The following is a 72,089-nucleotide window of genomic DNA, read 5'->3' as shown; positions in this document are numbered from 1 at the left end:
CCTAATCAACAGTGGCAGGATTTGAGTGCAGATCACCAGAATACATGGGTCTCTTGATTAATACCACCTTCCCCTTCCATGAGCATGGCCAACTCAGTGAAGCTACCTCAGCGTGATGACTGTCAACATATTAGAAGATTCGCCTTTGAGAGCTCTGTTGTGGTTTGACATACCATTGGGTACCCAGAATGCACTGCCATCACCAGACGAAAGTTCCTGAATCTTCTTTCTTGATATCTGTCATTCGCCCAGGATTCGCAGTCATACAACATGATGTTGAGAACTTTGACCTCATAAATCAACAACTTGGCCCTGAAGAGTCAACTTGATGCCATTCCTTGCTCATTTTATGAGTCAGCCAAACATGGTAGGTACTTTCCTTTGATGTGGATCGAGATTTACGTCAACAGATATTGTCTGTCTGCCACCGGGGGCCCACGGGATCAAGGGTAAGGAATGTGTCACCCTATTATTATCTTACTGCTTCCAATCAGATGGAGCACCATTTATCATTTATGACACCAGCAGCAGCAATGTTTGGTAGAGACAGACTTTCCACAAAGCCTGGTATTGAAAAGATTAACAAAAGCAAGATTCGTGCAATTCAGTGCCATTTTTATAACAATGAATTATTTCCACCTCTATTCATCGCTTCAACAATTTGAATCATGCGAACTTGATTAAAAAAAACATGGAGATACAATATGAGCTTGACAAAATGTTTTTGTTATTCTGAGAGCCATAGGGTCATAGAGATGTACAGCATGGAAACAGACTCTTCGGTAGAAGAACAATGAGCTAGTCCCTCAAGAAAAAGCAGCAATTTCAGTTCTACAATATTCACTGGTTTAATCGACTACACATGTTACAAAATTCAGGTCTGTTTTCGATCGTATTTTGAGCACACGAGTGTTTGTCACTTCTGCAGGCCTCAGAACCTATACGCTCAGGAATGTTTTCTGATGTTTAGTTAAACAAAAGCCTCACTCAAGGATGTAAAAATAAATACCCTTGCAATCTGTACTTTACATATGCCTCATTCATATCTTTGAAAGAAAGGTGAGACGATGCCAGATCCAAGAGATTTTGCTGATTATTTTAACCAAGCACCTTACTTTAAAGGGATAAGGTAGAGCATCCAATGCTCAACAGCCCTGAATTACAGAAGTATTATAATTAAATTAACACAGAAAAGGAAGAAATGCTGATTCAATTAAATACCAGGAAGGTTGTGGAAAGTATAGGGAGAATTACAGAAAGTAAAACGAAGGCAACGAGAGACGTCAAGGAAAGATTGGCAGGCAACATTGCATTGAATCCTCACATATGTGTAAAGGCTACGAAAGAAATCAAGTAGAAACAAAGGGAATGACTGAATTATCAAATGAGTACTTCCCAAAAACCTGTCCAACATCGACAAAGCACGAATCAGGAGTGTAATGGAATACTCCCCACTTGCATGGATGGGTGTAGCTCCAACAACATTCAAGAAGCTTGACACTATCCAGGACAAAGCATCCCCACTTGACTGGGACCACACCCACCACCTTCAACATTCATTCCTTCACCACCAGCTGATGCACACTGTCAGCAGTCTGTACCATATATAAGATGTATTGCAGTAACTCAACAAAGCTCTTTCGTGAGCACTTTCCAAACCTTTTCGATTGAGAAGGTAAGGGCAGCAGATATATGAGAAGTCCAATACTCCCAAGATCTCCTCCAGCACACCTGGTAGCTAGGTGGTTACACCCTCTGGAAAAGTGGGGTCTGAGAGGCAACCTTACAGAGCTCTTTAAAATTATGAAAGGGTTTCATAAGATAGATGTAAATTGATATTTCTATTTCTGAGGAGGATCAGACTTGAATATAAGATAAAGCCTTAGCTATAACCAGTTTGAAAATGCACTATCAATAATCAACTTTCAGCATTTGTCTTTAATAAAAGTGATTGTTTTAAACAGACCACAGCTACCCTAAAATGATGTTATAAACCCAGGCAGATCACATGGAATGTACAAAATCTGCTGCCTCAGTTTGATCAAGAAGCACTGGAACTCAGTGAGATTTCAATAAATTTTCATCACCTTATTTTACTTACATTAGGATGATTATTTCACATGTTGAGAGATAGAAGGTTGTCTGCCCAGTGTTCAGTTTGAACAAGGCAATGAAGCTAAACTAGGGAATGCTCAAATGAGCCATGTTCCAGCAGCTTGTTCTAAACATCAAAGAGAAAAAGCAACATGGCAAGGATATAGACAGCTCATCTTACTCTCTCTTTCATCTCTCTCTCTCTCTATTTCGATCTCTCCCTCTCTCTCTCTCTCTCTCTCTTTTTCTTCCTCTAAACAAGTACTTAGGGAAAAAACACCACAAACTGAGAAATCAAGGTTATCTGCAAGTTAATCATTTTGGAGGAAACGAGGAAATAGCTAAGCAGTTGGGACTCAGGTTTCACTTGTGTCTCTCAAACACTCAAAAAACCCCGGCAATTCCCTTTACCTTCCCATCTGTATTGGATACATTCTTCCCCTCACCTTGGAAGCTCATTAGCTGTATTTTAAGTGTGTGTTGTCACATTTGATTTTTTCTTCTTCTGTGTGATAAAACTCCGTTCTCTCACTCGAGAAAACCTTGGAATTGGCTCCCCTTCATTTTTGATTTGCGTAACTCAGTTCGATTGAAACGTGACAGCTACATGCTTAAAAAAAGGAAAGGAAGTAATGAAAATGTTTGTTGCAGGCAACTGAGAGCGGATGTAAAAAGAAGTGAGTGCCAACCCCTCCTCACCTGTCCCTATTATCATTAATAAATGAAAATGAGAATTCAGGAGAAATCTCTTTACTTTGTACAGTGAGAACAGTGCAACCACTGGGATGTGAACAGTATCATCAGTAGCTAGGTAAGTACATTGTGGAGCAGGGGAGGGAACATTATGCTGATGGAATTAAATCAAGAGGGGTGGGAAAAGGCTCATGTGAAACATAAATGTGAGCTCAGATAGTTTGGTTCAAATAATCAATTTCTGAGCTGCGTGTTTTCTGTGCTGTAATTATATTTAAAAAGAACAAAAGGCAAACTCTTGTCCTTTTAATACTTCTATTTATTGTTTTTTGTTATTATTTTCCTTGCCAAAGCTGTCTTCCTGCCAAAGCCCCAGGCAATCTCTTTCTTTAAACCTGACTGCTTGATGTGTTCTTTTCTCTATGTTTCTTTGACATTCCTTACCAACAGAATGTCTGTGACTGATTCTCTCCCTTTTAAATGATTCAATAAAACTGGCCACTATGCTTTGCCCACTGTTTGACATCGTTAGCCTCCACTGAATCGATAAGAAATAAAACTGGACGGCAACATTCTGACTTCAGTACACGTCTACAATTAGTACCTCTATTTTTTCCGATGTGGATATTCAATTTTTTTCAAATAAAAGCATTGTGTACAAAATTGCAATCCTTACCATAAACAGAAGAAGAATGCTCAGACAGCCAACAGTATCATCGGGCCATTAATTGTGACTCACAATTAATAAGAGCTAAAGATTGCCCATGGTGACAGACACATAAATCAAATGATTTTGTAGTTGTCAGGAGAGTGTTCCTGAAATCAGGTCAATCATGCTTTCAAAACAAAGCAAAAAATGAAAACCTCTTGCTCACAGACTGACTCTTCCTCCATAGAGCAATTACAAAGCTGAACATTGGAAGCTCTGCACAGCAATAAGTGGCCAAATAGTTAGATGAATTTGCTATAACCAGTTTTGAGTTTCTATTTGCACAGCTAAAGAATCCTTTATATTTGCGAAGACAACACAAACCTTGCCGTTCAATAACAAATGTCCATGTCTTTGTTTGACATTGCTGCCCTATTCTCTGATGTACCACTCAAGTTTATGGTAAGGATTGCAATTTTGTACGCAATGCTTTTATTTGAAAAAAATTGAATATCCACACCGCAGACCTCGATCATGGTGATCTAGTCCTATCACCACTGTATGAATTAGCATTCATTGAACTTACAAAAGCAGCCACTTGTACAGTTTTAAAAACACGCTGTGACCAAATAGATGGTGGAATTTCCCCTAGGCTCAGATCTGTAAACATTTTCTGTTGGATGCGATGAAAAACAAGTCTTTAATGGAATGATATTCTATCTTCTCAGCTTGCATTTTTCCAATTTATTGATAATACTTTTGTTATATTTGAATCTACAGTGCACATGAGAATTTACTTTCATGTATATTCATGACTTGGATGAGGAAAGTTAATGTTCTGTAGTCAAGTTTGCGAATGACAGAAAAATAGTTGGGAAGGCAAGTGGGTGAGATGATAGAGTTTGCAGTGGGATATGGACAGGTCTGAGTGAGTTGTCAAAGTCTGGTCAGATGGAACAGAATGTAGGAAAATGTGAAATAATCAACTTTGGCAAGAAGAATAGAGGAGATGAATATCATTTCAATGGAAAAAGACTGCAGAAAGCTACATCACAGAATGGTGTTGGGTGTCCTCATGAAAAATGTCACAAAAGCTCGAATCCAAGTTCAGCAGGTAATGGGGAAGGTAAAAAGAATATTGACCTTTCCTTCAAAGGAATGGGACATAAAATTAGCAAAGTTCTGAAGAAGTTACAGCAGACTTGATTTGTTAACACTCTTTCTCTCTCCACAGATATTGACAGACCTGTTGAGTTTTTCCAGCATTCTCTGTGTTTGTCTGTAATGAATTTAGGGACGTCTTGCTAAAACTATACAAGGCAGCAGTTGATCCCACGCCTAGAATACTGGGAGTAGTTATGGTCTCCTTATCTAAGGAAGGATCCATTGGTATTGGAGACAGCCCAGAGAAGATTCATTAGGTCGATCCTGGGTAAAGAGGTCCTGTCTTATGAGGAGATGATGAGTGCATTGGGCCTGTACTCATTGGAGTTTAGAAGAATGGGAGGTGACCTTGTGGAAACAACAAGATTCTTAGACAACATGACAGGGCGGATGCAGAAAGATCTGTAAACATTTTCTGTAAACATCTAGAACATAATCTCAGTAAGCAGTTGTGCATTTAAGACAGAGATGAGGAGGAATCTATTCTCAAGAGTAGCAGAGTTCTTTACCACAGAGAACTATCAATGCTGTGTCATTAAGTACATTCAAGGCTGAGATAGGCAGATTTTTAATCAGAAAGGGAATCACGGGTTAAGGTGGGGCATGAGGGGGGTGGGTGGGTGGAGACAGGAATGGAGTTGAAGATTTTCAGATTGTCCATGACCTCCTTGAATGGAGGAGCACATTCAATGGGCTGAATGGCCTACTTCTACCCTTACATCTTATGTCTTAATGGGCTCCATTCCAAGCCCAACGCACCTTTGAAATAGAACAATCCAATGAGCTTTCTTTTTCGCTGTGTTTTGGATACTCTACTAACAAACCTATCTTCACTGGTTAGGATAGAGATTGTGATTCCTTCAGTTAGACATGCTTAATGTTTAATCTATCAGCAACCTTGTAAATAAGGCCCAAACCATTTGTTCACAGTGTAGGTTCGATGCTGATATAGCGTGCAACAAAGCCACCATTCAGGACAATGGCTAGGTTATATGCTTATATTCATGGAAACTCGGGAAAGGTCCTGAAATTAGATTAGATTAGATTACTTAGATTACTTACAGTGTGGAAACAGGCCCTTCGGCCCAACAAGTCCACACCGACCCGCCGAAGCGCAACCAACCGATTCCCCTACATTTACCCCTTTACCTAACACTACAGGCAATTTAGCATGGCCAATTCACCTGACCCGCACATCTTTGGACTGTGGGAGGAAACCGGAGCACCCAGAGGGTGCCCACGCGACATGGGGAGAATGTGCAAACTCCACACAGTCAGTCGCCTGAGTCGGGAACTGAACCCGGGTCTCTGGCACTGTGAGGCAGCAGTGCTAACCACTGTGCCACCGTGCCACCCTGGAAATGTATCCAGTCTACCTCAGTTTAACCTGGATATGTAAGACATCTCAAAGTTTGAGCAATAGGTGAAGTTAGCGATTTCACCCTGTTACAATGCAACATCGCAACATGAGTGGTGCTCCTCTCCCCAAACAGGATGTTGTCATCGATCCTGATTGTATCCAATCATAAAAGTTCACAAGCCAGTATTCAACATCAGGTGTAATTTTGAATAATCCCGAATGTATGCAGAATTACATTGACAACCAATTGTGGATTGTCAGTCACACTTACAGCGTGAAGCACTAACAACCTGCTCAAAGCTACATATATGAATGTATGGGGTTTTCAGACAGAAAAGATATTTCCATGCACTGGACATGTTTCAGCTTAGCAAAATAGTTAATGAAGCATTTTCTGGCCCATTTCTGAGGGCAATGCGCTGAGCAATCAGTCAACCTGCTGAACTAAATATAGCCTGGTAGTTAATAGTCAATCATCATCAACAGGTGCTACATTCCATGGCAGTGCCTCTACTAATCTACTTACCAACTGATCAGCACATTCCTCTCATGTAGTATACATGTTGGCTTTCTCCTTGAATTGGTATTCTTGCAAACTGTCGTGATGAGTGTAAATGAGATGCTTTATCATACTGAGTTTCTCTCATTGGAAGTTATAACCTAATGATCAAAATTATTTAGTCATATCATTCGAATGAACTTGGCCACAGCACAATGGTGGGAACAGAATGCTTTTGCTTGAGATTTCTTAACATGCTTCTTCAACACAAACAATTATAGACTAAAAGGTAAATTTGCCATTGTTCCATGTTCTCATTAGAGAGAGACAACTGGTGGTGTTTTAGCCTGAGGCCAAGTGGAGAGGTTGAATTCACACACTGCAAAACAACTGACCAGGCAACTGAACTCACTGACCCCCTAAGCTGGGCTTACTCATGATTGTGACAAAGTTTTGTTAAAAACATGCTTTGGAACACAGCTGGCTTCAAGCAAATATATTTTTTGATCTGTGGATTGACATAGGAATTTGCTAAGGTACCATGTAAAAAAAAATGTATCACCTGCATCGACTGCTTTTGAAGCAGACCAACCCACAACAGAAGCAAAATGACAGTTGTTAGCAGTAATGGCATGTTGCTGAGAGCAACCTCATTAAAACCAGCTGCTTTGAAGCAGTCCATGAAAGGGTCTATGAGACAGAGCAGTCAGTTGAGGTCCCTTTGAAAGCACTCTTTGAAAATCTTATGACTAAACATTAGATAACCACTTCTTACAAAGCAGCTGCCCAATCCCAACGGGCTATTGTCTTTCTCAGATTCTAGTGAATAGCAGGGCCTTGATATTTTGTTACAGCTGGATTAAAATAGCAACTTCCTGTTCATATCCTTAAACCCAGAAAAGAATTCAGAAGGCAAACTGCAATGTAGCTCATTTGCAAAATGCACACTTACAGCAGGCAGCCCAACACATGTCCAGAGATGTCAATGCCTCCTTGAGGTATCTGGTAAATTGTGTTTAGGCTAAAGGACTCTGAATCAGTTTATGCTGTAGCCCAATAGCCCTGTGATGGATGTTACGTTGACTTGATATTTGACATTTTAGACATATCTGTTTGTAATCAATATTTATCTTAATTCAAAGTCATGGGACGTGGGCCAGCAGTTATTGCCTGGCCCTTTTTGCCCTTGAGAAGATGGTGGTAAGTGGCCTTCTTGAATCACTGCAACCCATGTGTTGCATGTAGACTCACAATTTATTTACGTGAGGGAGTTCCAGGATTTTGACACGGCAGCAGTAAAGGAACGACGATATACTTGCAAATCAGGATGGTGAGCAGCTTGGAGTGGTGGGTGGTGGTGTTCCCATGTACCTGCTGCCCTTGTCCTTCTATACGGAAATGGTCATGGGTTTGGAAGGTGCTGTCTAAGGATCTTTAGTGAATTTCTGCAGTGCATTTTGTAGTTGATGCATACTGTGTTGCATTGACGGGAGGGTATCGATGTTTGTGTATGTGGTGCCGAATGAGTGGTCTGCTTTGTCCTGGATAGTGTCAAGCTTCTTGAGTAATCTTGGAACTGCACTCATCCTGGCAAGTGGGGAGTATTCCATCACACTCCTGACTTGTGCCTTGTACTTGGTGGGCAGGCTTTCGGGAGTCAGCAGGTGAGTTACTCATCACAGTATTCCTAGCCTTTGACCTGCTTTTCTAGCCACTGTATTTATATGGTAAGTCCAGTTGAGTTTCAGGTCAATAGTTACCCCCAAGATATAGACAGTTGATTTGTTGATGATGATACCATTGAAAGGGTGACGGTTAGATTCTCTCCTAGTTGGAGATGGTCATTGCCTGACACTTGTTTTGGGCAAATGTTATTTGCTACTTATCAGCCCAAACCTGGATATTGTCCAGGTGCTACAGCATAAGAACATAGACTGCTTCAGTGTCTGAGGAGTCCCAGGCGGAGCTGAAAATTGTGCAATTCTCGGCAAATATCCCCACTTCTGACCTTATGATGGAGGGAAGGTGATTGATGAAGGAGTTGAAGATGGTTGAGCCGAGGACACTAACCTCAGGAACTCCTGCAGAGAAGTTCTGGAGGTGAGATGACTGATCTCCAACAACCACGACCATCTTTCTATATACCAGGTATAACTCCAACCAGTGGAGAATTTGCCATCTGATACACACTGATTCCAGTTTTGCATGGAGTTCCTTGATGCCCTACGTGATCAAATGCAGCCTTGATATCAAGGGCAGTTACATGGTTAATTCTGTTCTGCTTTTTGCGTACAGACTATGCCTGGGAAATTTTCCATATTGTTGAGTAGATGTCAATGTTTTAACTGTCCTGGAACAGCGTAGCTCGTGGTGTGGCAAGTTTTGGTGCACAAGTCTCAGTTCCATTGCTGGAATGTTGTCAGGGTCCATAGTCTTTGCAGTACTCTGCGCCTCCAAGGAATTTTCCATATCATTTGGAGTGAATCAGATTGGCTAAAGACTGGCATCTGTGATGATGGGGATCACTGGAGGAGGCCGAGCTGGATCATTCACTTGGCACTACTTGCTGAAGATTGCAAATGTTTCAGCCTTATCTGTTGCTATTGTTGCTCTATCTCTATTGATTTGAAGGGTGTCTGTCTAATGTACTTAACACAGAGCATGCACAATAGAAGTAATTTACAGCATAGACATGCAGAGTCAATTTGTCATGATAGCTCCTTTAACAGTGTCTATTTCTAAATAGGAATACTAAGAGATGTCTTATGAAAAAGGGGACAAAACTACTCAAAGACAGAGTTTACAATGTAGGCATAATGGGCAATCCAGAAGTAATGTTAATTTTCAGAGTTGAAGTCCTGGTTCACATTTCTACTCAAACCATTTCCCTATTGTCAGAGGTCAAACCTTCTATAAATCAACACAATTTGATAGCATGCTAGAATCTAACTGTGTAATTCACTTCCTCGAGTTTAGAAATATTCCTTGGCATTTATGAGAACAGTACTTTTGTATTAATATAACCAAGAGTGAAGTCATCGCAAAAAAATTATTAATTTCAATATCTAATTTCCTAGCAGTAAGTCACCTGATTTTTAAATAGTTGATACAGACAATGCTGAAACGTTTACTTGTTTAATTCGTGCACGCTCATCGTTTCTTCATAAACTCTATAAGAACTTTTCAAAGATGCCTGCTTGTGATTGTATTTTGAGAGCTTCTGCAAATTGCTACAGTCGGGGACAATTAGTGAGGACCTGCTATTATAATTGTTTCAGAGTGAGGTGTGGTCAGCCTTGTGGCTGAGCTAGCCACTGTGGAAAGGCTCCAACTGAGTAGGCTATGGTGAGATCAGTGGCAGAATCAGATTAAGAATTGTGGTCAGGAATGGCTCACTGCACCTTTTCTGCTTTAGTCAAGCAGTGAGGTGAGTTTCTCACTAAGCAATGGCGAGTTGCCAGTTAAAAGGGACTGTAGCTCTGATAGTACCAATTTCACCTCATGAATCTTCAGCTTCCTACTCGATTAAACATGCTGATTAAGCAAGACATTGAGAAAGTGAGCCAATTAATTGGGGACATAGTACCTCAACTCATTGCTGGCTGCAGGAAACCTCCCATGTTGCTCCATTAACAACATCTCAGGACATGATCCATGGGCACCAGCCACATGCATTCCTCATCCATGGACATGGAGATTTCCACCTCTCACAATCCCCTTGGTATCTCTCTAATGTAGCTGCAGGGTGCTTAGGAACACAGATTTGTATTGCATGGCACACTGACAACGACAGTCACAAGGCTGCAGCAGAGATACAATGGGCACTGGGACAGGTTCACAGATTGGACTGGGCTGCATCTCAGGGCTGGGAGACAGTAAGGTCTGCAGATGCTGGAGATTCCTGATGAAGGGCTCCAGCCCGAAACATTGGTTTTCCTGCTCCTCAGATGCTGCCTGACCTGCTGTGATTTTTCCAGCCACACACTCTCAACTACATCTCAGAGCTACTCACTTGCCGTCCTGGCACTCACTCACTGAACACCACCTTGCATGAGCATGGCTTTGCCTTGCCACATCCCCTCTGAAAGTGCATTGGTGCTCTAGGCAGAGCCAAAGAATATCCATCCTGCTGGATTGAGGTGGTCTTTAGTGCAGGCATGCACAAAGGACAGTCAGTAGGGATCTATCCTGGGGGGATCCATCTTGTTGTAAGGCACATTTTTCCTGAAGAAGGGCTCATGCCCGAAACGTCGATTCTCCTGTTCCTTGGATGCTGCCTGACCTGCTGTGCTTTTCCAGCAACACATTTTCAGGCACATCTTGATGTCAGTTTCACACCTACACCATGTGTCTCCATGGCAGACACACTGCACATTTATTCCATCAAATAGCCATGCTAGAAAGATGGTGGGGGTTGTCCTCAGTCCTATTAATGGCGGGGGGGGGTGGGGTGGGGGGGAGGTGGGGGAGGAGGCCGCTGTTGACCGGGGGGTCCTGGTCACTGTTGGTCATTCACTGAGGACACCTCATATCCAGGATCTGTACAGCTACAATCTCAGAGGCGGTGAGTGATCAGTTAAGTAGGGCAAGTGCCAGTAGTCAGGGGAAGTTGGTCAGAGGTCTGGAATGCATGCAGCCCTGGGGTCTGTCGGTCGATCCTTAAGGAGGGACCTGGAGGGGTAGCAGAGGAAGATCTGTCACAAGGGAGGGGGAATCAGGGCTTGGGGGAGATGGGCAAGCAGAGGCCTTTGAGAAGGTTGAAGCTAGGATGATGATGTGGTGGGACATTGCAGGTGTATATGAGGGGGGGTGTGGGAAAGGTAGGCAGAAAGTATCAGAGGGCATATGGTCTAAGGGGAGCTGTGGGGTGGGAGGTTTTATTGATTGCGATCACCTCTGTGGCCTCCACAGGGGTAGCATAGAGCAGCAAGCATCATTAAGGCTTAATGCCAGGATTCAGGGGGTTAGAGAGTACAGTTGGAGACAAAGCTCAATGTGAGGGGATCTCTATATGGTAGCGATAAGTGGAAGTGTGCTCTCAGGGTAGAGTGAGATAAAGGGGGAACCTGGTGTTGATAATTTCCAACCTCACGTTGCATTCTCTGGCTTCACTTGCTGTTCTCTAGATGTGAAATGTTTCTGGAAAGTGGCTGGGACAACATCCAGGGTGGTCAGAGTTAGGGTCACTTTGATGGGGGAAAGTCCATGTGTGATGGACATTAGGACATTGCCTGGGCAAACCCGTTAAGTGTGTGTTTGAAGACTGAAGCTTTGTTACTTTTGTGAAGCTTTCTCGACACACGGACGGCGAATGCGTTGATGGATCAAATGTTGGCCAAAGGTGGATTGCACCATGTCACTGGTGCAGCTAAACTAACATTGCCAGCTCAATGATACAGAGGTTAGTGCCAAGGACTTAAACAGAGGCAAATGATGAGCTAAAGTATCCTGTCACTTGTGGAACTTTCAAGGGTGCTATGGGCTGCTGCACCATCAGTGATGTCAGTGCAATGGTGCACTGTGATGAATGCAATAGGAAGTGGAATGGGGGAGCGGTTTTGTGCAATGGGAACTGAGTTGGAGAATAGGAGCCACTCCCTATTGGATGGAATGTGTTGGTTACTGAGCTGGAGTGGCCCCTTCACCAATTTGTGCACGTGGGGCTCTGACAGAGCAGCTGATGGTGGTGGATCACAGCCTGGCAGCTGTCTTGAGAGGGACTCGCTCTCCAATGGCATCTGGACAGACTGTGCTGTGCTCTGCATGACTGCAGCAGGCCACCAGGCGATGTGAGAGATGCCAAGGAACAGGGTTGGGGGTTAGAAATGGGAGTGGTCACCTCTCACTGAACTGCAGAAAGCTCACCGTATGCATGGCAGAGTTCAACTACATTGTGCACTGCACAGTGGACAGGGTCCAGGAAATGAGAGCTGGGTGCAAATGACCATCATGGATTGGAGAATAGTTGTTGGTCAAGATGTCAGCATTTGGCTTGCAGTGTGGAATAGAACTACAGCCTCAGTTTATAGTTTTAATCATAGAGTCCCTACCGTGTGGAAGCAGGCCATTCGGCCCATCATGTCCACATCCACCCTCTGAAGAGCATCCTGCCCAGACACACCCCATACCTGTAATTCCCATGGCTGATCCACCTAGCCTGCACACCTCTGGATACCATGGGGCAATTTAGCATGGCCAATCCACCTAACCTGGACTGTGGGAGGAAGAGTCTGTTTCTCTATGACTATAACTCTAAACCGGAGTAAGCCCGCACAGACATGGGGAGAATGTGCAAACTCCACACAGACAGTCGCTTGAGGCTGGAATCGAACCCAGATCCCTGGTGCTGTGAGGCAGCAGTGCTAACCACTGTGCCACCTAGACAGAATGTAACTATGGACAAGTAAACCATGTGAGCTGTTGAAACACTGACTAGAGTGAGAGAATGGGGTTGTATGTGTGAGGGAGTGTCAGCCATGCCGGCTTTGTGGCATCAGCAGCCGTGGCATTGTGGCTGGTGTGCTAATGCACTGCCAGTGAGGGGCAATGCCAGGTTGCCAGGAGCAGCTCAAAGTTTCTTAATCAACAGAAACTAGATTAACCCTGGACATAGCAGATGCTTAAAATTCCTCAAATAGTTTTGACCAAATTTGTGAAAATTGTACTAAAAAAAAATCCTGGTGTACAGTAGCCAAAAGGCTAGACCTTGAGATATTGATTTTATTTTCTAATCCTAGCTTTGCACATTATCAAAAGGGTTATTTCAATCATAGCTATGGGCTTCATCCTGAGGGAATTACAGGTATTTCTCCCAAGATTTATCATCCTTGATAATTAGTGGATTAAGATAATTTGGGATGTATTCTCTATCTCCTGGGGAAGGAAGGGGAGCAGAGCAGGGCAGGGCAGGGATCAAATCTCCCTACAGGAGCCCCCTCGCCCCCATATTCAGCTCTAACAGGTCTCCATGGGAAATCATGTAAGTATCTGTTCTGAAGTATTTGACTGGTAAAAGATTCATTAATAATAGGCATGACACGGAAATGTTTAAAGTGTGAAATGAACAGAGCTCCAATCTACACAACACCGAATTGTAATTGTAGGTGTTATAACTTAAAGAAAGAGAGATTAATATGTGAAATTGTAAAGTTTTAGAACTTAAAATGACAGGAGAAGATTAGAAGAGTGAATGTTAACCAGTGTGCCATTGCTTTCCAATACTAGCACCGCTGTCTCAGACTGCATTACTCATTCAGGTGAAACATCCAAGCATTCAGCTGACTGAAAATTCAAATAGCTGCTCATATAAAAACCCAGTTCTTTCTTTCCTTCAGCTAATTGTATATCCAGGTTTTAATTTACTTCAAAGTCACACTGCTTCCAGTTCCAGTCGCAGCCTTTAATGCATATACATTTAAATGGAGTCTGCACCTCAACTTATGTAGTCAAATCACTGAAAGATGTAAGAGAAACAGAAGACTTCAACTTCTCTAACTTTAACTGGGATTGCCTTAGTGTGGAGGGATTAGAGGGGGTGGAATTTTTAAAGTATATCCAGCTTTTAACGTCAGTACCTAGGTAGTCCTGTGAGAGACAGTGCTAGACAAAATCTCAGAGAATGTTAAAGTTTCAGTGGGTGACCACTTTGGGAATAGTGATCATAACTCAAAGTTTCAAAGTCACTGAGCAAAAGGCAATAAAGATAGTGCAGAAGTTAAGTGTCTATACTGGGGGAAGGTCAAATTCAATACCATTAGACAAGACCTGGCAAACATAGACTGAGAGCAGCTACTTGTAAGTAAGTCTACATTTAGAAAGTGGGAGTCTTTTAAACGTAGGGCAGTGAGAATTCAGGGCCGTAATGCTCCTGTAAGACTGAAGAGCAAGGGGAGCAAGTCTAAAGAACCTTAAATATCGAGGGTTTTGGGAGTTTGATAAAGAAAACAAAGGAAGCATATGGCAGAAACAGTACGGAGGAGATCCTTCGAAGGTACAGAGAGTGTGAAAGGTTGCTTAAAATAGAAATTAGGAAGGCAAAGAAAGGCCACAAAATATCTTTGGCAGGTAGTATCAAGAACAGGTGGGAGGTGACGGCCTAATGGTACTATCGTTGGATATTGTTAATTCTGACACCCAGCTAATGTTCTGGGGACTTGGGTTTGAATCCTGCTGCGGCAGATGATGGAATTTGAATTCACTAAAAATCCGGAATTAAGACTCTAATGATCACCAATTAATCCATTGTCGGAAAACCCCATCTAGTTGACTAATGTCCTTTAGGGAAGGAAACTGCCATCCTAACCTGGTCTGGCCTACATGTGACTCCAGACCCACAGCAACGTGGTTGATTCTTCACTGCCCTCTGGAATGGCAATGAATGCTCACCTAGCCAGTGAAACCCTCATCCTGTAAATTAATCTTTAATAACCCAAGGCATTTTATAAGTATATTAAGAGTAAGAAGAATACCAGGGAAAGAGTAGGGTCTATTAGAGACCAAAGGGGTGATCTGTGCTTGGAGCCACACAATGTGAGTGTGGTCTTAAATGAATTATTTTCATCTGTGTTCAAAAAAGAGAAGGATCATTGCAGCCAAGGTTTTCAGTTGGAAATGTGAGGTTTGTGAACATATTCAGATTAATAAGGAGAAAGTATTGGATGTTTGAGCAAGCATAAAGGAGCACACGTGCTCGCAATCTGATGAGATGTATCGCAGGCTGCTATGGGAAGCAAGGAAAGAGATTGTATGGCCTCTGGTGGTGACATTTAAGGCTTGGTCGTCCACAGGTGAAATGCCAGATGACGGAGGGCAGCTAATGTGGTTCTTTTGTTCAAGAAGGGCAGGAGAGCTAGGCCAGGTAAAAACAGACCAGTTAGTCTGATGTCAGCGGTAGGGAAATTACTGGAAAAACTTCTGAGAGAAGGATTAATCAACACTTACAAAGCAGGCATGGATCAAGGATAGTCAGTATGTATCAGAGGCAAAGGGTGAGATGGAGGGCTGTTATTGTGACTGAAAGTCTGTGATCAGTGGTGTACCACAAGGATAGGTGCTGGGACACTTGATGTTTATTATTAACAGTATGGAGTTGGATGTGAATGTAGAAGGTATAATCAGTAAGTGTGCAGATGACATAAATTGATGGTGTTGTTATTTATGAGGAGGCTACAGTCTGATATTAATGAGCTGGTAAATGGGCAGAGCAATGCAGATGGAATTTAATCCTGATAAAAACAAGGTGGCTCTCAGGAGTGGTCTGTGAAAAACTTCCAAACCCTATCATACCACACAAGGACTCTACTCCTAGTTGCTAATAAAGCCCTAGCCTTTTCCAGAGCAAACCATCTTTTGATTAAAGATTCAAGATATCTTCATATAGTTTGCATAATCCTTTTAACACATCAATGTTTGGCTCACATCTCGTCATGGGATTGAAATTGGAAATGCGGGGACATGCAAAATAGGGAATCGAAATCTGAAACTGTGATTGACTTTTTTCCTCCTGAGCCAATGGGCATAGACTGGCATGAGGTTGGTGGGGTCAATGTAAAGTTGGCTATCAGTCCACTGTCACCCATTTTCACTGTCAGCCAACACTAGATCCATCACAATTATCTTGAGCATTTTTCTTTTTGCATGGTCTGATGGCACCAAGTGTTTATGTTGTGGATTTGGAGGTTACGTTCAGTCGGAGTATTTTAAAAAGGTTCAAAGTATACATTTATTTTACCAGGCAGAGAAAAGGGAAACTTTCCATTTCTATATGGACAAAGGCACGGAAATCAGGCAACTAAATGAAGGAGTGGATTCTACAACAGGACAGGACACGAAAGAGAGTGAAAAGCTTACAAGGTAATTATTGTATTAGAAACAAACCTTATAGAATAGAGGTGGAGGCTAACAAAGTTAAAGTGCGATAAACATCTCAAGTGGAACCTCACCACAATGGAATATTGTTTGGTGTAAGTACAGCCGTAGCAGTTGATTATTATAAAGTTAAAATCGGCCTCTTCCAAAATGCAAACTCGCCACATGGCCTAGTGGTATTGTCATTGGATTGTTCATCCAGAGACCCAGGTAATGTTCTGGTTCGCATCCTGCCACAGTAGATGGTGGAATTTGAATACAATAAGTAGGGATCTGGAATTAAGAGTCTAATGATGACCTTGAATCAGTTATCAGGGGGAGAAAACCAGCTCCTTCACTAATGCCCTTTAGAGAAGGAAACTCTTCACCTGCTCCTCCTTCCATATGACTCCAGACCCACAGCAATGTGGTTGACTCTTAATTGCGCTCCAGGTGATTATTGATGAGGATTAAATGCTGGCCTAACCAGAGACACCCTCGTCCTGTGAATGTTCTTTTATAAAAGGCCTTTAGGCCCATCAAGTCCACACTGAATCCATTTAGAACAATCAGCCAGTCCCATTCCCCTGCCCTATCCCTTGTAACTTACTTTTCTTCAAGTGCTCATCCATTTTCCTTTTGAAATAACTGTCTCTGCTTCCATCATTCCCCTGGGCAGTGAGTCCCAGATTATCACTCTCTTTCCCAAAACGTTAAATTGGTGCCCTCTAGTCCAAGTACCATCCACTTCTCTCTGCCTACCTCATCCAAGGCTGGGTGCAGGTTCCTTCAAACCTGAAGTGGTCTAGTGTGGATTAGGATGCCCACCTTTCTGGTCTGTCTGGAAGAGCCTTGTCAAATAAACAATACGAAGTTTATTGTATTAATGAAACTATTGACAGGTCACATGAAAATGATCTACATTATTACAGAGAATATTAGGAACATATTAGCTTCAGGTCTATCTTGTACAAGCTCCCTCTTTCCTCTGACCAAGTTCTCATATTATCGCAGTGGGTGGTGCTTACTCCACACAACCATATATTATCATTATCAGACTCACTCAGGCACACATGCAACAATGTGTTGCTGTTTAGTTAGCTCAGTCAGCTGGACAGCTGGTTTGTGTGATGCAGATCTCTCCTCTTGCCTGAAGCCTGATGACCCTCAGGTTAAACTGCCACCAACTGTCTCTCTTGTTTCTTCCTTTCCAGTCGCTCTCTGATGACAGGTGTTCAATCCTGGAAGCTTTCTGAGTGCAAACTCCTGGCATTCCCACCACTAGCATGTACAGGAACATTGTAATCAGACCAGAAGTCAGTGAATGCCAGTAAATATATCCAAGCCCTCTTTTGTTTCTCCCTCCCTCAATCTATTTTCTATGTTGTTAAGGTATGGGTTCTGTCCTTGTGATTTGTGTTGATCATGTAAAATGGAGGGGGAGAGTAGAGATATGTTCTGAATGGATGAGCTAAAATAGGATGAACAACCTCCCTCGTGTGTCATTTGTCTTGCGATCTGATCACACACCAATACTTAACTTGCCCACGCAAAGTGATTTAAAGCCCCAGACTATCACTCCTGTGAGCAAGCAATGGGGGGCGGGGTCTGTTATTGTTTTAATTCCATAAAATCAGATTGTAAATCACTGAGATGGTCCACAGATAATACTAAAATAAATGAAAGATGGTGCACTCTAGCTGATGAAATTACATAGAGCAATATTGCAGAATGTGCTTTAAAATCAACAAGGCAATGCAACTATGCATGTGACAGAGCGCATCAGAAATGTTTATTGTGCAGTAAACTGCAATGTATTGCACTGCACATTTATACATCTAATAACACTGAAAAGGCAGTTGGATTTACCAATGTAAGGGAAGGTTGTTCCAATAAGACATTTTTAATGTGATCATTTAAATTAACTGCGTCTCCATATAAAAATAACAGTGTGGGTTTTATTGACCTCCAGCTGTCATAAGGACATTAAAATGCTACAGTATCTAAATCGTGGCATAATCAACATTAAAACATTTCACAATAATTTTAATCGCATTATTCTTACCTATGACATCACTACCTTGTTTCTATCCCCGTTCTTTCATATAGCCAACATGTTATTCTGTGCATTGATTAAACAGTTTAACAGTTGATCATTGTGTTCGTTAAGGCAATAGACAATTGTTACACAACTGATGTGGTGACCAAATTCTCTGTGCAACAAGCCAATAGCTAAGACCTTGACTGTTTTAGTTCTTTTGGGACAAAATGGATCATATCTATGAAATACCATTTAGCAAACGTTTGAAAGTTGCCGTGGTGACTTGATGCATGGCCATTTCCAAGATTGCTTTCAGTAGAATGATGACCCTTGCATTTTTGGGAATGAAAAAGCTTTAATTTCTTCTTGTGAAATGTCCCTTCTGTTCAAAAGAGAGACTGGGAGGTGGGGGGGAGCCGTTATTGGGCTTTGCGGCAAACATCTTAATTCTGAGAAATGTCTACGTGACCCAAGGTTGCTATCAGACGAATGTTAAATGGTCACGTAGTGACCTAATTGGGACATTGAATTTTAGTTGGTCTCTGATACAGGCTTCAGCTTTACCGCGGTGAGGGCAGTACAGAGAAGACACATTCTCAACGAAGGGTGTGTGCGCGTGTGTGTTTAATACTGTTAAAAACGTCAGAAAGTTCAAGGCAGGAAGAGCAGGGCCTGTGAATGGCAGAAATCCCTTGCTGCTGGTTTAGTTTTGTCTGAGCCAAATAAAACATTTAAAGTTCTGAATAAAAGAGTCTGTGGGAATGAATGCTATCAACACTCATTAACTTAGCCTTCAGGGTATGCTGTATAGGCATCAATTGAATTTGAAAGAATGTTGGATGGAGTATAACTGCCAGTGAAAAATGCTGGAGGGTCATTGAGTGGGCAGTGAAATATTCTACAAACTGGAGGCTGAGTTGGAAAGATTGTAGGGTTGCATGTGGTGTTACATTGTGTGGGAAGTGATGTGAGTGTTTGTAACTACATGTGGCATATCTTACTTATATTGACTAATTCAAGTGCTAAGTTTACTTTTCCATAAGAAGTATCATTTGTTCATTAACAATTTCTAAAATGATGCTGATATTACTTGGATTTTACATTAAATGTTTTCTTTCCATTGGTGCGATGGGATTTCCTTTTTTTTTACAGAAAGCTATTTGTCTCTATGGGGTCATAACCGTAGCCAGGAGATGTCTTACAGTTTTAATTTGAAATCACCAGGAGATTAATTTTGAGGCTAACCTGCCCAAATTTGAGTAAATTGCTTGAATTCTTGCTCCTGGTAGTCATCAGCATTCAATGTCAGTGGGTAACACAATGTTGTACTTTATCTCTAACTGATGTACACTTGTACCACTAGTTTATTCTGGCTGAAAAGCACGATCAGTATAGCTGCCTTTATCTGTGTAAAACATTGATAAATTGAAGGGTTTTTTCTCATTGCATGCTCTGATATTAATCTGAAGGTGATTTTCAAGCACGAGGGTGAAATTGTGTGGGTCAAATGCGAGTCAGGTCAGCGCTTTACATACTGTGACTTCAGTTTGACTGAGGCAACGAGTTGTCACATCCGTGCTTTAAGCTTCCAATTTCTACAATAAACAACATAGATATGAGACGGTCTCAAGTCTGCTGTTTAAAGCACCAGTGAAAAACGCAAGTTTGAGGAGCCAGGAAGTGTTCATTATAAATTCAATTATATATCACTGGAATTATTACTGGGTGCAGAGAGGAAATGGACAGAAATAGGAACAGGAGGAGACTGTGAGCTTGCTCTCATATTTAGTATGATTCTGACTGATCGTCCAACCTGATCTTGCTTTCTCCCCATAGCCTTTGACCCTTTTAGCCCGAAGAAATATATCCATCCCCTTCTTGAAAAAATGCAACATTTTTGGCCTCAACTGCTAGGTGTGGCAGAGAATTCCATATGCTGTCCACGCTCTGACTGAAGACATGTTTCCTCATCTCAGTGTGAAACGCCCTACCCATATCCTTTGACTGTAACCCTGGTTCCAGACTCCCAGTCACTGGGAACATTCTTCTTGTGTTCACCCTCTCTAGTCCTATTAGAATTTTATCAGTTTCTATGAAATCCCCCCATATTCTTCAAAACTCTAGTGAATATACTCCTAACCGACCCAGTCTTTTTTCATACATCAGTTTGGCCATCCCAGGAATCTTTCTGGTAAACATTCACTGCACCCTCTCCGTAGCCAGAACATCCTTCCACAGATAAGGAGACCAAGACTGCACACAATAGATGGGAGTAGACGGCTCAGATGTTTCCCCCAGCAATGGGAGGAACATAGCTTGTCACTCAGAAGGTGACATCAGAGGTTGCTAAGGAGATGAACAAAGAGTCATAGAGATGTACAACATGGAAACAGACCCTTCAGTCCAACCTGTCCATGCCGACCAGATATCCCAACCCAGTCTAGTCCCACCTGCCAACACCCGGCCCATATCCTTCCTATTCATATACCCATCCTGATGCCTTTGGAATGTTGCAATTGTACCAGCCTCCACCACTTCCGCTGGCAGCTCATTCCATACCCATGTCTAACTTTGCTAATCAGTCTCCCATGGGGAACCTTGTCAAATGCCTTACTGAAGTCCATATGGATTACATTTACCACTCTGCCCTCATCAATCCTCTTTGTTACTTCCTCAAAAAGCTCAATCAAGTTTGTAAGACATGATTTCCCACGCACAAAGCCATGTTGACTGTCCCTAATCAGTCCTTGCCTTTCCAAATACATGTACATTCTGTCCCTCAGGATTCCCTCCAACAACTTGCCCACCACCGAGGTCAGGCTCACTGGTCTATAGTTCCCTGGCTTGTCTTTACCGCCCTTCTTAAACAGTGGCACCACGTTGGCCAACCTCCAGTTTTCCAGCACCTCACCTGTGACTATTGATGATGCAAATATCTCAGCAAAAGGCCCAGCAATCACTTCTCTAGCTTCCCACAGAGCTCCAGGGTATACCTGATCAGGTCCTGGGGATTTATCCACCTTTATCTGTTTCAAGATTCCAGCATTTCCTCCTCTGTAATATGGACATTTTGCAAGGTGTCACCATCTATTTCCCTACGTTCTAAATCTTCCATATCCTTTTCCACAGTAAATGCTGATGCAAAATACTCATTTAGTATCTCCCCCACTTTCTGCGGCTCCACACAAAGGCCGCCTTGCTGATCTTTGAGGGGCCTTATTCTCTCCCTAGTTACCCTTTTGTCTTTAATGTATTTGTGAAAACTCTTTGGATTCTCCTTAATTCTATTTGCCAAAGCTATCTCATGTCCCCTTTTTGCCGTCCTGACTTCCCTCTTAACTGTACTCCTACTGCCTTTATACTCTTCTAAGGATTCACTCGATCTATCCTGTCCACACCTGACATATGCTTCCTTCTTTTTCTTAACCAAAAGCAGAAACATTGTGCACAGGACATGGATGCAACAGTTTTATGACTTCACCAGGTCAGGAGACATCTATTGGTTCGCATATATTTTGTCATTTAAGCACCATCCTATTCTATGCTCTGTCTTAACTAAGTGTTCTACATCAGTCCTTCTGTCTTTTAGCTTTCATTCTTCACTATCTATTTAGCCATGTGCTGTTTTACCACTCACTACATCTTTGTGCAATGTGATGCTTCTGTTATCCTCCTCAAATCAGAGGCGAGTCAGAAGCCTAATCAGAGTAAGACTTATACACTAAATGGTAAGCTCTCCTGGGGAGTGTTGCTGAACAAAGAGACCTTGGAGTGCAGGTTCATAGTTCCTTGAAAGTGGAGTCACAGGTAGATAGGATAGTGAAGAAGGTGGTTGGTATGCTTTGCTTTATTGGTCAGAGCATTGAATATAGGAGTTTGGCAGGGCTTTTGCCCAAAATGTCAATTCTCTTGCTCCTCCGATGCTGCCTGACCTGCTGTGCTTTTTCAGCACCACTCTCTCGACTCTGATTTCCAGTATCTGCAGTCCTCACTTTCTCCTATCGGAGTTGGGAGGTCATGTTGCGGCTATACAGGGCATTTGTTAAGTCACTTTTGGAATATTGTGTACAATTCTGGTCTTCCTCCTATTGGAAGGATGTTATGAAACTTGAAAGTGTTCAGAAAAGATTTACAAAAATGTTGGAGGGTTTGTGTTGTAGAGAGAGGCTGAATAGGCTGGGGCTGCTTTCCCTGGAACATTGGAGGCTGAGGGGTGACTTTATAAGGTTTATAAGATCATGAAGGGCATGGATTGAGTAAGTAGACAAGGTTTTTTTCCCTGGGGTGGGTGAGTCCAGAACTAGAGGGCATAGGATTAAAGTGAGAGGGGAAAAATTTAAAGGAGATTTAAGGGGCAACCTTTCCATGCAGAGGGTGGTGTGTGTTGGACTGAGCTGTCAGAGGAAGTGGTGGAGGCTACTACGAGTACAATATTTACAAGGCATCTGGATGGATATCTGAATAAGAAGGGTTTAGAGGGACCAAGGGCTGGCAAACGGGACTAGATTAGGTTGGGATATCTGGTCGGCACGGACGAGTTGGACCAAAAGGTCTGTCTCTGTGCTGTACATCTCGATGACTCTATGACTGTAAATGTATGGATCCATCAAGTGAATATTGGAACTACACATACTTATTTAACCATGTAGGAGGACACCATAAAATGTAGAGAAGGTGGACAGGAGCTGAGGTGGACAACACAAAAAACCCAGCCACTGGTTTAGAGGAGGCCATGAAGATAATTAGCTCTCTGAAGATGGAGAGAGAAGCAACAAAAATACAACTGGTAACAAAACTACAAGTGCTCCTGACCCATGCATGTTCACCTTCTTTCATCAATGATTGAACATTGTGATGGAATATGCTAAGTTAGACGGAGTAAACAGACAGCAGTGCTTTAAGAAGATTGATTATTGAAATTATTACCTTGTGAAAGCAAAATAATTTTGCTTTTTGTCATCATGCATACAAGACATAGCACTGCACACTCCTGAGGATGATTCCTCAAATGTCTGTACAAATGTGTAGGCACTCCTCACACTTTCTCACATTGACACCAATACTACCCCTTTGAACAGTCCAGTGGATGAGTTCTCAGCTGGTGATTGACAATTGAGCTCAAGCATATGGAGGGAGATGATGCTTTAGTGGTACTGTCACTGGACTTGGAATCCAAAGGCCTATGCCAATGTTGTGAAGTCTCGTGTTCAAATTCCACCATGGCAGCTGGAGAAAATTCAATTAATAAACCTGGGATACAAAACTATTTCAACAGATACTATGGCATCAATGACTCATTGACTGTTGCAAAAATGTAACATCCTTTTACGAAAGGGCATCTGGCATTCCTACTCACTCTAGCCTATGTGTGACTCCAGACCCACAGCAATGTGTTTGACTTTTAACTGTTCTCCATAATAGTTTAACAAGTCACATAGTGCAAGGGCAGTTATGGGTAGGCAGCAGTTCTAGCTTTGCCAATGTCACTCATGTAGCGGGTCCTGTTCCTGCTTTACTCCGCGCTGAGTCGGTATCTGACAGGGTGGCCACCTGCGCGTGTCTCGCACCAGCTGGTTCTAGGAACCGGGGAAATCCCACACTATGGGATTCCCTCTGGGGCGAGCGCTGAGTCAAAACTGCTGCAGGCTGCACAGCAAGTCTGACCCTTATATCACCCAGGTGACCCACTGCCACCAATACTCAGGCGATTCTCCCTTCCGTCAGTGGTTTAATGGCCACCCCGTTGTCTACCCACTCGGGCAGTTTCCCCGGAAGAGAGAAAAGGACTGGGCTGTTTATGCCTGACCAGACCCAGTCCTGAGTGGACGGCTTCGAGGTGTCCCAGGAAAAACCCTAGATTCTTGACTCCGGAATTATGGCAAGGCCTTTTGAAACACTGTGACTTTACCAGAGGTCCGTGGTGAGGGTGCAATGGAGCAAACAAGACGCAGAGCGACAGTCCAACACCATTTTATTATCAACACCCACCAGAACCCATAAGAAAGACAAACATTAGACACTATACAGTTTACTATGACTATGGGAACAAGATGCTAACGCACACAACGTAAGGCCTTACTTTACACAAGTTAGCAATGCTTATAACTATGACAGTGGAGAACCCCCTTTCCCACAAAGCCTCAACCACTGATATGGTTCTCGGAAAACGCCACGCTTCTGGGTAAGAAACTTACAGCCAGGCTTGAAATTGAGTGCGAGGGTGAACAGCAGACCTGTCCCAGCAGCCAACGAAGAGAGAGGGAGAGAGAGATCTGTCCTAGCAGTCAGGAGAGCCCCCCCGAGAGAGCCCAGGTACCTCTGCAGTTATAGTCTGGAAATGCCCTCAGGGCACTGGCAATGTCCGATGTGTTTTACACCTCCCTACTGTGCAGGTGAAATGACCTCCGTGGCTGTGTCCATTGTTTCATACTCTCTCCGTTTGCTAACACGGAGGTGCTAATGGCTCTCTTCTGTTCTCCTGAGCCTAGCCCAGACATCGTGACTCCAGGCTTTGTTGGCTTATCAGGCCTGCATAGTGGCCACTTCCCCCCTCCAATACACGTAGGTGTCTGGCCGATTCCTGCCAGAACACCTTGGGGGCTGGGCTCTCTTTTGTACAGGCACAGAGATAGCAGCCAGCTGAGCCTGCTGGGAAATCATGTCAAGCTTTCAGAAAAAGGTGGCTGCTCTGTCCATTTTAGCTGCTTTTCCCAGGTTCCACTGCTTGCTCCCTGCTTCTGTGTTGCCCGAAATTGCTACATGAAAAAAAAGAGAAAGGAAGTCTGTGAGAATCCATGCCTGGGAGTATAATGCTACCCAGTCTCACTACAGCTGGATACAAATGCTGACACATCATTGACCAAGAGAAAACTTGGTGCTCATTAGAATCATAGAATCCCTACAGTGTGGAAACAGGCCCTTTGGCCTAACAAGTCCATACTGACTTTTCTGAACAGTAATCATGCAGACCCACTCCTCTACCCTATTACTTTACATTTCCCCTGACTAATGCACCTAACCTACACATCCCTGAACACAATGGGCATTTTAGCATGGCCAATTCACCTAACCTGCTCATCTTTGGATTGTGGGAGGAAACTGGAGCACCCAGAGGAAACCCACGCAGACATGGGGAGAATTTGCAAACTCTACACAGAGACAATCATCAAGGCTAGAAGCAAAACCAAGGCCCTGGCGCTGTGAGGCAGCAGTGCTGACCATTGAGCCACCGTGCTGCCCTGGTAAGACACGTCAGTCTATACCAGCTGCATCAGGAGCTGAATGGCCAGGTATTGACTGATGTGTCTCACATTCTCTTACCACAGCCAAGAAGACGGAGGAAGTCAGTTCAATCCCCAGTGAATTGGTGGCACAAGAAATAATGATGATAGTAGAGATGAAGGTGGACGCCAGGGAGACTCAGACATGGCTCTCAATTGAATCCATAAACACAGCCATATGTAATTTTGTTCTGAACCTCCCTGGTGTCTTTTGCGGGATAATAGATCCATGACTTTGCAACAGATCATTGGCCTTCACCAGGTTGGCAGTGACACTCTGGAGAGCTCAGATGATGAAAGGGAGCGTGGAAGTGGAACCTTCACTCCGAGTGTTCTCCTCGGCCATCTCTGCTCCCGCTGCCAGTACTGCCTCATCTCCTGGTGACTCAGTTTATCCCTTCACAGGAGCAGGTGGAAACACTCTGTCAGAGGCTCCAAAAGCCAGGCAGAATTGACCGAAAGCATTCTGCTATCAGAACAGCGGTATGAACAGCTGCACTGGTCTCTGCTGGATCTGCACGGGGTATGCCAATGAGGCGGCAGAAAGTGTGAATTAAGGCAATTCTAATTCACCAAAGACGTGCCATATGTGTTTGAATGCATGTTATATTGTTCAATTTCCCTTTTTGATAACAACAGTTTAAATTATTAATTAGCACCACTTCCATATCACGCCCATTGTTGGTTCCTGAAGGGCAATTTGTTTTATCACTTGATTCACAATGCATGTTAGTCCATGATATGACCAAACGGCTATTTGTACTGTTGTGATATTAGTCTGTGGAAAGTGATGGAGTGGAGAGGTGGGTGTGGCAGTAATGGGTAAAGTTGGTGATAGTGAATTGAAGAGCTTAATTTGTCATGCTTTCCCATGTGAGTCAATGTGAGCTGGACATTTGAACAATGCGGTTTGGACATACCAAAGCAGCAGTGTACCTACCTAGTGTATGCATGTCTGTCTTCATGTGAAGATAAAGGATAAGTCTCTTCAACCTTCTCCAATGGAATTCAATCCGGATAACTGTCTCTTTTGAATACCAATATGAAGTCTCTACAATCCCATTTCTCCACTAATCTGCAGAGATCATTAATGAAATCATCTTTGATTCTCCTAGATTTGGAACTCTTCTAATAAATCCTTCTCTTTCAAGAATTTGATTAGCTTTGAGTTTGAAATAATTGTCAAATGCTTCTAGTACCTCTTTAAAAGTACTTGTTGCGTATTTTACCTCTTGATCAGCTGTAACATCATAAGCTAAACTCCATACAACAGTGCATTGAAGTGTACCTACTTGCTTAGCTTCTGATTTTGTATCTAATTTGGAAGCTATTCTGTATCTGAGAAACAGCTTTCTCCAAGATGTCCAATCACGTCTTCCTTTTTTTTTAGATTCCCTGCATTGTGGAAGCAGGTCCTTCAGCCCAACAAGTCCACACCAACTCTCCGAAGAGTAACCCATCCAAACCTATTTCTCTCACGCACCTAACACTATGGGCAATTTAGCAAAATCAATTCACCCGACCTGCACATCTTTGGACCATAGGAGGAAACCCAGACACGGGGAGAATGTGCAAACTCCACACAGACAATTGCCCGAGGCTGGAATCGAACCCGGGTCCCTGGCACTGTGAGGCAGCAGTGCTAATCACTGAGTCACCGTACCATCTAGACTTCTAATTTGCCCAACATTACCAGTTTAATTCCTGACTTTGCAATGCCTCCAGGTCTGCAAGTTCAGTTCTGATTTCCTTAATGACATTTAGTTCTGTTTCTGTAGCTGGTCCCACTGATGATGGTGGAAGTGTGCATTCTAATTTTTATGTAACTATTTAATGCTTGCTTTCTAGCCTAGATTACTGCATTTTATTAATATTTCTCGCAGCTCACATGAAGTTTTTAAACTTTACTCTGACGCTTATTCACTCATCACTGAACCTCCATCTGAGACTGCTCTGACTGAGCACCAACTGGCAATGCAACCTATATCTGCTTTCACTAATTCTCCTTCATCAAGGAGTTGTTAATTCTTCTTTTGTAGCACATCTGTAATGCTTTCACCATTTACTGGAGATTTCTTCCTCTGAGGATTATCAAGTGGGTTTCTCCTGTCGACCTCATAAATCTTTAGCTCTTCTCTGGTGCTGACTGTGCCGTATGAGCAGGCAACTCAAAGCTGTGTCTGAAGATCTCACGTAGGTGCTCACCCTGTGTTGGAGAAACTGGTAAATCACATCTGCACTGCTCCCTGCCATATTGTGTGGGTATGTCAGCATCAAACTGTATGAAGTTTGCTTCATCTCTTATAAGTGCTGGAAACTGCAGGGCTTGCTTGGTTTAGGGCAGTGCCAGAAATCCACTTTTTGGTCTAACTAGAAGAATTTCTCATAGTTAACAAGAAGCAATTTATGGTGTGTTGTAAAATAGTTCAGGTTATTGGATATAACAGAGATTGTTACTGAGATTTTGAGGAAGACTCGAATATTGGACTGCACTCCTTCATGATTCCAAACCATTCCAGCCATAAATTGATCTGACATCATCATAGTGAGTGGTACTCATCAATATTAATCCTTTCAGATTCATCCTTTCTCCAGAGCAGTTATAGATGGCAATGCCCCAACATGCCATCAGTAAATATTTTAAAAATAGCGCGGTCAGAAGGAGTTATCTCTTGTCAATCCTTCAGGTCACAACCTTGACTAGTCCAAGCTTAGAGGTGGGAGTGGGAGCCTCAGGAATCCTGGAAGCTCAGGTTTCCTTGCACACTGTGGAATTCTATGTGATTTGCATTCCTTTCTGGAGGGCAAATTTAAAAATCTCACAACGCCAGACTATAGACCAACAGGTTTATTTAGAAGCACTAGCTTTTGGAGTGCTGCTCCTTCATCAGGTGGTTGTGGAGAATAAGATTGTAAGACACAGAATTGATGGCAAAAGTTTACAGTATGATGTAAATGAAATTATAGATTGAAAAAGACCTGGATTGTTTGTTAAGTCTCTCATCTTTTAGAATGAACATGTTGGTTTCAGTTCTTTCATATGTAAATCACAGAACTTTTTAAAAGTTACATTCTCAAGTGAGCTTCAACAATTGGTGTCATGTCGGCCCAGATAATGTATTGAAGGTGTGAGCTGCCCTGCGTGAGGCTGTCCGTGCCACAATGTTCAGACTGATTCTAATCTAAAAAAAGGATTTACAGAATCTTAAATGGATTCATGAAGTTTTTGAGCAAAATAAAATGTAATTCTGCAAGCATAAATTCACCCCACAAACTTATATGCCTGTGTGTGCATGTGGGTGTGTGTGTGTGTGGGCGTGGTGTTATGAATGGCTTTGAGAGTGTGTGTATGTGTGTGAGTTGAGTGTAAAGGGGTATAAGTCTGTGAGAGGGTATATGTGTGCATGTGAATGTGGGAGTGTATGTGTGAGCGTATGAGAGAGAGCTTGTGTAAGAGAGAGGGTCTGTATGAGTGTGTGGGTCTGTAGGAATGTGTGTGTGTGTGTCTGTAGGAGTGTGTGTGTAGGAGTGTCCATGTGTCTGTGTCTGTGTACGTCTGTAACATGAACTCTAGATTCCGGTTGAGGCCATCCCCATGGGCACCGAACTTGGCTATCAGCCTCTGCTCAGCCACTTTGCATTGCTGCCTGTCCCGAAGTCCTCCTTGGAAGATGGTCACCCAAATGTCCTGGACCGCTGAAGTGTTCTCCAACTGGGAGGGAACACTCCTGCCTGTTGATTGTTGTGCGGTGCCCATTCATCTGTTGTTGTAGCCTCTGCTTGCTCTTGCCAATGTACTCTGTCTCAGGGCATCATCGCCTGCAGTGTATGAGATAGACAATGTTGGATGAGTTGCATGGATACCTGCCACGTATATGGTGGGAGGTATCCTCACACGTAATGGTGGTATTCGTGTCGACACTCTGACACGTCTTGCAGCGTCTACCCTGACAATGTTGTATGGTGCGGTGGTCAATCCCCTGGGGGATACTGCAATCCAGGTATATTTTGCGAACCACCAGCAGGGTTGGTGGAAGGGTCTGGATTCGTGAGGGTGGGGGCGGGGTGTCCGATAAACGGTATGAGGGAACCGCTGGAGATCCTACTCAATTGGTCACTCGATCAAGGCGAAAGTAAGGACTGCAGATGCTGGAGATCAGAGTGTAGGTTAGAGTGGTGCTGGAAAAGCACAGCAGGCCTGCTCCTCAGATGCTGCCTGACCTGCTGTGCTTTTCCAGCACCACTCTAATCTACACTCTGGTCACTCGATCCAGCAGAACTAACAGAGAATCCCAGTCTGGGTTTTAGAACTAGACCTTAAACATCCTGCAAGCCAAAATAAATGACACCACTTCCGACTACTTTAGTGCTAATGCTACCAGAGATGGATTGTACACATGAGGCTAATAACTTGGTGCAGCAAAGTGTTTGTCAAAGATTGCAGGACAGAAGCAAGGTAAGTGGCTCAAAATGCCAGCAGTTTCTCCCTTATGTGGACTTTAAATTTAATCACGAGCAACTTTTAAATGCCGATGTTCTGCTTATTTCAACAGAGCTTCAACTGGTCACTGTAACACTGCAGCAGCTGGCTGTACCGTTGCCAAGTTCTGAGCTCAGAGACAAGGTTTGAAAGAGGTTTCAAAGCAGCATGTGTGTGCCAATGCGGCTGTCAGCTGTCATCATAACCAGCTGCAAACTTTGTCTCCTAGCAAGAGGCACCAGCATCTTACAACATACTGCTATGAAAATTAAAGTTTCATGGTTGAACCTTCCCACTATTATAAAACAGAGCACCGTTTGACGTTGCCCCTGAAGAGAAACAAAGAAACGTGCCAAAATCCGAGCCAGACAATTTTCCAACTGCATACGTTCAGCACAGGACCTCATCCACCAGGGGTGTACGTTGGAAAGTGAGGGGAAAAAAAGTGAGGCAAAAATTGTGTGTCTTTAATCTGCGTCATTCTAAATTTGATCCTAATATCAAAGGCATGAAAATGTTTTTGTATAAAGTACATATTGTTAAAAAAGTCAGACGCAACCTTTTAAAAAGGTCTGTGGAAAATATCGGTCAACAGCTATATCAAAACAGGCACAAGAGACTCCAAGTTTATATGAGTTACCTTATAGAAACACAGAAGTGGAAAATCAGACAAGAGTAGGCCACTTGGCTCATTGCTGTAGCTCTACCGTTCAATATGATCACGGCTGGATATCCATTCAGTACCCTATTCCCACTTTCTCTTCATACCCCGTGGTCCTTTTTACCATAAGAACTATATCTAATTCTTCTTGAAAGCATTTATTGCTGGATTGTCAGAGCAGATTTTCCCAGACAATTACTAGTGGACACAGCTTTAAGGTAAAGGGAAAATTTAAAATGAGATGTGAGAGGCAATTTTTTTTAAAAAAGACAAGGTGGCAAGTGCTTGAAATTTGCTGCCAGAAGAATTGGCAGAGGGAGAAGGAAGGAGGCTGGGGGAACACAGCAAGCCAGGCAGCATCAGGAGGGACAGGCAGGAGGCTGGGGGAACACAGCAAGCCAGGCAACATCAGGAGGGACAGGCAGGAGACTGGAAGAACACAGCAAGCCAGGCAGCATTGGGAGGGACAGGCAGGAAGGTGGGAGATCACAGCAAAACAGGCAGCATTGGGAGAGATAGGTTGGAGGCTGGGAGAACACAGCAAGCCAGGCAGCATCAGGAGGGACAGGCAGGAGGCTGGGAGAACACAGCAAGGCAGGCAGCATTGGGAGGGACAGGCAGGAGGCTGGAGGAACACAGCAAGCCAGGCAGCATCAGGAGGGACAGGCAGGAGGCTGGGAGAACACAGCAAGCCAGTCAGCATTTGGAGGGACAGGCAGGAGGCTGGAATGACACAGCAAGGCAGGCAGCATCAGGAGGGACAGGCAGGAGGCTGGGGGAACACAGCAAGCCAGACAGCATTAGGAGGGACAGGCAGGAGACTGGAAGAACACAGCAAGGCTGGCAGCATTGGAAGGGACAGGCAGGAAGCTGGGATAACACAGCAAGCCAGACAGCATCGGGAAAGATAGGCAGCAGGCTGGGAGAACACAGCAAGCCAGGCAGCATCAGGAGGGACAGGCAGGAGGCTGGGGGAACACAGCAAGGCAGGCAGCACCAGGAGGGACAGGCAGGAGGCTGGGAGAACACAGCAAGGCAGGCAGCATCAGGAGGGACAGGCAGGAGACTGGGGGAACGCAACAAGCCAGGCAGCATCAGGAGGGACAGGCAGGAGGCTGGGAGAACACATCAATGCAGGCAGCATCAGGAGGGACAGGCAGAAGGCTGGGAGAACACAGCAAGGCAGGCAGCACCAGAAGGGACAGGCAGGAGGCTGGGAGAACACCACAAGGCTGGCAGCAGTGGGAGGGACAGGCAGGACGCTGGGCGAACACAGCAAGGCAGGCAGCATCAGGAGGGACAGGCAGCAGGTTCAAAGGACATACCAAGCCAGGTTGCATCGGGAAGGACAGGCAGGAGGCTGGGAGAACACAGCAAGGCAGGCAGCATCAGGAGGGACAGGCAGGAGGTCGGAACAACACAGCAAGCCAGGCAGCATCAGGAGGGACAGGCAGGAGGCTGGGGAAAAACAGCAAGGCCAGGCAGCACCAGGAGGGACAGGCAGGAAGCTGGGGGAACACAGCAAACCAGGCAGCACCAGGAGGGACAGGCAGGACGCTGGGAGAACACAGCAAGACATGCAGCATCAGGAGGGACAGGCAGGTGGCTGGGGGAACGCAACAAGCCAGGCAGCATCAGGACGGACAGGCGGGAGGCTGGAATGACACAGCAAGGCAGGCAGCATCAGGAGAGACAGGCAGGAGGCTGGAATGACACAGCAAGGCAGGCAGCACCAGGAGGGACAGGCAGGAGGCTGGGAGAACACAGCAAGGCAGGCAGCATTAGGAGGGACAGGCAGGAGGCTGGGGGAACACAGCAAGGCAGGCAGCATCAGGAGGGATAGGCAGGAGCTTCGAAGAACACCGCAAGGCAGGCAGCAACAGGAGAGACAGGCAGGTGGCTGGGGTACACAGCTAGGCAGTCAGCATCAGGAGGGACAGGCAGGAAGCTGGGAGACCACGGCAGACCAGGGATCATCAGGAGGTGAATTCAACGTTTCAGGTGTAACCCTTTTTTAGACCTGGAATTAAATGACATGGAGAGTTCCAGGTTTAATATCATAGGGTATATTGATCGTAGGATGGTGGTCAAACCTTTACAATTCCTCTCAGCATTTTCCTTCACAAGTTCTACTTCTTCCTCAGCTATGTTCATCCAGTATAATGACCTCCATATAATGCTTCAAGAGTCCTGGTCATGGCCCACATAAACTCTCGTCTCCCAGCCTGCTTTGATCCCCAACATTTTGCCTCCTGACGTAACAGGTACACAGCGGACAACATTTTCCTTGGCCTGCCCTCCTCCCTGGAACATCTGGAGAGCAAGGGCATCTACATCAGACTCCTGTTCATCGGCTACATCTCCACCTTCAACACCATTATCCCCTCCAGACTGATCACAAAACTCTGAGACTCTGAGTCTCGGCTCCACCCTCTGCAGCTGGATCCTCAGTTTCCTGACCTACAGACTGCAATCAGTGAAGATAGACAGCAGCACCTCCTTCACAATAACCCTCAACACTGGAGCCCCCCAAGGATGTGTTCTCAGTCCCTACTGTACTCCCTGTACACCCACGACTGTGTGGATAAATTCTGTACAAATCTACACGTTTGCTGACAACACCACCATAGTAGGATGGATATCAAACAATGCTGTGTCAGAAAACAGGAAGGAGATAGAGGGCTTGGTGACTTGGTACTCTCTCTCTCAACGTTGACAAAACTGAAGAAAGAAAGGAAGAGCATATGCCACCCTCTACATCAGTGGAGCTGAGGTTGAGAAGGTGGAGAGCATCAAGTTCCAAGGAGTGACAATAGCCAACAGCTTTTCCTGGATTTCACACGTAGATGTAACAGTCAAGAAGGTGCAGAAACGCCTTTCTTCCTCAGGTGGCTCAGGAAATTTGGCCTGTCCATGATGACCCTCACCAGCTTCTTCAGATACACTATTGAAAGCATACTGTCTGGGTGCATTACTGCTCTGCTCAGGACCACATGAAACTACAGAAGATGTTGTGCCAGCCCAGACCGTCACAGAAGCCAACCTTCCATCCATGGACTCCAACTTTTTTAATAGAGTCATAGTCATGTACAACATGGAAACAGACCCTTCGATCCAATACATTCCTTCTGACCAGATATCCTAAATTAATCTAGTCCCATTTGCCAGCATTTGGCCCATATCCCTCTAAACCCTAACACCTCCTCATTGTGAACCTCAATTATGTCTAATCTCTGATGTATTCTCCTCGACAACATTGTCTTTTTCCAGTGTGAGTACTGATGAAAAATAATCATTTAATGCCTCTCCTATCTCCTCAGACTCCATGCACAACTTCCCACTCCTATCCTTGATTGCCCCTAATCTTCCTCTTGTCATTGTTTTATTCCTGACATACCTATAGAAAGCTTTAGGGTTTTCCTTGATCCTACCTGCCAAAGACTTCTCATGTCCTCTCCTGGCTCTTCTTGTCTCTCTCTTTAGGTCCTACGTGGCTAACCTGTAAGTCTCAAATGCCCTAACTGAGCCTTCATGTCTCATCCTCACATAAGCCTCCTCTTTCTCTTGACAAAAGATTCAACTCTTGAACTATTTGAACTATTAATCGATTAATTATTAGCCATTATTCTGTCCATGTACCAACATGTCCTGGATTGCGACTTGAACTTAAAACTTCTGGCCTAGAGGCAGGGACACTACTCAGCTATTAGATCTCCTTTTCCTGGGTTAGGGAGGACCAGGTTTTTGTTTTAGCTTCCACATGCCCAGTAGCCACCCAGCAAGGGCACACCTGCTGAGGCTGGGATCAGACTCTGGTACAATTCCTTTTTGATCAGGAGGATACAGCTTCAGTATGCCATGGTTCGGAGAAAGTGTGGTGCCAGCAGAGAATGATCTGGACAGACAGCAGCGATGAGAAAGATAAAATTTTGTTTTTATTCTATCTTCGTACAGAAGAGGGAGGATCTGCACAGCTGTAGAACAGGGGGAGGCAAGGATGCACTGGGGCTGGGAGAAATTGTGCATTGTTGCCTGGTTCTACACAGAACTTAAAACCCATCAGAAGGTCAAGGGCGAGTGACTATGCACCAACAGAGAATTGAGATCCAGGAGAACATTCATTGCTGCCGACAAACCAATACAGCAGGAGTGAATTGGAGTAGAATCCGGGATCCCCAGGAGGTAGTAGCAACAGCTGCACACACTGGGCTCCAGCAGGTACTCTTCACCTCGAAGAGATTGAGGGATGGGGCAAAACCATGGAATAGGGAAAAATATATAACCGATAAGACAGTTCAGTCCTGGCTGTGTGTGTCAGAAAATCTGTAGTCATTGAAAGAAACACAAGCTAAAATCAATAGAATTCAGGTTGCATGATGATCAAAACAAAACATATCAGTATAGTTTGTTGGTTGAATGATGATGTTTGAATAAAAATAGTGTTTGAACTTGTAGGTTGAGTTCAGTAAATCTACTCATACGATCTTGGGTCTTAAATATGTTAGGGGAGAGGAGAAATGGGAAGGAATGGCAAGCAATAGTTAATGGTGGAGTTGCAAATAAGTGAATCTGTGCGGGGATGTGGTGACTCAGGAAGCAGCTTGATCAATAATTTCAATTCTGTTCTGTTTAACTTCTACAAAAAAGGCGCAGTCATCTTACAGTTCAGGATGAGTCACAGTTGCTGGAACAGACTGACTGTCTCACTGAATTCACTGGATTTGTACAAGAACAGCCCATTGTATCTGTTAGTTATCAAGCACCTATTTATTCTAATCCCATTTTTCAGCGTTTGTCCCATAACCTTGTCTTCCATGGTGTTCTAGTTATCATCGAAATAGAACATAGAACAAAACAGCACAGTACAGGCCTTTCGGCCCACGATATTGTGCTGACCTTTTATCTTACTCTAAGATCAACCTAACTGACATACCCCCTTTTACTATCATCTATGTGCTTATCTAAGAGTCACTTAAATGTCCCTAATGTATCTGACTCTACTATGACTACTGGAAGTACATTCCACACACCCACCACTCTCTGTGTAAAGAACCTACCTCTGACATCTTCCCTGAACCTTCCACCAATCACCTTAAAATTATGCCCCCTCATGATAGACATTTCCACCCTGGGAAAAAATTCTCTGGCTATCCAATCTACCTATGCCTCTCATCATCTCGTAAGCCTCTATTAAGTTACGTCTCATCCTTCTTCACTTCAATGAAAAAAGCCCTAACTCCCTCAGCCTTTCTTCATAAGACATGTTCACAAGTTCAGGCAGCATCCTGGTAAGTCTCCTCTGCATCATCTTTCCACATCCTTCCTATAATGAGGCGACCAGAACTGAACACAATATTCCAAATGTGGTCTAACCAAGGCTTTATAGAGCTGCAACATAACCTCATGGTTCTTCAACACCACATCCACTACTCTACCTTCATCAGTGTGTTTTGTCACATCCTCAAATAATTCAATAAGGCTTGTGAGGCAAGACCTGCCCCTCACAAAGCCATGCTGACTATCTCTAATCAAATCATGCTTTACCAAATAATCATAAACCCTGCTTCTCAGAATCCTCTCCAATAATTTGCCCACCACAGATGTAAGACTGACTGCTCTGCAATTTCCAGGATTATGCCTATTCCCTTTCTTGAACAAAGGAATAATATTTGCCATCCTCCAATCATCTGTCACTACTTCAGTGGACAATGAGGATGGAAAGATCATTGCCAAAGGTGCAGCAATCTCTTCCTTCACGTCCCATAGGAACCATGGGTACATCCTGTCTGGCCCAGGGGACTTATCCATCCTCACATTTTTCAAAATTTCCAGCATATTCTTCCTAGCCTCAACCTGTTTGAGCATATCAGCCTCTGTCCTCACAAATAGTTATCAATGTCTTGAGGGTTTCTGCCTCCACAATCCTTTCAGGCAGCGAGTTCCAAATATCCACCAACCTCTAGGCGAATTTTCTTTTCCTCAAATCTCCTTTAAAACTCCTGTTCCTTAACTTAAAACTCTGCCCCTTGGCACTGACCTCTATACTAAGGGGCAAGTTTTCTCTCTATCCCTAACTGCTTCATATCCACTCTGTCTGTGCCCTTTGTAATTTTTTGCACCACAATCAAGTTTCCATCTCAGCCTTCTCTGTTCTCAGGAAAACACCCCCAGCCAATCTAGACTTTCTTCATAGCTGAAATAATCCAGTCTAGGTACTATGCTGGCAAATCTCCTCTGCATTGTCTCCAATGCAATCACACCCTTCTTGTAATGTGGTGACCAGAGCAGCATACAATACTCTAGCTGTGGCCAGACTGCTGTTATATACAGTTCCATGATAATCTCCTTAACTCTTGTGTTTAATGACTTGATTAATAAAGGTAAGTATCCCCTATGCCATCTTAGCCACCTTATCTGGCTATCTTGCTGTCTTCACGGATCTATGGGTATACCTACTCAGGTCCTTCTGATCCTCTATATTCCCTGGGGTCCTACTATTCAATGTGCACTAACTTGCCTTGTTAGTTCTCCCAAAATTCATCAGCTCACACTTTTCAGGATTAAATTCCATTTCCCACCATTCAGTCTGACCACATGTCTATATCGTCCAGGAGTCCCTGCTATTTACCACACAACTAATTTTCATTTCTTCTGCGAACTTGCTGATCATATCTCATATATTCAACTCTAGATCACGAATGTACAGAATACACAGCAAAGTACCAAGCACCAAACCCTGTGGTATACCACGGGAGACAGGTTTCCAGTCACAAAAACATCCTTCACCCATCACTGTCTGTCTCGTGCCAGCTAATTTGGATCCAATTTGACAAATTGCCCTTGATCCCATGGCTCTTTAGCTTCTCAACCAGTTCACCATGTGAGGTATTATCAAAAGCCTGCATTAACTGCATTAACTGCACCACCCTCATCTACACATCTTATCACTCCTTGGGAAATTTAAATTTGTCAGACACGATCTCCCCCTTTGACTATGCATGATTCATCCTTGCCTCTCCAAGTGAAAATTGATTCTGTCCCTCATATCTTTTTCCAGTTGTTTCACTATGACAGATGTACTGGACAGTAATTTCCTGGTTTATCCCTATCTCCCTTCTTGATTAATGGTACAAAGGACCGTGCTCCAGTCCTCTGGCACCTCTCCTGTCACTGGGGATCATGATGCTGTGGGTTGGACGTAACTTCAAGCAGAGGACAGAAGCTCTGGTAATAGTAACTATTCTGATAAATTGTCTGCTTTACAAGTGAAAATGAACGCTGTTTATCTTGCCTTTTTAACAAGAAGCTTAATTTTGGTAATGCACATCTTCAGTGTCTGTTTTTTATAATCACAAATTAATTTTATTTCCAGTACAGATTGGAAACAATTACAATATTACTTCATGGATCACAGAAATGTCATTGTGCAGAAGAAGACTATTAGGCCCATCATACTTGCACCCTCCCTTCAAATCAGCATCTCGCAAAGTGTCATTCTCATCCCTTTATCCTGTGTCCTTCAAAATTGTGTCTACTCAAGTAATCATGTAATGCCTTTTGAATGCGTCAATTGAATGTCTTTGCATCACATTCCAGACCCACCTCACTCGTTGTGTGGATCTACTTTTCGTATCACATTTGCGATATTTGCATATCATTATAAATCTGAGCCCTCTCATTCTCAAAGCTTTCCTGAACAGTTTTTCCCTAGCTGCTCCATCCAGCCCCCTCATGATTTTGGAGACTTTTACCGGATTTCCTTTTAACTTTCTCCTCTCCAAGGAGATCAGACCCAGCTTCTTCAGTTTATTTTCATAACCAAGATTTCTCATCCCTGGAACCATTCTCTTGCGCTGTCTCCAATACATTCACGTCTTTTCTATAGTGTGCCATACAGACCAAACACAATACCCCAGCTGAGGTCTGACCTTTCCAACACAACCCTCTACTGTCTTGCAGTACACCAGGTAGACATGTGATGCATGAATTCATTGCATGGATTAGGATGTCATGTGCACCCATTTTTCTGGTAAATTACCTCAAGTGTTAAAATGACAGCTGTGGCTGTGCTGGTTTGATCCAGTCCACTTGCTTAAACATTAAGTTAAACATGAGTCAAAATAAAGCAGACTGGTATGAATGCCATCCAACAATGAATTAAGAGCTGGGGTTGCCAATAGCAACAAAATTACTGTCAATCTAAATTTAGTCGAATTTGCTGCAACGTTTTAGCTAATCTCTTCTTCGTGGTATTTCAAGATGGTGAATGCTTGAAAAGGTTGAGATATACCCCTATGTAATTGACTCCTGTCTCTGGGCTGATAGAAAGGTACTGTGTTTGGTGTGGGGTTGATGGTTGGTGGAGGAGGAGAGAAATTGAGGTGGAGAGAGTAAGTCGACAGAAATAAAAATAGGAGAGATTTAACAGGCATCTGATTCACTATTGTCTATTCATAATATACCCCAAAGTGCTCCCAATAAGTTAGACAAACTAAAGTCTCTGCACAAAGCGATTATCTATACACTGACTGACTAACTGTTGAAGGCGATTCTCACAAAACGGTAAGAGTGTCCCTCTTCAAGTAAGTGAAAACAATGCTCAAATTATAAGATACCACACAGACTGAAGGCCCCATTGCTATTATAGTAAAACAACCAACTATGGATGCTGAGACCTGAAGCAAAAACACAACATAAATTGCCAGAGAAACTCAGTAGGTCTGACAGCATCTGTGGACTTGAAATGTTAACTCTGTTTGTCTCTCCACAGATGCTGCCAGACCTACTGAGCTTCTCTGTCAATTTATGTTTTTGTTTCACACCATTGTTATACATGGTTATGAGCGAAAAGTTGTAATCATTCTACACCCATTCTTTCAGGCTGACACTGCAACAGAGACACAACAAGTTTGATATGTTTTCAGTGGGTCAGTACAATGTCAGGAGTGAAGCAGGACTATTACGAGATAGAAGAGATTTTTAGCTGGATATGATACGATCTGACTGTATAGCACACAAAACAACACTTTTTACTGTATTAATACATGTGACAACAATCAATCAATCAAATAATCCTTAGAAGCAGGTGTATGATGTTTCAGAAGCCTGCCTATGTAAACTGGGTAACAACAGTTGTTTGGCTGTATCTCTCATTACTAAGCTATTTAAAGGAACAGGTGAAAGGTTAGTCTATGCTTTTGCATTTTTGATTGTTTCATTTTGAGTTTTATTTGTGCTTTTCTTCAGTTAAGCTCAACAATGTCATGGAGTATAAATGATCAGTTCCACATTCTCAATCAATCATTCAGTAGGGATTAGATGGCGCTTTCTTCAACATAAGGGTATTAATAACTAGGGATGGCACGGTGGCTCAGTGCTCATCACTGCTGCCTCAAGGCACCAGGGACCCGGGTTTAATTCCATCCTGGGACGACTGTCTGTCTATGTGGAGTTTGCACATTCTCCCCGTGTCTGCGTAGGTTTCTTCCAGGTGCTCCGGTTTCCTCCCACAATCCAAACATGTGCAGGTTAGGGTGGATTAGCCATGGGAAGTGTAGTGTTACAGGGATATAGTAGGGGTCTGTGTCCTGATGGGATGCTCTTCAGAGGGTCAGTGTGGACTCAATGGACCAAATGGCCTGCTTCCATATTGTAGAGGTTCTATGATTTCATGATGTTGAATGCCTTAGTAACCCCACCATGGGACTCAGTTCAGCACAAACAACTGATAGGTCTGAGAGCAAGTGGAAATGGGTAAACAATACAGATTTGTCAACATCATGTCAAATTGACCTCAACCAGCTATTGAAGCATGAAACAAGGCATATATTTGTTTCTCCTTGACAGCGATGCAACGTTATAGATCTCTGCCTCCTGATTGCCTATACAATGTCCTCTCTGACTCTCTTAATGCTTTTTTTAACTGATCAACTCAATAGTTAAGTTAATTACCTCATCAACTAAAAGGACTATCCTTAAAAGACCATCTTGAGGGAGGGTGTGGGTTTGAGAGAGCCCAGTTGCTGTGGGGCTTACCAGTTTTGGAAGCCAGTGGGCACCATTAGACCCTCTCCAGGGCCAATCGGCTACTTGGAGGAGGGGCAGGCAGTGGGAGACTAGGAACCTTCCTTTTCTAGCACAGCCTGTTATAGAATCACACAGCACAGGCACAGACCCCTCAGTCCAACTTGTCCATGCCGAACAAATTTCCCAAGCTAAACTCATCCTGTTTGCTTACATTCGGCCCATATGCTTCCAAACCTTTCCTATTCACAGACCTATCCAAATGTCTTTTAAATGTTGTATCTGTGCCTGCATCTAGCTGCTTGAACCTTGGCTAGGCCGAGGAGTACATTGATAAAGAGGTCCTCTATCATAGAATCCCCGTAGTTTGGAAACAGGCCATTTGGCCCAAGAAGTGCACACCCAGACCCTTTCCCATACTCTATTATGCTACATTTCCCCTGGCTAATGCACCTAACTTACACATCCCTGAACACGACTGGCAATTTAGCGTGGCCAATTCACTTAACCTGCACAACCTTGGACCTTAGGAGGGACACAGAGCACCTGGAGGAAACACACGCAGACACGGGGAGAATGTGCAAATTCCACACAGACAGTCCCCGGGGTTGGAATTGAACCTGGGTCCCTGGCGCTGTGAGGCTGCAGTGCTAACCGCTGAGCTGCCATGCTGCCCATACTGAGCCACTGTGCCACCTCTGCCTCTAATCTGCCTCCCCTGCAGCAGGCCACTGAAGTTGAGGAACATGGAGCTGAAATGCAGCCAAACATTTAGGAATACCCTTTCAAAGAAGAGTCAGTAATCTAACACCGCCCTGGACACATGTGGAATATGAACTACTCAAGGCTGCAAATAAAGTCAGTGCCCATAACCTGTGCACCATTAACAAGATAATCCGCCAGCCATTGACCATCACCCATATTCTGACAATAAATTTTCAACACTTAGATTTTTGTCCACTTCTCTTTGTGAAAGTTGGAATCTCTTTTGATTCTTGTTATTTGGAGAATGGAAAAGGAAGAAGAACAAAGGAATGCAAGATTGTAAAAGAGGAGGAATGATTGTAACCCTTTAAATCATACGGTCTTACCTACACTTCTCTGGAGAACAGATTATGGTTGATTCAAGGTTAATGGAGAAACTTATCAAGAGGTGTCAAGAATGTGGTGCTGCAAAAGCACAGCAGGCCAGGCAGTATCTGAGGAGCAGGAGAATCGATACTTCAAACATAAGCTCTTCATCGGTAATGAGGTGACAGAATTTTAACTTCCTAATGTTCTGAGCATCAAATGTGTTTCCATTGATTATGTCATATCTGTGCATTCATAGAATCATGGACGAAAGAAGGAGGGACGTTCAGCCCATTAGATACTATCAAGGCCATTAGAGAAGCTAAGAGACAATACCAGACTAGGTTGGAGACCCAAACTAACCACATGGATACCCCCCATCAGTGGCAAAGCCTACAAGACATAACGGGCTACAAAATGAAGCAGACAGAATAGCGGACAAAAATACATCCCTCCTTGATGAGCTCAATGCATTTTATGTTTGATTTGAATAGAAGGACAGTGAAACGGTCTCACTTACCCCGAACAGCCTCGATGCACCTGTTCCCTCAGTCACCGCTGCAGATGTCAGATCAGCCTTCTTGAGAACGAACCCACGGAAAGTGACTGGTCTGGATGGAGTCCCAGGCCATGTGCTCAGATCCCACGTGGACCAGCTGTTGGGAGCATTTGCTGACATACTTAACCTCTCATGTCAACAAACTAAAGTCCCTACTGACTTCAGGAAGACCACCATCTTCCCAGTACCAAAGAAACACATGCAATGTGCCTCATTGATTACCGTCCTTTGCCTCCAACCTCTATAATTATGAAGTGCTTCAAGAAGTTGGAGAGTCATGACTCATATTCACTCTAGCCTTCCAGCCTGCCTTGATCCTTTGCAATTTGCTTACCAGTGCAACAGGTCTACGGCAGACACTGTCTCCCTATCCCTACACCTATCCTTGGACCATCTGGAATAAAAAGGATACCTATGTCAGGCTCCTACTTATTGACCACAGCTCCGCCTTCAACACTATAATCCCAACCAAACTAATCTCCAAACTCTGAGACCTAGGTCTCTGCTCTGCCCTCTGCAACTGGATTCTTGACTTCTTGACCCACAGGCCACAGTCAGTGGAGATAAACAACAACACTTCCTCATGTCAATCCTCAACGTCAGTGCCCGCAAGGATGCATACTCAATGCTCTACTGTACACCCTGTACATTCATGACTGTGTGGCCAAATTTCGTCTGAGCTCCATCTATGAGTTTGCTGATGACACCACCATTATAGGCCAGATATCAAATGATAACAAGACAGAAGACAGGAAAGAGGTAGAGTTAAAAGTAACAATTTCTCCCTCAACGTCTGCAAAACCAAAGAGCTGATCATTGATTTCAGGAAGCAAGGAGGAGGGCACATCTCTGTCTACATCAATGGAGCTGCTTTCTATTTATATGTTTGGGTTTCTTTGGCTTGGTGATGTCATTTCTTGAAACAGGAAATCAGGAATCATCAGCAGGGCTTCGTCTGGAGGCTCACTGAAGATGTTACCTAGTGTGGTGATGAAATGTCTGAAAATGAACCTTCTAGCTCAGTGAGCAAACCCATATCCAGAACCTCAACCTGAGCTACAAATCTTCTCAAAACTCACTAACAGAGAATAACGTTAACAAAGCAGAATTAAGGGCATTCTCTCTGAATTCACATAGCATTTACAAAAAGATTGAATTGAATGCACAGATTACATGGATATGATTTAGTTGTCATTATGGAGATACGCCTACAAGGTGACCAAGATTGGGGACTGAACACCCAAGTGTACTTGGCATTCAAGAGGGATGGGCAAAAGGGGATGGTTGGGGGTGGTGATATGGGTGATGTAACAACTTTAATTAAGGAAGAAAAATAGTGTTTTGTAAAGAAAGGAACTTTGATCAAAGCATCAATGTATAGCATCAGTTTGCATGAAGCTAAGAAACAGCAAGGGGAAGCAGTCTTTGTGTTTCGTTCTGAATGCCTTATGGTCTTCATTATTTTGGCATTCAAAGAACCATCCATATACCACGCCCAGAACCGGATTATAACCAACAGCAGCAAGGTGATTACCAAGAAGGATACCAGAACTGAAGATGCAACTGTTAAAATAGAATCAGAAATTGCTGGCAAATATTTGTTTCTGATTTCCAGTATCTGCAGTTCTTTGATTTTTTTTTGTTTAGCATAGAACTGCTGAAGTTTCTACGACAATTATGAGAGACAGACACCAAAACTCAGATTGAAGAGACTCTGTCCCCATAAGTGGGAGTTAGTGGGAGTTGTTTACTGGTCTGTACTGGTATATTGGGCATGACCTGTATTGTAAATGGCTGCAGGACCCCAGTCAGTGCCTCAGGGTCAGAATAGCTCTTAGTCATATACTCTCACATGACTATGGCAAGCCAGCATGCACATTCATACAGATTCATTTCTATCACAAACAAGTTCCAGATCCCAATCACCCTCTGGGTGAAAACTTTGTTTGAACCCCCTTCAAACCTCCTACCAGTTACCCTGGATTCATGCTACTGGTTATATCCCCTTCAATCAAGGGAGAGAGGGTCTTGTTATCCATTCTATCTAAACCCCTCATAAATCAATGCACTTCAATTAGATCTCCCCTCAGCTTTCTCTGTTCCAAAGAAGGCAACTGCAGCCTATCCAATCTTTCTTCATAACTAATATTTATGAAGAACAGGGTCTATTACCTGCTAATATCCATCCAGCTTGCAATTATGGCAGACATGCCCTCTATCCTCATCACCATTTCATTCCAAGACAATTCATTACATCTTCCTTAATTACTTAGTCAAATACCCTCACAAATCAGGGAATGTTTTCTGTATGTTAGCTTCTGAAAGCATATAAAAGCAAAATACTGCAGATGCTGGAAATCTGAATCAAACAGAGGGAACACTGGAGAGCTTCAGCAGCTCTGGAAGAGAGAGAGAAAAACAGAGAGTTAATGTTATTGTTCTTCTCCAGAACTGGTAAGACTCATACAGGATTTGAAATGTTAATTCTGATTTTCTCTCTCATGGTTGCTGCCAACTCTGCTGAGTGTCATCAGCATTCTTTGTGTTTCGTTCTGAATGCCTTATGGTCTTCATTATTTTGGCATTCAAAGAACCATCCATATACCACACCCAGAACCGGATTATAACCAACAGCAGCAAGGTGATTACCAAGAAGGATACCAGAACTGAAGATGCAACTGTTAAAATAGAAACAGAAATTGCTGGCAAATATTTGTTTCTGATTTCCAGTATCTGCAGTTCTTTGATTATTTTTTGTTTAGCATAGAACTGCTGAAGTTTCTACGACAATTATGAGAGACAGACACCAAAGCTCAGATTGAAGAGACTCTGTCCCCACAAGTCAATCTATCTCTGATATTAGACGCCAGCACAAATGTTTGCTTCACAGACAACAATAATGGGAAATATTTCTGAGGAAAACGTCATTCGAGCATAAGAAAGAGGAGCTGCAGACAGCAAAATGAAACTATTGTGAAGCATAACCTGCTCAGTAATGGAATTTGTGGGATGCATTTGAAATGCAGCGAGAGGGAGCTAACTCTGGATGCCAGGAAACCTTAATCTGCTCCTTAACCCATAGCATTCCTATGAGGCTTTGCTAACTTTAGAAACCTACTGAGTAAGGTGATTACATCTTTCCCTGCTCAATGAAGCCATAAGTATTATTTACCTTCACCTAACAGGCACCTTGGATTATCTGCTGTCTGCTTCCCTCCCCTCAGCAAAGTTACTCCTACAAGGTCTTAAGAAGCCCCCACCCTGCCCACCAAAATCCACAGCATCCAGCGACCAAAATATTTGAAAATAAACAAAGTCAAAAATCACACAACACCAGGTTATAGTGAAGGGTAGGTTGTGCCTCACAAAAATTATTGAATTCTTTGAGATGGTAATCAAACAGGTGGATGAGGGGAAAGTGGTTGATGTGGTGTGTATGGATTTTGGTAAGGCATTTGATCAGGTTCCCCTTGATAGGCTATTGCACAAAATATGGAGGCCTAGGATTGAGGGTGATTTAGCATTTGGGATCAGAACTTGGCTAGCTGAAAGGAGACAGGGAGTGGTGGTTGATGGGAAATGTTCATCCTGGAGTTCACAAGGATCTGTTTGGGGGCCACTGCTCTTTGTCATTTTTATAAATGACCTAGATGAGGGCGCAGAAGGATGGGTTAGTATATTTGTGGATGACACTAAGATCGGTGGAGTTGTGAGTAGTGCTGAAGGGTGTTGCAGATTACAGATGGATATAAATAAACTGCAGAGCTTGGCTAAGAGGTGATAGATGGAGTTTAATGTGGAAAAGTGTAAGGTAATTCACTTTGGAAGGACAAACAGGAATAACGAGTACTGGGCTAATGGTAAGAATCTTGGTAGTGTAGACGAGCAAAGAGATCTCAGCGTCAATGTACATAGATCCCTGAGAGTTGCCACACAGGTTGATAGGGTTATTACAAAGGTCCAGGCAAAAGCGAGGACTACAGATGCTGGAAACCAGAGTTTAGATCAGTGTGGTGCTGGAAAAGCACAGCAGGTCAGGCAGCATCCGAGGAGCAGGAAAATCGACGTTTTGGGCAAAGGTCCTTTATCAGGAATGGAAGCAGAAAGCCTCCAGTGTGGAGAGATAAATGGGGAGGGGTTGAGGGGGAGGGGCTGGGGAGAAGGTAGCAAAGAGTACAAGAGGTGAATGGGGGTGGGGATGGAGGTGTTAGGTCAGAGAGGAGGATGGAGTGGATAGGTGGAAAGGGAGATTGGCAGGTAGGTCTGGTCATGGGGACAGTGCTGAGCTGGAAGGTTGCAACTGGGGTAAGGTGAAGGTGGGGGGGGGGGCGGGGTGCGAATGAGGAAACTGGTGAAGTCCACAAGTGACCTGAGGTGTGTTAGCTTTTATTAGTAGAAGGATTGAGTTTCAGTGCCAAAAGGTCATGCTGCAGCTGTACAAAACTTTGGTGTGGCTGCCCTTGGAGTATTGTGTATAGTTCTGGTCACTGCATTGTAGAAAGGATGTGGAAGGTTTGGAAAGTGTTCAGAAAAGATTTACCAGGATGTTGTCTGGTATGGGGGGGAGGTCTTATGAGGAAAGGCTGAGGGACTTGAGGCTGTTTTCATCAGAGAAAGGAAGGCTGAGAGGTGACCTAATTGAGACATGTAAGATAATCAGAGGGTCGGATAGGTTGGATAGTGAGAGCCTTTTTCCTTGGCTGGTGATGGCTAGCATGAGGGGACATAGCTTTAAAATGAAGGGTAATAGGTAAAGGACAGATGTCAGAGGTAGTTTCTTTATTCAGAGAGTAGTAGGAGGGTGAAACACACTGCCTGCAACGGTAATAGACTTGCCAACTTTAAGGGTATTTAAATGGTCATTAGATAAACATATGGATGAAAAAGGAATAGTGTAGGATAGATAGGCCTCAGATTGGTTCCACAGGTTGGCGCAACACCGAGGGTCGAAGGGCCTGTACTGCGCTGTTATCTTCTATGTTCTATTATCTCATGAGAGTAATTTACACATAATCCACAGCAGAGCTTCCAACTCCAACAAGCAGAGTGTCCTAATTGGAGCACTTTTATATCTCTAGGAAAATGCATTGAGTGGAAGCTAGTTACGTAAAGAAAATTCTGTATCTAACTTCAACCCCAGTTGCTGATGTTACATTAATCCTATTGATTGTTTATGAGGGATTGACTCCATGGATTTGTGTTGTGTTCCATCACATTGTCAGTATGCCAGTATACCTGAGGAAATCATCTCTGTATCTTGCCATGTGCCTTGAGGTTGTAAAGGTGTCATACTCCATTTTACCAAAGACCACTTGAAACATAGCACGCTAAGAAAAGAATGCTCCTCTATAGTACCCTTGTGGCTTAATTTTAGCCCAGATACATACATGCAAAGGGAAGATAATATTTATACATAGCAGTTCGTCAAAATAAATGTAAGTTGGATTTTTCAATACCATGATATCCATACCTAATTTCTTACGTAATAGGGATAATATAAACATTGCTGCATCAGGTAAAATATTATTTGGATGCAAACTCACAGCAGTTAGTTATGAAAAACAGCAAAACAAATTATAAACTGCAACACCTGTTGCAAAATAACTGACTGGCAGAGTCAGAACAGTATATGCACCAGCATGGGGAGTCCATAAAGGTGAACTCTCTTAGAGGTGAGGTACAGATATAGCATGCTCCTTCTTTCTGAAAGAAAGCTTAACTATTTACAATAATGAGTGAGCCTATGAGTTTCTAAATTGTTTAGGTAATTTGCTGATACGTTTGTATCTCATAATAGCGACTTTGAATGAGGTATTATTGATTGTTCACCATCATCAATGATAGTATTTTTTTATTCCTGTTCTTTTTTGTCAAGTCTTTTTTAATGGACTGCAGCTTTGCTGCCATAAGTCTTGCAAAATCAATTGAAAACGGTGTCTTTCCTTGGTTTATGCACCTTCCACATCTTGTTATGTTTGGGTGTTCCAGTTTGTACTTAGGACCTAGGAGACAGAGGGTTGTGGTAGAGAGTTGCTTTTCAGACTGGAGGCCTGTGGCCAGTGCAGTGGTGTGCCTCAAGGATCAGTGCTGGTTCTACTGCTTTTCATCATTCATGTAAATGATTTGGATGCGAATATAGGAGTAAGTTTGCAGATGGCACCAAAATAGGTAGTGTAGTAGACCGTGAAGAAGGTTATCTTAGAATACAACAGGATCTTGATTAGATGGGACATTGACCAAGGAATGACAGATGAATGTGAGGTGTTGCATTTTAATAAGGCAAGCCAGGGCAGGACTTATACAGTTAATGGTAGGGCCTTGGGGCGTGTGATGCTGAATGAAGAGACCTAGTGTGCAGGTGTGTAGTTCATTTAAAGTGGAGTTGCAGATAGGCAGGGTAGTGAAGAAGGTGTTTGACACACTTACCTTCATTGGTCAGGGCACTGAGTATAGGATTGGGATGTAATGTTGTGGCTGTGCAGGACATTGGTGAGGTCACTTCTGGAATATTGTGTACAATTCTGGCCGCCTTTCTAAAGAAAGAATGTCAGTGGGCTGCATGGGTTTCCTCCGGGTGTTCCAAGTTCCTCCCACAGTCCAAGATGTGCAGTCAGGTGAATTGGCCATGTTAAATTGCCCATAGTGTTAGGTGCATTAGTCAGGGGTAAATGTAAGGGAATGGATCTGGGTGGATTGCTCTTCGGAGGGTCGGTGTGGACTGGTTGGGCCAAAGAACCTGTTTCCACACTGTAAGGAATCTAGTCTAAAATTGAGAGGGTGCAGAAAAGGTTGACAAGGATGTTGCCAGGACTGGAGGTTTGAGCTATTGGGAAAGGCTGAACAGGCTGGGGTTTTTTTCCCTGGAACTTCGGAGGCTGAGGGGTGACCTTACAGAGGTTTATAAAATCATGAGGGGCATGGATAGAGTAAATAGACAAGGTCTTTTTCCCAGCGCAGGGGAGTCCAAAACTAGAGAGAATAGGTTTAAGGTGAGAGGAGAAAGATTTAAAAAGGATCCGTCGGGTAACCTTTTCACACAGAGGGTGGTACGTGTATGGAATGAGCTACCAGAGAAAGTGGTGGAGGCTGGTACAGTAACAACATTTAAAAGGCAGCTGGATAGGTACACGAATAGGAAGGGTCTAGAGGGATATGAGCCAAATGCTGGAACATGGGATCGGGTTAGATCGAGGTGTCTGGTCAATATGGATGAGTTGGACCGAAAGGTCTGTTTCCATGTGATATAACTCTATGACTCAATGACCTGCTTTGCCAACCTGCGAGGATTACTTCATTCCTATGTCCATGCTATTGTAGCTCTTCACCCCTAAAGGGATTTTACTTGTCTTACTGGAAAACTTCAGTGGGCTGTATGCAATTTCTCTTTGCTAGTTTCCCATCTACAAAATCACATAATGACCCCTTTTCTTTGGTCACTAAGTGGTCAATGGATTCTGTAGGTTTTTGTCTAAATGGCATGCATTCTAGTCAATAGATACAGAAGTTTAATCTGATGCTGAATTGGTCTTCTAATGCAGTCCATGTCTTTGAGGATGTTTTAGCTTTCTATCTGTTATTCCTGACGTATTAATTCTGTGTATATATTCATTCCCAATTGCTAAGCAAATCTTAATAGCTCGTTTTTCTGTATCAGGCATACCTGAATCTAGAAATGATAGCTCTGAATGCTATCATGTTAAATTCTGTTAGGAAGTCTGTTGTGTCCCAGTTTAAAGTCGGGAGTTTTGTGGACATTCTGACAATGGTGCCTTTGACCTTCCATTGCTCTCCATCAATCTGATGCACACCCTGATCACTTGCATTTCTCAAGTGAGTTAAATTGGCCCTTTGCCTTCCTTATCAGGATGGTATATTTCAACACAATGACATTGTAACAAAGTTATCAAGGGTTAGTCATGATTTGATGATGCTGATTGAACATGTGTTTCCCTTGTAGATTACTTGTTTGTTGATTGATCAAGCCTCATCAGGACAATTTTTCCAGCACTGAGAATTATGTCATGTTTATGATCATAGTGTGATCATCAATATCTCATTATGAATTAATTAATGCTGTGAATACGTTTATCTGAAACAGTAAAACACATTATATGTTATGAAGCAGATTTTGCAGCAAAACAACTGATTTCAGCTTATGCAGCTTACAAACCTGTAGCAGAGTAACTGACAGGCACAGTCACACATTGCACTTACACTGCACTTGGACACTTAAAACTAAAGGGATGGGTCTTAGCTTATTCAGTTGCCATTTTGGCAGAGTTATCACACTCACTTAGCAACACAGATTAGGGAGCTAATTAGAGCTTGGCTTCTTGAGTGGCAAAAGTGAATCCCTTTTTCTCAACCTGGCTCTCCCAAAATCCCAGCATTGGATCATTGGGCTTCTCCAATAGCCAAGAAACAAATTTCCCACAACCAATCAGAAATAAACATCAAATGCAAAGACCTTGCAATGGATGTATCTACTGATATTTAGGCTTTGTCAATCTTCTCTCCTTTTTCATTCTAGAAATTATTCCATGACCTCAATATTCAATGCTTAGAAACTGGTTTGAACAAGTGCTCTTAATTATGCCAATTGATGTATGAATATTCAACTCCATGTGCCTAATTACATAACCAAGATTTTAAACTGTTTTCAAATATTGTCTGCCATTCTTCTGATTCTTATACTCACCACTTGAAATAGGACACACACATTACAGAATCATATGAAGAAAGAAATGTCAGTTGGATAGTAAGTTATTCAAATTGGCAGTTGTTTAAAAGTATTCCACTTGAGAAATTTATTCCAATGCAAGTCAGGCCATCCATTTTGTTGAGAAGATATTTTGGATGTTCAATCACCGAAGCAGGAATCTAGTTTAGTTTAACCACCATCAGGCATTTCAAATTCCATTTTAAAAATCCTTTTTTTTCATGGTACTGAGCTTGTGTGTTCAAAATTGCAGTCATATGATTTAGGAAATTGAATTTTCCAGTACACCTTTGTCTTTCAAATGACTTGCCAATAGCTTCTGTAAAAGATGCATGTTTTCAGATTGGCAACTTTTTGTAGTAATTCTCTTTTCACTTTGTTCAGCCCTTGATGTTGCGCCAACCTGTGAAACCAATCTAAAGCCCACCTAACAAACATTATTTCATTATCATCCATATGTTTATCCAATGACCATTTAAATGCTCTTAATGTTGGCGAGTTCGCTCTTGTTTCAGACAGTGTGTTCCATGCCCTTATTACTCTTTGAGTAAAGAATCTACCTCTGATATCTATCCTATATCTATCACCCCTCAGTTTAAAGCTATGTCCCCCTGTCCTAGCAATCACCATCCGTGGAAAAAGGCTCTCACTGCCTACACTATCTAATTCTCTGATCATATTGTATGCTTCTATTAAGCCACCTCTTAATCTTCTTCTCTCTAATGAAAACAGCCTCATGTGCCTCAGCCTTTCCTCAATACTGGGCAACATCCCAGTAAATCTCCTCTGAACTCTGTTCAAAGCTTTCACATCCTTCCTATAATTTGGTGACCAGAACTGAACGCAATGCTCCAAGTGGCCGCACCAGAGTTTTGTGGAGCTGCAACATGACCTCATGGTTTCAAAACTCAATCCCTCTAAGACTAAAAGCTAACACACTGTACACCTTCTTCACAACCATGTCAACCTGGGTGACAACCTGCAAGGATCTATGTACCTAGACACAGAGATCTCTCTGCTCATCCACACTACCAAGATTAACCATTCACCTAGTTCTCTGCATTCCTGTTATTCCTTCCAAAGTGAATCACCTCACACTTTTCCGCATTAAACTCCATTTGCCACCTCTCAGCCCAGCTCTGTAGTTTATCTATGTCCCTCTGTAACCTGCAACATCCTTCGGCACTGTCCACATCTCCACCCACCTTAATGTCATCTGCAAATTTACCAACCCATCCTTCTACACCCTCATCCAGGTCATATATAAAAATGACAAACAGCAGTGGCCCCAAAATAGATCCTTGCAGTACACTACTAATAACTGAACTCCAGGATGAACATTTCACATGAACCACCACCCTCTGTCTTCTTTCTTTAAGCCAATTTCTGATCCAAACCACTAAATCACCCTCAATCCCAGGCCTTTGTATTTTGTACAATAGACTGGCATGTGGAACCTTTTCAAATGATTTACTGAAATCCCTATACACCGCAACAACTGCTTTACCCTCACCCACCTGTTTGGTCACCATCTCAAAGAACTCAATGAGGTTTGTGAGACAAGACCTACCCTTCACAAAACTGTCTTGACTATCCCTAATCAAATTATTCCTTTCTAGGTGATTATAAATCCTATCTCTTGTAATTCTTTCCAAAACTTTGCCCACAACTGAAGTAAGGCTCACTGGTCCATAATTACCAGGATTATCTCTACTCCCCTTCTTGAACAAGGGAACGACATTTGCTATCCTCCAGTCTTCTGGCACTATTCCTGTAGCCAATGATGCCCTAAAGATCAAAGCCAAAGACTCTGCAATCTCTTCCCTAGCTTCCCAGAGGAGCCTAGGATAAATCCCATCCAGCCCAGGGGACTCACACTTTGCAGAATTTTCGAGAGGAAGAAGAAGGCTTATGTAAAGATGAGACGTAAAGGCTCAGTTTTGGGCACTTGAGAGTTACGAGTTAGCCAGAAAGGACTTAAAGAGAGAGCTAAGAAGAGCCAGGAGGGGACATGAGAATTCTTTGGCAGGTAGGATCAAGGAAAACCTTTAAAAGTGTTTGCTGGAACTCCCATTAACCAAACATTAGTCACTTCAAAGATAGGCAGAGTCTGAGATTTATCCGAATAGAGAAATCAAAATCAAAGGGATCAGGATCACAGCAGTGCAGGATAGAATCCCAAGTTCCAAAGCTCAAGGCAGCGAGACATATGTAGACTGATCAACTTAAGGGTTGCTTCAGAAAAGATAGATCACATCATTCAGGCTGAGAGCAGTTCTGGAATCCACATTATAGAAGGGATTACAGTGGAGACTGTGTAGAGGAGATTTACCAGAACGTTGCTTAGGATGGAACATTTCGGTTATGAGGAGAGATTGGACAGACTGGGATTGTTTTCCTTAGAGCAGTGTGGACATGATTAAGATGTATAAAATTATGAGGGGTATAGATAGGATAGATGGAGGGGTCAATGACCTGGGGGCATAGATTTAAAGTAAGGGGTAAGAGATTTAGAGGAGATGTGAGGAAAATATTGCTCACCCAGAGGGTAGTTGGATTCTGGAACTCGTTGCCTATAAGGGTGGTACAGGCAGAAACCCTCATAAGATTTAAGAAGTATTTAGAGGAGCACTGGTAATGCAAAGACATACCAGACTATGGACCATTTGCTGGAAGATGTGATGAGAATAGGTAGGTGGTTGGTTTAGACTGGCACAGATACAATGGGCCAAAGAGCCTTTTTCTGTGCTGCAGACCCCTATGATTCTGATTGTATGACTTTATGACTGTTCAGTGAATCAGAACTATACACTGGGGTGAAATTGCTTGGTTTCCCATATCACATACAAACAAGGCCAACTTGGATCTGGTTGGAAGTATCACTGGAATGACCCTATTGTTTCTTCAGAAAGAGTCTTCCTAATTACAGTTTGGACCCTCTTTATTATTACGACTAGTTAATTTGCAAGTCAAACTCGAAGATTATAATTTGCTGCATTTTCAAAGTGCTTTAGGTCTGTGCCTTCTTGTTCATGACCGTTTTACAAGTGGGAACAGTTTCTCGTTCTCTACCTATCAGCACCTTCATGATTTTGAAAACTTCTCTTAGCCTTATTCTATCCAAGGTGAACAAACCCAATCTCTCCAATCTATCCTCACCACTGAAGTTTCTCGTCCTTGGAAACATCTTGTAAACTTCTTCTCCCACTCTCAGTTTAATACTTAGAACAGTACAATAATGTCATCTGAGGCCTAACATGTGTCCTGTACAATTTCAACATCACTTCCTTGCTCTTGTGCTCTCTGCCCCTACTAACAAAGCTGAGAACACTACATGCTTTACTAACTGCTCTGTCCACCTGTTCTGCTATCTTCAATGATCAGAGCACATATCAACCTAGGTCCACCTGCTCCTACACCCTCTTTAGAATCGTATCCTGTTTTATATTGTCTGTCAAAGTTCTCCTATCGAAGTGCATCACCTCACAATTCTCACATTCAACCTCATCAACCATTGAACTATCCATTTCATCAACTTGGAGTTCCACATTGTCCTCCTCAAGGTTTCCAAGTGTTTAAATATGCATCAGACAGAAGCTTTAAAATTGTACCTTGAGACCAACATCCAGATCATTAATGTATGTCAGGAAAAGCAACGGTTCCAAAACTGACTTCTGGAGCTCCACTGCAAGCCTTCCTCCAGCCCGAAAAGTTTCCGCTGACCGCTGTTCCTTTTATTTCATGAGCTGTAACTTTCCTCCAAAGTCTGTTGTGTGGCACGGTATCAAATGCCTCTTGAAAGTTCATAATCTCCATATCCACAGCATTATCCTCATCAATCCTTTCTGTTACTTCTTCAAAAAACTCCAGCAAGTTAGTCAAACTTTATAAATCCATTCTTAATCAACCCACGTTTTTCCACTTAACTGCTAATTCTATCCTGTTTCTAATTAAATGATGCCCTTTCTAAACTGAGGAGAACAAAACAGAACACAGTTCTTCAGCTGTGTCCTCATCATTGCCCTGTCCAGCTTACAAAAACATGCCTATTTTTGTATTTCATTTCAATGTTCCCTCTAAGCTGCATGGCTGTGTGCATGGAGCTGATCCAATATTCCATGCATAGCCTTTTGCATTAGACTGCCAGTCAGGAATTGACTTCCAGTTCTGAAAGTAGATGCTGCAAATGAACCTCAGAAAGAAAATTTGAGGGAGTTCTTGCAATAAACACCAAAATTCCATTTGACTCCCTCATCACGTGCTGTACCTATGAACTAACTTTTTGCATTTTATGCACCACAACACCCAAATTCTCAGCTGTCTATGTTTCTCCCTCCATTTAAATAATATGCAGCTTTTCGACTTTTCCTGCCAAATTGAACAAGTTCATATTTTACCACATCGTACTCCACCTGACAATTCTGCCTCCAATCACTTAATCCAATGATCTCCCTTCTTATGTCCTCTTCACAACTTGTTTCCCTCCTTATCATCGCGCTAACATTAATTTTAGTTACCATACATTTGGTCCTATCATCCAACTCATTGATATAGATTGCAGGTAGTTGGGGGTATTAATCCCCATTCATTTGATCTTGCCAACCCATAGACTGCCCAATCATGCCTACTCACGGTTTGTGATTTAATTCAATGGATATGCAATGGGCTTGATACTAGGAAGCAGAAGGTAATAGTGGATGGATGCTTGTTGGACCGGAGGCCTGAGACTAATGGAGTGCCTCAGGGGTTGGTGCTGGGCCCATTACTTTGTTATGAGTATCAATGATTTGGATGAGAATGTACAAAACATGATTAGTACATTTGCTGATGACACTAAAATAGGCAGTATTGTGGACAGTGAGGAAGGTTATCAGAAATTGCAGCAGGACCTTGATCAGCTGGGGAAGTGGGCTGAGAAATGGCAAATGGAGTTTAATATAGATAAGTGTGAGATCTTGTATTTTGGAAAGTCAATCATTCCCCTACGCCCTCGGATTAATGAGTTCAACACGCGCCGAGATATTGAACAATTCTTCCGCCGCCTTCGCCTCCGTGCCTACTTTCACAACCAAGACTCCCGCCCACCCTCTGACGACTCCTTCTCCCGCCTCCAACACACCCCATCCACCTGGACACCCCGTGCTGGCCTCCTACCCGCCCTCGACCTCTTTATAGCATTCCTGATGAAGGGCTTATGCTCGAAACGTCGAATTCCCTATTCCTGAGATGCTGTGCTTTAACCAGCAACACATTTTCAGCTGTGATCTCCAGCATCTGCAGACCTCATTTTTTACTCAAAGTCAAATCAAGGTTGGAATTTCATGGTGAATGGTCGGGCCTCTGGACAATAGTAGAACAAAAGGGCCTTGGAGTTCAGGTGCACAGTTCTCTGAAAGTGGAGTCCCAGGTAGACAGGGCAGTGAAGAAGGCTTTTGGCACACCGGCCTTCATCAGTCAGGGCGCTGACTGTAGAAGTTGGGAAGTTATGTTGCAATTGTACAGGATGTTGGTAAGGCTGCACTTGGAGTATTGTGTTCAGTTCTGGTTCCCTTGCTATAGGAAGGATGTTATTAAACTGGAAAGAGAGCAGAAGAAATTTACAAGGATGTTGCCAGGAGTGAAGAAACTGAGTTACAGGGAGAGGTTGAACAAGCTAGGGCTTTTTTCTTCAGACTGTAGGAGACTAAGGGGGGAATCTTATAGAGGTGTATAAGATCATGAGAGGCATGGATAGGGTGAATGCACTCAGTCTTTCTCCCAGGGTTGGGGGATTGAGGACTCGAGGGCATCAGTTTAAGGTGAGAGGGGAAAGAATAAAAGGGAACCTGAGGGGCAACTTTTTTATACAGAGGGTGGTATGCATATGGAATGAGCTGGGTTGAAGTGGGTACATTATCAACATTTGAAAGATATTTGGACAAATACACGAATAGGAAAGGTTTAGAAGGATATGTGCCAATTGCAGGGAAATGGGATTAGCGTGGATGGACATTTTGGTCGGTATGGACCAGTTTGGGCCAAAGGGCCTGTCTCTGTGCTATAGGCCTCTAAGACTCTCTGGCTCTGTGCTAGTAGGTTGTCACCTACACCAAGAGCCCTTATTTTGTGCAGTAACCTTTGATGTGACAAATGGTTGTATGCCTTATGAAAATCCAAGTATACTATATCTACAGCTTCCCCTTTGATCCACCTTGTTTGTTATTTCCTTAAAGGACTCAGTAGGGGTCCTTGCATGAGGCCCTTTGTTAGTTAACGTGAGGGGTGAGTGAAAAATGACAACAACTCAGTTGTATTTCCAACATCGTTAAAATGTGAGACATGTCCCAAAAATGTTGTACCTGTATCCATCCAGCAAAATAGAAGCAAGTTTTGATTTCTACCCAATTCTGAACGAAAGGTAAAACTAAATTTAACTAATGTCAAGTTTTGCAGCTGGAGAATTAAAGAGCCACGTATTTTTAGACATGGCTCACATCCCAAATCCCAGTTGCAGAGCGTATTTTCCATTCATAAGCAGTCACAACACAAGGGTGAATAATGACATGTACTGCGCCTGGGAGAATGATTGCAGTGCTAGTGGTGAAACTTCATCCCATGACAGTGGGCAAAAATCCAAAAACAGATTTGCTTAATGAACAAAAGCCCTTCTAGAACATTCTTTTTCCTTATTTTGATCAGGTCAGACAGAATGGTGTACCTTAGACAGAAGGAGTAGATGAGCAAACGTTTGATTTTGAAACCTTATGTCGCGTGAATGTTATATTGTCCATCAACAGGTACTGTTTCTTCTTATAAATGAACATAGTGTTCTTTTCTTTTTGAAAGCAAAGCATAATGTTTTTGAATAGTGTTTATATTATTCATGAGTTAGTATCACAGTATTTGAAGACATGTTCCAAACTAACAGCCTGTATTATGGAAAACATTTTTGGTGTTCTATTATTGAATAAAACATCAGTCAGAATTAATATCTGTGCAGAAGTAGTACTATGTGTCTGGCAATATGTTTGTCATCTGTATCATTTTCTCTTGGCAGTTTTGGGGTATTTTAATGAGTCTCCACTTCTTGACAAAACTCCCACAGATTTTGGATGTGTTTCAAAACCAGAATAACGTTTCACACATAGTGGTTGTAAGATACTCAGTAGTTGGAAAGGAAGGCCATTTTCTTTCCATCATATCTGATGAGATGTGAGGAAGAATGGTTCCATTTTCATCACCATAAAACATCCACTGGATATTTTCCCAAATCCACAGAACATATTTTTCAGGCAGTGCTGAATTTTACAAGAGAGAGAGAAACGATTATTTCTTTAATGGGGGTTATTTAATGCCAGCACAACCGAACTCATCATTGTGGGAACAGCCAGGGCCACTCAGCTCCTGACCTCATTGCAGCTCGGTCTACATGGGGACTGAAGAGCTGAATTTCAGAGGAGGGTAAAGAGTGACAGCCCTTGTTATCAAGGCAGCATTTGACTGAATGTAACATGAAGGAGTCCTCACAAAGCTGGAATCTATGGGAGTCGGGGAAAAACTCTCTGGAGTGATGCGTGGCACATGGGAAGATGGGTTTTAAGCATCAGTTGTCTCAGCTCAGGTCACCTCTGCAGGAATTCCTCAGGGTAGTGTCCCAGGGCCAACCATCTTCAGCTACTTCATCAATGACCTTCCCTCTATTCAGAAGTGGGGATGTTCACCAATGGTTGTGCAGTGTTCATTATCATTTGTCACTCCTCACACATTGATGTGGTCTGCACCCATATGCAGCAAGATCTGAACAATACTTAGGCTTGGAGTGACAAATGTCAGGAATAATTCATGTCATCTAAGTACCAGATAATGACCATTTCCAACATAGAGAAACTAAATATTCCCCTTAACATTGAATAAAATTCTCCTCACTGAATCCCCAAATGGAAGATACCATTGATTGGAAACTGAACTGGATTAGCTGTATAACTACTGTGGCTACAAACACTGGATAAAGGCTGGGTATTGTAAGGCAGGTAACTCAGCTGTTCCCTCCCCATAGCCTGTCCACCATCTCCAAGGCACAAGTCAGGAGTATGGTGGAATACTCCCCACTTGCCTAGATTGGTGTAGCTCCAACAACACTGAAGAAGCTTGATACTATCCAGAACAAAGCAGCCCACTTGATCGGTAACCAATCCACCATTTTCAGCATTCACTGCCTTCACCCATGGTGCACAGTGGTAATGATGAGCATATTATGCATGGTGCATCTTAGCTACTCGTGAAGGCAAATTTTGACAGCACTAGTCTTGACCAATACCACCTCCAGGATGCAGACAGAAAGTACACAGGAACTTTAACAACAGCCAAGTTCCCCTCTAAGTTATGCATCATCTTTGTTGGAACTATCTCAACATTCTTTCACAATCACTGGAAGTCAACCTACAGTACATGGACTGCAGAGGTTCAAGAAAGCAGCTCATCTTCATACAATCATAGAATCCCTACAGTGTGGAAGTAGGCCATTCAGCCCATTGGCTCCATATTGACCCTCCAAAAAGCGTCCCATCCCACCTTATCTCTGTAACCCTGCATTTCCCATAGCTAATCCATCCAAACCCATGTAGACATGGGGAGAATGTGTGCAAACTCCAGACAGATAGTAGCCCTTCGCGTGGATGGTTTTAATATTGATCTTGTCAGCAACATCCAGATTCTGAGAATTAATAATTGCTGTACGAACCCCTCTTGCCTTCCTCAGCCCTCCTAAATCCTCTGATCCTTTGTATGAAACAGCATCCCCACTGCCCAACCAAGCCTTTGATTTCAGCAGCTGTTGGATTACATGGCTGAAGGGATGGACCAGGAAGGAGGTTTAGATGGTCAGTTCCATGTTATGACTGTCTCACCAGTAATAGCAACTGTTACATCCAAATTGGCCAACTGTTTCCTCAAATAAAAGCAAAAACACTGTGCATGCTAGAAAACCTGAAAGACAAACACAAAATGCTGGGGAATCTCAGCTGATCTGGCAGCAACTGTGGAGAGAGGTATAGAGTCAATGTTTTGAGTTGAATATGACTGTGCACCAGAACTGAAAGGGGCTGGAAAACAATGTTTTTTGTAATGGCATTGACAGTGGGAAGGAAGAATGAGTTGAAGGTGCCTACTGCAAATAACAAAGGGCGTGCTAATGGTGGTAAAGGAATGATAGAAGTGTAAAATAGGTGTCAATGTTAGCTTTGAAAAGGAGGAATTAGGTTGCCTCTGCCGATAGGAAAGCCAACAAGATACAAACAAGACATGGCTGGAAGAGGGTGGGGGGATGGTTGTAATCAAAGTTGAGGACAGTAGTCACACTTTGAAGTCCTTGTACTCAATATGGAGTCCAAGAGACTGTAAAGTGTCTAAACAAAAAAGAAACGATGTGTTGTTTCACCAGCTTATGTTGAACTTCATTGGAACACACCCAGGATGGAAATGTGTGCACTGGAGCAAGATGGTTTCTTGAAATAGCAAGCGACTGGAAAGGTCAGGAACATTCCTGCAGACAGAACAGATGTGTTCTGCATAGAGGCAACACATCCATAGAGACTGAAGGAAGTGAGAATTGAAATTATAGAGGGACTGAGCGTAATGTTCCAATTTTCCTTAGACTCTGGAGCTGTGCCAGGGGACTGACTACGTGTAAACGTTAGACAGTTGTTCAAAAAAAACGGATATGATGACAAGCTCAGCAATTACAGTTTAACCTAGGTAGTGGAGAAGCTTCTAGAACTGATAATTTGGAATAAAATTAATAGTCACTTGGACAAATGCAAATTAATTAATGAAAGCCGGCACAGATTTGTTCATGGCAAATCATATTTAATACATTTCTTGAGATTTTGTGGTGAGGTTGATGAAGGTAATGCTCATGTACAGGGATTTGCAGAAGGTGTTTGATACATCGCTGTACAGTAGATTTGAGGGCAGAGATAGAGCACATGGAATAAAGGGCAACATGGATACAACATGGACCGAATGACAGCAAACAGAGAGTGGTGATGCAAGGAACGAACTTATGTTTGCTAAATTTGCTGATGGCACAAAATCGTGTGGGAAAGTAATTTGTCAAGAGGACACAAAGCATCTGCAAGGGCTTTAGAGAGATTTGAGTGTCTGGCAAAAACATTGAGAACTGCAGGAAATTGTAGTCCATTCTGCCTGTCAGAATAAGAAGCAGTATATGGCTCGAATTAAGAGAGCATGCAGGACTCTGGGGTACAGAGGGATCTGGGTGAACTGGTACATGAAGTCAGAAGTAACACGACACCAGGTTATAGTCCCAACAGGTTCATTTAAAATCACAAGCTTTCACCTGATGAAGGAGCAGCACTCTGAATAAACACTCCAGTCCAATACCTCAATCCACGTCATGGTACACGAACACTAAAAGTTAATGTGCAGGTGTGGCAAGTGATTAGGAAAAGAAATAGAATGTTGACATTTATTTAAGTGGGATCAAGTACAAAAGTAGGGAAATACTGCAATATTTGTACAAGTTGAGAAGTGTGGCGGTGGAAAAGCACAACAGGTCAGGCAGCTTCTGAGGAGCAAGAGAGTTAACGTTCTGGGCATAAGCCCTTCATATTTTCATGTGGCCTTAATGAGTCAGCGTCTGGAGTACTGTTCAGTTTTGGTTTTCTTCTTTGGAAAGAAAACACAGTAAATTCAGGAGAAGTACTTCAGAGAAACTGCATTCAACCGATTTGTGGGATGAAGGTGTAGAATAATGTAACTTTTATTTGTCATTTCTACCATATACAACTGATACAGTAAAAACAAAACAGTGTTCCTCCAGGACCAAGAGTGGTACATGGACAGCACAAACTACACAATCATAGACAGGGCAGCATAAAATGCACAAGAAGTGCAAGGCAAACACATTACAGTGTAATAAAAGAATGATTAATATTAGACATTATTCGAGCAGCAATTCAAAGTCATGCAAAGAATTTCAGATGGGAAAGAGTCCAATCATACAGTGTTAAGGAGCCTGATGGCTTGGGGGAAGAAACTGTTGCGCAGTCTGATGTGAGAGTCACAGTGAGAGACCGACTGCTCCAGTATCTTCTGCTAGATGGCAGGAGGGAGAAGACTTTGAGTGAGAGGTGTGTAGGGTCTTCCACCATGCTCTCAGCTTTTCAGATAGAGCATGTGGTGTAAATGTCTGTCATGGAGAGAAGAGAGACCGCAATGATCTTCTTAGCTGTCCTCACTATCCATTGTAGTGTCTTACGATCCAAGACGGTCCAATTCCCGAACCAAACAGTGATGCAGCAGCTCTGGATGCTCTCAATGAACCCTCTGTAGAGTGTGATGAGGATGGGGGGGCGGGGGGGGGGGGGGTGGTGGGAAGTGGGCTTTCCTCAGCCTGCACAGAAAGTAGAGACGCTGCTGGACCTTCTTAGCTATGGAGCTAGTGTTGAGGGTCCCAGTGAGGTTCTCTGCCAGGGGTACACCAGGAAATTTGATGCTGTTCATGATCTCCATGGGGGAGCTATTGATGTCCAGAGGAGAGTGGTTGCTCTGTGCCCTCCTAAAGTCAACAACCATCTCTTTCATCTTGTCCATATTCAGAGACAGGTTGTTGGCTCTAGACCAGTCTGTTAGACGCTGCACCTCCTCTCTGCATACTGACTTGTCTTTCGTGTTGATGACACCAACTACAGTTGTGTCATCAGCAGACCTGATGATATGATTTGACCCATGCATCACTGCACAGTTGTGTGTCAGCAGGATGAACAGCAGGGGACTGAGCACACAGTCCTGGGGGGGGTCCCCATGCTCAGTGTGATGGTGTTGGAGATGCTGTTCCCTTATGAAGGAAGTTTGAGCTGATTGGGCATTTACCAGTTAGAATTTAAAAGAGTGAGGTGAGACATCCTGATAGGCTGAGTACTGAGAAGATGTTTCACCTTGCAAGAGAGACCAACACTGGGGAACGCATTCGCAATTAGCGGTTGTTCACTTAAGACTCAAGAGTTCCGTTTCTCTAAGAAGATCATAATTTTTGGAATTTACTTCATTGAAAAGCAGTGGAGATAGGGTCACTGATTATATTCAAAGCAGATTTAGACAGAGAGAAGGGTTTATGGAAGATGGAAAAAAATTTGAAACCACAATGAAATGAAATGGTGGACTAGACTAGAAGGATCAAATAGTGTAATTCTCATACTAATTCTCATGTCCTTGCATTACAAATATGGAGCAAGGTTTATAGTGAACTATATGAAGTTTTTTTTAATCATACAAACTTTAATAGTAATAGGAATATTAAGAGCTGTATTGTAAGAATAGTCGGCTAGCTATAGGCTTTTTCCTGAAAAGAAATATCCTCTTTCCCAAATAGGGTTGCACTGCCCCTTAAGAATGAATCACCCCTGGATAAACAGATCTCACCTCCCTCCCTCCCCCCCACCCTACCACCATCATCCCCAGATTCCCCATAGGTATATCTCTTCACATTGGCTTGTTTCCTCCCTCTCAATACATGTCTCCTCCTCCCCCCACCCCTTCCCTCCTGCTACTGATCTCTGACTCCTACTATCGCCTAAGCTTTCTCCCTTGCCACACCCTAGCAATCTCTGCCTTGCCCAGTTTCCCTGGATTTTCTCCACAACTTTGCTCGGGATAATCCCACCCTCCCACTCCTCAATCCACTAACTGCTCCAGTTTGGGCCACACTGAAGTAACCTTGGAGACTGAGGCAGTGGGCACAATTACAAATGGCTTTCTCCCCCAGTTGTGCGGAGGAAACCAGGCATCCCTGTGGATTTAGGAGGAATGTCTCTGAAAGGGGTTAATGGCATAGGAACACTCTTGGAAATCATCTTTCAGTAAGCTTTACAGGAACCGAAGGGAAATAGTGAGAGTGGGGAAGGGCAATGAGAAAAGATGGTGAAGTGGAGAAATAGGCAGAGAGCAAGACATGACCAAACAAGACACTTGCACGCACCCATGTGCATGTACACACACACACACACCCCCATGCAAATATACACAAGTACATACACATGCACATAGCCACACACATACCCAAACACAGACACGTTCACACACATACACACACACCCCCACACATGCACATGTACGTATACATACACACATACCCACCCATTCGTACACACAAACACACACGCACATACATACATGTATGAATACATACATTAATACCCACCCATTCGTAAACACAAACACACACGCACATACATACATGTACGAATACATACATACATACCCACCCATTCGTACACACACACGTATATGTACGTATACATACACACATACCCATCCATTCGTATACACACACACGTACATGTACATGTACATACACACATACCCACCCATTCATGTATACACACACACACACACACACACACACCATTCCAGCAAAGCTTCCCTTAGTTTACATCGCAATCTGTTATAGACCCCACCCTGACCTGGAAGAGTCAGCAACTGAAGCTGCAGATAGAAAAGGCATGGAGCAGATTGACACTCAGGCACCACAGGTAGTGGTGGCTTGCAGTTAGCTACAGTGGAGGAGGCAGCAGAGGATGAGGAGTCTCAGGTAGTGGAGCAGGTAGTCAGGTCAACAGAGGAAAGGAGAACAAGGAGGTACAGGAGCAGGAGGAGGTTGGTGTGGAGGAAGAACAGGGAGATGTCAAGATGTCATCTTGTGGGATATGGAAAAAACAGGGAAAAGTGAGAATATGGAGAAACAGGTTAGAGCAGTGAAGGAGGAGATATGGTTTCAATAACTTTGCATGGTTAAAGATAGCACCACTAACAAGATGGAGTATAACAACAAGGTAGCAACAGCTTGACCAGTCTCTCAACATCTGCTGCACAGACTGAAAATATCTGACCAGCATCCAGCATGATTATGGTCAAGTGATGAGAGGCGTGTAGCTAACTGGGAACTCATGGGGTGGTTGATGGGGGAAAAAAAATCTGGGATCAGGTTTTTAAACTGATTTTCATTGATGTTATGATTCTCACTATTTTTGTTCTTTTTATTATTTCTACAATTTTACACATTTTATGGCATGGAAGATGGAAAGCTTTATGCACTAAATGGAAAATTATGAAATTCAAATCCTTTAGTGTTTTTGTGTTTTTTTAGTGTGGGTGTTGCTGATCACATTTGTTGTCACTTTGATGCCTTTTAGAGTCTCCTTTTGATGCTTGGAGCTTCCTTTTGATGCTTTGGAAAGCTTTTATTTGATGTCCACATGTGATGCCTTCACACTAGCTTGCGTGTTTCATTTAGACATGCCAAAATCTTCAAACCCTTCATTTATTCTGAACTATGACAAATTAGAACTGTGCTGTATTTGCATTTCAAGCAAAAAACAATCTAAACACTCTCTGGCAGGATAAATTTAACAGGAAGAATGATCTGAAATAGTATACAGGGCACAAATCGAAATGGGTTCAAGAGCAGAGTGTCCTGAGGACCATGTACAGAAATGAACAGAGATGTTAGGACAGTAGCTTTTGACTTCCACATCTGCCTTTCTTTCCTTATGATGGTACTTAAATGTGAAGTGTTTGTACAAAAGATTGGCTGTTCTTCTTAGTAACAGGAGATGGCCAGTCTGTATGTGTATTTATCATGTTCCACTGCTAACCTCAATTTATTCTATAAATTTGAAGTGGATTTCCAGAGGAAATTGCCTTTATGATTTTCTTTTTATTATCCACAGCATTCTTTAACTCCAAGCAATCTAGGTTCCCCCCCTTGGCAACATAGAAACACACAGACACAAGCACTCATGTGTATGTGTGCATGCATGCAAATGCAGAGATTAACACTTGCACACACAGATGTGCTCACCTGCCTTCAGGTACATGCAGACAAATAATCCAAACCCTCACCCTACATGAAAGCTGGCAAACACACTTATGGCCCATGTATTATCATAAACAAACATGAGCACATGCCACTTGGAGTTTTGAAATCATTGATATAGATTACAGGTTATAGACGTATAGACTTTCTTCACCACTGACCTGTTTGTTATGGCCTACTTGGGAAAATGCACTGATAATTGAATTTGCTCCATGTGCCTCTGTATGTTCAAAGATTGTCTAAATAAGATATACAGAGAGGGACATCAGCTATGAGATGATTCATAGGTCTTTAGAATGTATATGGGCACTTTTTAACTCAAATGGCCGTACTTCAACATGTTTATGTCATACAAATGATTCTTCTTCATTTGACCAGGCTGATCTATCAGATAAAATACTTTAGATGGACCACTGACTTCACTCTCAGAGTTCAACTTGCAAGAGTGATCATATCAATACAAATTATTGATGATATTCTTGCTTGAAATGTTCTAGTTGTATCATGTTTTCCCACTCTTTCGCTATTGTTCTTGGAAGATAAATTGCCCTTGTCTTACTTTACATGCCCCGTTGAGGTTTTCTAGAAATATAGATGTGTAATTCAACATTAAGGATTTGACTTTTTGTTGGGAAAGATTTTCCTTACTCAGTTATCTTATCTCATGGCAATGGTGACAGATGGACCAAATTCATTTGTGGAATCTGTGATCACAAGTGGCTAACCTTTAATCCAATTAGTTAAAAACAATGACTGCAGATGCTGGAAACCAGATTCTGGATTAGAGTGGTGCTGGAAAAGCACAGCAGTTCAGGCAGCATCCGAGGAGCAGGAAAATCGATGTTTCGGGCAAAAGCCCTTCATCAGTGTTAGAGGCAGGGTGCCTGCAGTGTGGAGAGATAAATGAGAGGAGGGTGGGGGTGGGGAGAAAGTAGCATAGAGTACAATAGGTGAATGGGGGTGGGGATGGAGGTGAGAGGTCAGAGAGGAGGGTGGGGGAGGGTAGCAAAGAGTACAGTGGGTCAATGGGGGTGGGGATGGAGGTGATAGGTCAGAGAGGGGGTTGGAGTGGATAGGTGGGAAGGAAAATAGGCCGGTGGGAGAAGTCATGGGGACAGTGCTGAGCTGGAAGTTTGGAACTGGGGTGAGGTGGGGGAAGGGGAAATGAGGAAACTGATGAAGTCCACATTGATGCCCTAATTCAATCCAATTCCTTAATATTCGTTAATCATGGTTTCGGGGAGTTTGATAGTATCTCTTCAAAAGTTCCCTGTGATCATAAATGATATGCAGTTTATACCTAAACTGCTGATGATCTCCTGGAAAACCTTAGTCATGTAAATATATTTCCTTCCTAGGCTTTTGGAGGTACAGACTCAATAGACCAAAAGGCCTCCTCTGCTCAGTATGATTCTATGTCTTTAGATTATGTTTAGGATTGTCCTCACTTGCCTCATCTTTAAGTTCTCTGTTTTTAATGACATAATTTTAAGCCTAAACACTTTCTGTTGTATCTTGAGTTACAACTTCTTAAATTCAACTTCCATTTCCAAAGCCCATTGAAGTTTTCTTGTAGCCTTCCCTGCTCTTTCATTATCTTGTTATGACCTTTGGAATTCCACTTCCCTCTCCTGTTTTTCATGCTGCTGCTACTTTAACTATCACTTAATATAAACCGATTCCAGGTTTTCACTACCCAACCTCTCCTGTTTTTCTACTAAATCCAAATGCTAGGTTAATCTTTCAATTACCTCTGTCTTTTTTAAAATTTGTCAGTCAACTGGTCTAGATGTGTTATCACCCATCTCTGGAGCGGGTGGGATTTGAACACAGGCCTCCTGGCTTAAAGGTAGGGACACTGCCATCACACCACAAAAGCTGTATTAGTACCTTTCTTTTTGCACCACAAGAGGGTCCCACCACCAGAAGATTTATTTATTTTTATTTAAACCTGATGTTCAGAGATGTTTATACAAACTTCTAGAGCAGCTGGGACTTGAACCCAGGCCTCTCAGCTCAGGGGTGGGGACATGGTGACTGTACTGCAAGAGGGCCCATCACTAAATGCTAATTCTTTTTCTATATTGTCCCCCAAATCATCTATGAAGACACCGCTGTTAGTAGACCTTTTCTCACCACCAGGAAATTACCGTGTGGCCACTTGAATATTTACAAGTAAAGCCTGTTCAGGACAATCCTAACATCAAAAAGTGAGGGGAGTGATGGTGGCGGGTGCAGGGGGTGGTGTGGGGCTTGGGAGAGGGAGCGGACTAAGTCAAAATAGGATTGATGGGGAACCACCACTGGCAGGCCATTCTACTTGCTAGTTGAATTAACCATGTTTTTAGGGACAGCTATGACACTGTAGGAAGGCCTTTGCAGCTTACAGTGCCACTAACTTTTATGTCATTCAAAAACTGACATTTATTTTAATTCTTTATCCCTTACCAACTCCACAACCAAATCCTTGTTGTTCTATTCCAGTATAATCCCAATGAAAGCCTGCAGTCTTCTCATGATCTGCTTGTGAAAGAGCACTGATACCTGAGCTTGATCACTCAGCAAAACAAATTAAAGATTGAATTGAGTTACTCAGAGTCTCCTGCCTGATGAACATAAGTTAACAGAAAACACTGACCCGGCTTATGTATTTAGCAAGAAACTGTGGTTCACTGCAAACAATTCAGCTCTAAACAGAGAAAAAGAAGATGTGAATTATCAACTAAGACTTAAACACCTGCATGCACACATGCAGATATAGACGGGCAAACAGAAACGCTGTTGTGGATGGAGTAGAAAGTATTGAGGGAGCACAGTTCTATTGCACCAGCCTACAGGATTCAATGAGACCTCCCTTTGATTCTCCCAAATCCTTCAGAACTCCAACCTACTCCTTCTTTCCAGGTCCCCTCACTTCTTTACAGTGGATACAAGGCAGTTGGCACAATAATTGTTCAGTCTTCCAATAACTAGTTAGAGGTAGCAGCTTATAGGCAAATGGTGAGTGAGAATAGATAGCTACCTACTAATGATTTATTACTTCTCAACTAGGAGAGCGTTGTTGTCTTTGTAGAGTCCGGGGGCTTCCTGCCATGGCATTGTTCACACAAGGGCTGTCCATTGACCCAGAGAACTGCTGACAGGCATGCAGGAGTTCAAAACTAGGGATGATATTTTTATGATGAGAGGAGAAAGATTTAAAAAGGGACCCACCAGGTACCTTTTTTCACACAGAGGGTGGTATGTATGCCGAATGAGCTGCCAGAGGAAGTGGAAGATGCAGGTACAGTTACAACATTTAAAAATGTCAATGGTAGCCAGGGTGTGGAGATGCCAGTGTTGGGACTGGGATGGGCAAAGTCAGAAGTCACACAGCACCAGGTTATAGTCCAACAGGTTTACTTAAAATCACAAGCATTTGGAGTGCTGCTCCCTTGTCAGCTAAAGAAGGAACAGCTTGTGATTTTAAATAAACCTGTTGGACCATAACCTAGTGCCTGGTATGTGAATAGGAAAGAGTTAGAGGGATGTGGTGCCAGTGCAGGCAAATACGGCTGGTTTAATTTGGGAAACTTGGTTGGCATGGATGAGTTAGACCAAAGGATCTGTTTCTGCACTGTATACCTCTATAATTCTATGGCCCACACAACTTGTGCTGATTGAGAAACCATTCAACAGATGATCTCTGGGAAAAGCTACTCTGAATACAAGCTTGAAGCACCTTTACCCTCTGCTTGAACACGGTAACAGTGTGGATCCAACTTACAATGAGTTCTAGGAACTTAGTTTAAAACAGCTACATCTCCTTTTGGAGATTCCTTGTTTTAAAGCAGTATCCTTTTCCCATTTTGATCCACAACGCAATTGAGAATTTTCTTTTTAAAAGTGGTCTTTACATATTACAAAGCAGATCCTTATGGTGACATCGCGATTGCTACAAAACTTGATTCTCATTCTTTTATCACATCACAATGTTTGGAATTCTGGAATAATAACTGAGAATGTTTATGAAATAAAAAGAGTTATAATTTAAATGGTTGTGTCGACAGCTTTTCAATAAATGCTGTTCACTGATCTACTTAGCAAAGTTGCGGAATTGCTAATGATTTGTTTGAAGTGTAGCAGCTGTAAAACATCATAGATATGAGAATTGTCAGAAGTCTTAAATATTAGAAATGTATTAAAGTAATTACTTTAAATGGTTTTGTATAAATAATTGTGCTAATCAAAGCAATGTAGCCATGCTCAATGTATTTACATAATCATGAGAGCATATAGCTTACAGCTGCTTGAATTGTATGAAAGAATGAAACAGACCCTTCGGCCCAACCTGTCCATGCCGACCAGATATCCCAACCCAATCTGGTTCCACCTGCCAGCACCAGCCCATATCCCTCCAAACCCTTCCTATTCATATACCCATCCAAATGCCTCTTAAATGTTGTATTGTACCAGCCTCCACCACATCCTCTGGCAGCTCATTCCATACACGTCCCACCCGCTGCATGAAAAAGTTGCCCCTTAGGTCTCTTTTATATTTTCCCTTCTCACCCTAAACCTATGTCCTCTAGTTCTGGACTCCCCCACTCCAGGGAAAAGACTTTGCCTATTTACCCTATTAATGCACCTCATAATTTTATAAACCTCTATAAGGTCACCCCTCAGCCTCCGATGTTCCAGGGAAAATAGCTGCCTCAGAACATTTTCACAAATGGCTATTTTTCTTATTATGGAATGTAAGTTGGAATTGTAATGTTCTTTCAGGACCATCCTAACCCTTTCAGTCTAAGCCTATTAAGTCAGAAAAGTTCACTTGAGGGGGGTAAATCAAGGTATACTTACTGACCAGGGATGCAAGCTTTGAATTATGAATTGAGTTCACTTTGCAGTCAAAGTGGAAACTAAACTGTTAATCTAATTTATTGCCTATGTGCTGGCAATCAGAAATATGATGTTTTGGTGTCATCTGGCGATGGGAATGGACTTGATAGGAAACTAAAGTGACCAGTCAAGCAGCTCTCAAGAAAGCATGAAAGTTGCAATTTGTCAGCATTGAGGGGTGTACGGGCAAGAACTAACCATCATTGGCAATCAGTGAGTGACTCATTTATAAGTTTGAACTGTTGGAAGATAATGCATGACTGGACAATAGTCTCCACTCATTTTAGGATTTGTAAGAAGCTGTACAAAGTAAATATCTCAGACTGCTCACCACACCAGACCAATGGAACCTTTCACTAAGTATTTCAAGCAGACAGTGATGCCATGGTGATATTACTGTGATAAGAATTTATCGGCTGAGACTAATATTCTGGAAGCACAGGTTAAAATCCCACCATTTATGTTAGAGATTCAATTCAATTAATAATCCTGGGGACACCTTGTGTCTTTCACTGTGTCTCACACCTGCACACGCGCAACATGAGTGCTGGGGAAAATATAAGCACGACCGCAGTTAGGCAGTAGTGTAGGGCTATTTAAAAAAAAACCTGGAATATGAAGCTAATCTCATTGCTGGTGAGCAGGGCGAACAATTATCTGTTTTGATGTAGAAGCCCACCCAGTTCAGTAATGTCCTTTAGGGAAGGAAATCTGCAGTTCTTACCTGTTCTGACCTGAATGTGACATCAGGTCCACAGTAAAGACTCTGAATTTCCCTCTGAAATGGAAAAGCATGACACTAAATTCGAGGGCAATTGGTGACAGGTAACACATGCTTGTATTGTCAGTGATGCTCATATCTTGGGAAAGAATAATGTTGGGTATGTGTGACCACTCATCATATGACAGTTTAACACAATTATAATAAGATACTGACAGTGGTCTGGCATTTAACAATTGTGCAGGAGATGCTTAAAAAGGGAACTGTGGGCAGAAATAAATTACAGAAAATCATTGTAATTTATCAAAAGCCTGAATTTAGGAATAAAACAATAATGGCGGATCGAAAAGCTAACTCTTTTGATCAGAGGTGTCCTCACAGCTGCCTATGGACAATAGATGTTGACTATCAGCTCCTTCAAAGTCAGCCAGGAGAGGTCTGTCTGCTGATTGCATTTATATCACATTCGCTCTTCC

This window comes from Hemiscyllium ocellatum, chromosome 12, assembly GCF_020745735.1.
Source record: "Hemiscyllium ocellatum isolate sHemOce1 chromosome 12, sHemOce1.pat.X.cur, whole genome shotgun sequence".
NCBI lineage: Eukaryota > Metazoa > Chordata > Chondrichthyes > Orectolobiformes > Hemiscylliidae > Hemiscyllium > Hemiscyllium ocellatum.
The sequence above is the reverse complement of the archived record's forward strand: the minus strand, read 5'-3'. Positions refer to the sequence as shown.